This window comes from Ochotona curzoniae, unplaced genomic scaffold, assembly GCF_017591425.1.
Source record: "Ochotona curzoniae isolate NIBS_2020 unplaced genomic scaffold, NIBS_Ocur_1.0 scaffold_4506, whole genome shotgun sequence".
In the NCBI taxonomy this organism is placed as follows: Eukaryota; Metazoa; Chordata; class Mammalia; order Lagomorpha; family Ochotonidae; genus Ochotona; species Ochotona curzoniae.
In genome coordinates, this window is record NW_024467119.1 from 65,183,775 (window position 1) to 65,255,863 (window position 72,089).

At 36.7% G+C, this 72,089-nt stretch overlaps 1 long non-coding RNA gene across 1 annotated transcript; it reads right to left on the reverse strand.

Annotated features, from left to right (window-relative positions):
• Positions 1 to 11,360: 11,360 nt before the first annotated feature.
• LOC121147563 lies at positions 11,361 to 31,229 on the reverse strand. The gene is made up of 3 exons (XR_005882407.1): positions 31,137 to 31,229; positions 22,654 to 22,656; positions 11,361 to 11,371 (listed from the first exon to the last, which is right to left on the reverse strand). It is a non-coding gene; the product is annotated as an uncharacterized LOC121147563 (long non-coding RNA).
• Positions 31,230 to 72,089: the final 40,860 nt, after the last annotated feature.

The following is a 72,089-nucleotide window of genomic DNA, read 5'->3' on the forward strand; positions in this document are numbered from 1 at the left end:
AAAGCCAGTCTGTATGTTGACTACATTTTGTAAAGACAGGTATGGTCTAACGAGCTCTCACTTTATCGTGCATCCTGCCTGCATTTATCTCATGATTAGATGACACTACATCTGCTGAGGACCACAGCTCTTCCACGCAGAGTTGGATAATGATGCTGTCTGCTTGCTTTAAGCAACGGGGCCTTGACTTCAATACCAAACAGCTGCTCTGAAGTGGGCGAGTACCTAATGACGTCCTTGGAGTGCATCCTCTTGGAGTTTCTCTTAGGCACAGAATGCTGCCGTGATGACTAAAGCTGTTGCTCATGGCACTCGCATCCCATAAGCATGCCAGTTCGTGAACTGGCTGCTCTACTTCCAATTCAGCTCAATGATAACGCGCCTGAAAAAGCACCAGAAGAAGGCCCAGGTGTTTAGGTTCCTGCACCCACATGGGACAGACACGATAAGCTCCAGCATATCGATTTCAAACTGGCCCTGCACTATTTGCGATGCGAACCAGAGAGTGGAAAATTCTCTCTCTCTCTCTTCTCTCCCTCTTTCCCTCTCTCTGGCTCTTTTTGAGGAACTCTGACTTCAATTAACTAATAAACAAACCGTCATGATAAAGAGATTTTCCACCTAACTGATACACGCTTCTTGCAGAAATGCATATGTGTACATCGGCATTCCTGAACACATCATGCAAAATAATTCCTTTTCCTTGCAGTTTAATATCATTCCCTAATGCAGTTTTAATTCTCCTCTATGAAATCTACTCTGTTTTCATTTTGTTAGTCTGCTTTTTGATTTAGTTACAGATGGTTTCCATGCGGACACAGTAAAATGGATCAAATGCTGCTGTTTGCACCCCGACCCTACTGACTCCGTGGCCACTTTCTCTCATAATGCCAAGGCTCAGTTACAATGTGACAGAGCTGTTGTGAATCCAAGTAAAGATGTGGCTCTACAACTACTCAGATACCATGAGAGCTTTGACATTTCCTGTGAAATACTAACTCTACCACTTCATAATTGTGTAATATTGAAACTATCTGAGCTTCTTATTAAGAATGTTCTGAGGGGCCAGGCTCAATCCTCACCTTACGAGTGATAGTATCCCATGCGGTCACTGGTTTGTGTCTCTGACGTTTCACTTCCAACACAGCTCCCTGCATATGGCCTGGGAAAGCAGGGACTCTGAACCCACTGGCTCCTGGTTTCAGATTGGCTCAGCTCCGGTTTTGCAGCCATTTGGGGAGTGAACCAGCAGATGAAAGATCTTTCTTACTATTTCTTTTCCTCTCTGTAAATATAAATAACCTTTCCAATTAAAAAAAAAAAAAGTACTGGCAAGCACACACAAGAATCAGATCTGGAACCACCTAGGATGAAATTTCTTTGGAGATCCCTTCAACTGAACTGCTGATCTCAGAACCCCAAACGTGAATAGACTATGTCAGCCAGTGGATTCCGAATAGATTTCATCGTGCTTGCGATTGGAAAGGTTGGTAGCAATTCAGAACTGTTAAACTATCGTTAAACTATCAAAACTACTAGAACAGGACCCTCAGAGTATGCCTCACGTCGGGGACCTGGGATGCGTGGGAGGCTGGGGGGGGCTTCTCCCTTTGTTTCTCCCCTGACCCCAGATACAGGGGGGGAAATGATAATATTGGTGTGGAAAAAATATGAAGAAAAATGGTTTTGCATATTCCATTACTTATATATCAGTAAGAATATTAAAATTATTATTTTTGTTTTCAATGATATCTAAAGGACTATTAGATGCTAGTAATAAGATTCTTGTTAAAAACTACAAATCAAAATAGTGATTCTAGTTACCATGAGACTAATATATATATTAAAATAAGGAAAAAAGGTGACACTGTTAGTATATGATAACCAAATGATAAACTGCTATTTTAAATTATAGCTTTAGGTAAAATAAATTTAACCTAATATTTACCCTAGGAATGCTTTCAAGTTGACAACACATATATAATAAACATAAATTTAATTTCTTTCAAGCAAGATACAAGCACAATACTTCATTTTGCAAGTATATTATTCAAATTTATAAAATACCATGGTTTGTAACATTCATCATATTATCAGAACATAAATATTGCAAATCCCAACCCAAGCCATCTTAGAATTTAAAAGTGTAACTTTGGGTTATTAAAAAAAAAATCTGAATTTTTAAACAAATTGACTTGTAAAAGTAGGAATAAAAATAACTAAACCCTATTAATGTTCATTCCATTTACTTATTTTATAAAATGATATAATTTAGGGTCGGTATGTAGGTATATCAGAAAAAAAAAACACTTTTGATATCAGCACCCCATATGTGCCCCAGTTCATTTTCCAGTATTCCCTATTCCAATTCAGCTCGTAGTGTTGTCCTGGCTCAGCCGACGGTCATCCGAGAGGTGAGCCAGCTCACAGATGATCTTCTTACTCGCTCCCCCCCCTCTGTGTAACTGACCTACAAATAAAGCAAATCTGTTTTATGCTTTTTTTTAATTTATACTAATAAAAGTTTAGTCTTAGATTTTTCTATTTGTGGTCTGACATACTTAAAAAAATCATAGTTTCAGGAAGCTCATGGATATACAATTTCTAAATTATTGAATTCACTTGTTTCATATATTCATACATAATTCAACAATTTAGTAAATCCCCAGTGCTGTACAATCATTATCACCATGTATTTTTTAACCCTTTCAACACATATGGAGTTGATTCTTTGTGTCCAGTTTTGTTTTGTTTTTCTAGTATATGCCCCTTAAGTTTAGGAAACGAGGTTTGTATCCAGAGATTTGACTTTTCATAAAAAAGGGAAAATGCAATCTTTTTGTTTTTGTCTTAGATTTCTCTCCAGAGGTTCAATATTTTATATATTACATCTTCATTCCAGTGCCTGCTTTGTTTCTTTATATGGCTGGATAGTATTTCATTGTCCGTGTATATCTCATTTGTTTAGACATTCACCGATAAGGATTTAACTTATTTCTCGTTTTCGATCTTTCTAATCTGGGTTTTTTCTGAGTAATACTAATATGATTATCTCCAAAAAATATTTACATGGAAGCATGGTTTCCTATTTGTGGATGAATCTTTAGTATGTATTTGTTTGACTGAATGGTGGATTTATGTTTATCACTTTTTTTTAAGATTTAGTTATTTTTATTGGAAAGTCAGTATACAGAGAGGAGGAGAGACAGAGAGGAAGATTTTCAGTCCAATGATTCACTCCCCATGTGAGCGCAACGGCCAATGCTATGACGATCCGAAGCCAGGCACCTCTTCCAGGTCTCCCTTGGGTGCAGGGCTGGATGGGAAGTGGGGCGTCCGGGATTAGAACCGGTGCCCATATGGGATCCAGGGCGCGTTCAAGGTGAACACTTTAACAACTAGGCCTTGCCGTCGGGCCTAATATGTTTATTACTTTAAGAAGCAAAGCTGTGGAACCCGTTTCCAAACTGACTCTTTCATTGTGCGTGCTCATCTGCAGAACTGTTCTGGACTATCCAGGAATACGTTGTTAAAGAAATCTTCTGGGCCTGGCACGATGGTGCAGTGGTTAAGGCCCTTGCCTTGCACGCCCGGGATCCCATATGGGCGCCGGTTCTATCCCGGCAGCCCCGCTTCCCTTCCAGCTCCCTGCCTGTGGCCCGGGAAAGTAGTCGAGGACAGCCCAAAGCTTTGGGAACCTGCACCCGCGTGGGAGACCCGGAAGACGCTCCTGGCTTCAGATGGGCATAGCACCGGCCGTTGTGCTCACTTGGGGAGTGAATCATCGGACGGAAGATCTTCTTCTCTCTCTCTCCTCTCTGTATATCCGCCTTTCCAATAAAAATAAAATAAATCTTTGAAAAAAAAAAAAAGAAGGAAAAGAAATCTCCTGCAGAACAACTTGAGTGTCTTAGCTGAGTGGTTAAATCAACTGCCAGACATGTGGACGAGGCTCCTTGAACCCATAACATCCATTCAGTGTCTGAATATATTTGAAAGTTGAGCAAAGAAATCTTTCATGCTGAGCCTAATCCAAATTAAAGAACCATGTGTAACTTAACACAAATGAATTTGGTTTTAAATGTCTTTATTCCACATGGAATATTTCTAATTACTAACATAAAATGGTTATTAAGTTGCATAAAGATGTATTTCATTATGAATGGCAAATCTTATTCCTAAGTGTAATTGTTGCCTTTAAATGATTCCTATTTTCTGCTGGAGATGTTAGTTGTTACCATGGCCCACTGAAATAGCAGGGACATGGAAAAGAGCACAGTTATTTTGCCAGCAGTATCCTTGAGGGATTCGGAAAGAGCAGGCTCCTTGTTTCACTGACCACAGTACTGTTCTCTTGATGTGCCTGGCTCACATCATAGTGACAGCAAGGCCACTGCTGTGGCAGCCAATAATTCCTGAGATGGAGAATTCAAAACCTCCTGAGCAAGTCATAAGATCTTCTTTTCTTTCCTGTATTTTCTGGTCTTGTTAAAGAACATCCCTACCCCTCTTTTATACTTGTATCTTTTCTAGCAACTTTGTCTCCCAATTCATTGAAATTTCTTGCATGGAATATATTGGATCCCTTGATTTTAAACTTTGATGATAGGACTAAAACTTCTGGGCACAAGTATTAAACACTTTGTGGAAAAACCGTGCGCCTCCATACTCTCAGATATATATATATTTTCTGTTCCACAGAGATCACATCAAGCCAGAACATATTGCAAGAATCACAAGCTGAGCTATAATTCCCACCCAGCTATTCCATTTCAAGAAACAGGGATCCTTATCATTTCTAACTCAACAATGCCGGAGCTTTATGATGGGACAAAACAATTGTACATTCTTTGAATCCTCAGATTCTCCCAAGAATTGAGAACATTAAGCATAAAATGCCTTCATCACATCTCACTTGTTAGACCTCCTCCCATAAACATAGCTTCATCAGTGAAGTTTCCCACCCTTGATCTACCTGACAAGCTCTGTGTACTCTACGGAACACTGTGCAAAACCACAGGCCTTGTCCATCTATTACTGAATGGAACACTGTGCAAATCCACAGGCCTTGTCCATCTATTACTGAACAGCAATTTTGCAGTTACGTGTGTGACTATTGGAGTTACAGCTGTTATTGCAAGTCATGTGTCAGTAGCACGAACATTGGACTATTAATGGGATTTTCTTGTTAGTATTCACACCATTATATCACTTTGTCTTTACTCTTCATTTAAGATTTGAGTCTAGTATCATTTGCTTGGGAAGTTATTCAATTTCTGTACTTAAGTATTTTCATACAGTTAACAGGTTTGTTACTTTAAATAATGTATGTCATTTTGCTAAGCCTTAATTCACTCCTTTATTACCAAGTGATATTGGTCAAATTGAAAAGATTCCTATATATCATATTAATAATAAAAAGATAAAAACCTTATTTGGACGATAAATAAAATCATGCATATGTTGTGGTAAGCATTCAAGACAAGGGTTTCATTTTTATGAATAGAGACAGTATCCTAACATATTTGAAATGTTTACATTTTATGTGATAAGCTCTATGTAATTAGAATTATATATCTTGAAAGATAATTATTAAATTTACACTGGAAGGTAATGAAGCAGTCTTTACTGATTCATAGAATGTATGCATTGAAGAGGATACCAGATATAAAATCTTATTTTCTAGATTTTCTTTTAAGAATCACATAATTAGAAAACAAAATTATTTCATAGTTGCCCATTTTGTTAACATTACATTCTTGGAAAACATTTAACATGTCTGGATGACTATTAATAAATTGTGTGATAATAGTACATTTTGTTTACAGAACTCTCCGCTCTTAGTGATATTTTATTTACCATAAATACCCAATACACCTTGTTTGGTATCTGTGCTGGCTTTCTTGATATATTATTTCTGACTTCAGAATTCCTGAGATATTATTCCACTTGACATACTAAACCACAAAATTCATTCTTCTATAAAATAAACATATTTTCCAAGAAGTGTATGTTCTGTTCATTTTTTTCTTAACATGCCAAAGTCCAATTTAGGGTATGACTCCCTCTGTATTTAAATCACTATTGCCCCTCAATGTTCAGCTTAGTTTTGTTTTATTTAAATAATAGTAAAGCTATTTAAATTGTATTTCCACTTCAAAACTTACCCTTTGAAAGGAAGAGCTTGAAAAACAGAAGGGAACAGAGATAGCTGTTTTAGACCAGCTAGATCACTGGCAGACTGGCCAAAGGAGCAAAGGCGTAGCCAGGCTGGATCTTGATGCAGAAAGCCTGTCAGGTCTCTCACATGGGAAGCAGAGGGCCAAGCGCTTGCATGATCCTTCCTGCTTTCTCAGGTGCATTAGCAGAGAGTTGGAGACAAATCTAGAACCAGCACTATGTGTTGCCAATATCAAAAGCAGCGGCTTAAACGTTAAAAATAAAGACATTTGGGAGAATCAGATGGCAGATTATGGTGAGGACACGCTTAAACAAATGAAGAAACATTAGCTGGAGTGAAGCAAAGAGGGCACATTCCAGGAAATAGAAGAGAACAGACCAATGGCAGAGAGGCACCTGGGAATTTGGTAATGGGTAGGGAAATCCCAGGGCTTGTGGAACTGTATCTAACATGATAATGATAATTTAACAAAATAATGCTATGTGAAAAAAAGTTAAAAAGAAGAATAATGTCAACACAGAAAAACATAAAAAATTAAAAAAATAAAATGAATTTGCTGGCAAAAAATAAAGACTTTTGTAATAATTTAGGTATCTATTTAAATAGAATATAAAATATTTAAATTTGTGCATCTCAGTGCTCTGATTATAAGGATAAATAGGGAATGTGAGAATCAGAGGAATTTCTGAAAATGACAATATCCAGTTTAGCTCCAAAATGCCATCAAATTTGCTGTTGGACACAAATAGAACACACACAAATTTCTCCAGGCTGACTATATTTTACATAAAATTTTGAAGGCCAGGGTACCATATAACAGTGAAAACTTTATCAAATAAAGAGCAGAATAAAAAGCAAAATTATATTGCTGCATTTGAATAGAATATTATCTTGTCAAAATAGTGAGAAAATTTTGAGAGAGTATTCAGCTAAACCAGTTGCACGTTCATTTGTTTGATTTGCAAATATCTTTCTTTCTAATCACAAAGATTTGAATGAGGTGATTTTAAGCAACAAGGGTACTTTATTTTTGTCTGAATTTAAATTTGAACGAAAGCTCAGAAACCAGCCATTTTAAACCAGAATTTTTCCTTGTTAATAATTTATTTTGTCAACAATGTATTGCACAATAACTCAATCAGTCTTTAAAATATAAAAGTTAAGTGTATTTTATCTATTTTCTTTCTGGTTTCATAATGCCAGACACTTTTGAAAGCTTAACAGGAAATTACAAAAGCGTGTCTAGGCCAAAATAGGGTAAACTAATTCAATTATAAATAAAGGATTTAAGCTCAAGCTATAAAACTTCTTGCTCTTATTGATTATTTTACAAAGCTTGTGCAGATTAGAATCAAACGTCTTTTTTTATGCAGGATTACAGAAAAGGCGAATAGTCTGTTCAAGATCAGTCAACTCAATAGTGTTGCATGAATTAAAATATTCTTAGCAGTCATAACTAAAACATTAAGAGCTTAGACTCTAAAAACTTACACCTACAATATCTCATGTAAACATAAAAGGGAAATTTACAACAAGTCATAAATTTTAACTTGGTTGAACTAAAACGTAAGTCTCACACACATACCACATAAAAAAAAAATGGTAATTTCCAGAAATCAAGATGGCCAATCACAATTCTCTGTGTTGCATTTCTTTATCTTTCTAATATCTAATATTTCAATGTAGACCCAAAATGGAGATGGAGATAACAAGCTATTACTCCAATGAAAACATACTGGCCTTATTTCATTAGAAGTGGAAAAAATAAGGATGACTAACACTGCAATATTCCTTCATTTCGAAAATGTACTTACTTATAATTATTTACTCTGCTTTATATGTAGAAATAGATCATCTATGTGCTAGCTGATTCTCCAAAATGACTTCATTAGGTGTCACCGGGCGTCAGATCAAAGACAGTAACAGAGAACTCATTCGAGATTATATTCTGTGTGGCAGAGACCCAGCTACCTGAGTCAGAGCCTTCTCCTGCCAGGGAGAGCATGAATAGGAAGCTGGTTTTAGAAGAAGCCTTGGACCTTGAATCCAGTCACATCAAAGTGAGTATGTGTGTGCGTTTGCATTTGTGAATATGTATGTGTACTAAATTATTGTTCAACATATATGCATATCCATACATGTTTATAAATATTTTTATGTCTAAATAATATATATGGATATACATGTTAAGCAATAACTTTAGTTTTATATTTGATTGATTTTTATCATTCTATTACATTTATTGTGAATTCATACATTATCTATGTACACATATACATTATTTTTTCTTGAAAACAAAGACACTGTACTCACTAGATGAAGGACCCATGATTGTTGATAAGTTGAACAAAGAAAAAATATATTGTCAATCAGCTAATACAATTGTTGGAAGCAATTCATAACTATATATCATATAATAGCCACACAAATGTTATGCTCTATATTAGCACCACGAGTAAGAGAAATCATGTGATGGTAATGTTTCTGAATCTGGCTTATGTCACTTGTGTAATGCATCATTTTTCCACAAATGTCAGGATTTCCTTCTTTTTTCAAGATTTATTTAATTTCCAAAATCAGATGTAAAGAGAGGAGGAGAGCCAGAGAAGAAGATCTTCCATCCAATGATTCACTCCCCAAGTGAACGCAAGGGCTGGAGCTGAGCCAATCCGAAGCCAGGAGCAGGGAACTTCTTCCAGGTCTTCAATGCAGGTATAGGTGCCAAGGCTATGGGCCATCCTCAACTGCTTTCCCAGACCACAAGCAGTGAGCTGGATGGGAAGCGGGTTTGCTGGGATTAGAACTGGTACCCATGTGGGATCTTGGAATTTTCAACGCAAGGACTTCTGCTGGGCTACTGTGCTGGACCCAGGTTTTCATTGTTTGTAATGGCTGAGTAATACTGCAGTATCTTTTTTTTTTTTTTAAAGCATGTATTTGTTTCTATCAGAAAGAGAAATATACAGAAATACAGGGAGACAAAGAGAAAGTTCTTCTGACTGCAGGTTCATTCTCCAAGTGGCCACAGTGGACAGAGCTGAGACAATCTGAAGCCAAGAGCCATGAAATTCTTCTGGTTCTCCCAGTGCAGGGTCCCAAGCTTTGGGCCATCCTTTACAACTTTCCCAGGCCACAAATAGGAATCTGGATGAGAAGTGGTGCCCATATGGGATCCTGGTAGAAGCCAGGCAAGCCACTAAGGCTAGTTTGCAAGGCCACTAGTACAGCATCTTAACCACTGTACCGAACATTTTCTCTAATATTTTATTTTGAATCATACCTGTGATTTGTATTATATTTTGTATTCATATTTGTTATATTTTCTTTGTAACATAATAATTGTCACTAATAAGGTAATACAAGGAGGACATCTGTTTGATCATCTTTGGCTCTGAAGAAAGCATGTATTGCTTGAGAATATTTGCAGGTGGTTAAGACTGGCTTCTCAATTCCTGGTGTGTTTTAATGTGTGGAGGATTAATTTGATGGTTTAGATGCTTCCTGAGTAAAGGATCTTCCAAAGCATTGAGAGATCACTATTGCTATCTTGGAGCTTACAGGCACATAAAAGAAAAAATAGTTCAATTTTATAGTAAAAATTTCCAAGGCAATGCAATAAGCTTTTGATGCTGGAATGAGGAAGATTTCTTAGAACCCAGCTGCTTTTCAAGTGGGAGAAAGGATTGCGTGGTAGGCCAAACACGCACCAAGATTTTCTTGAAAAAAAAAAAACAAAACATAGTCATGAAGCCATGTTGAAAAATCAAACTTACCCCATTTGCATTAGGAGATGCATCCAGAATTAGCATCTAACAAGGGGAATTTAAAACAGCTAGAATGGCAGAGTTATCACTCAAATCTGATAAATACATGTAAAACGTTGACAAAATCCTTGTAGGTCACCCAAACCTGAAATAAGTAAATATACAATGAAGTAACTGGACATCTTTGGCTACAGAAGAACTACAGCCGCATTTTGTTACCTATGTACCTTCTTGGCTACATGATCCCAGAAGTGTCAAAAGGATCTTACCGAATGGGGAACAGAGAGTGAATTAAACACCAAGTTGAGCCCAAAAGCTTGGCTGCTTTTGTTTTTGTTTATTTACAATTCACAGCCAGAGTGAATCTGAGCCATGATGGGCCAGGGGCCCGACACTCAATCCTTGCCACATATAAAGGTGCAAAGCAAGACTTTTGCATTCTAAGTGGGGTACCCAGGACTCTATTGAGCACTTTAATAATCATACATGTTTTGCACTGCATCACAACACTTTCCCCACCCCTAGCTTTCACATCGCAAGCTTTTGAAAATTAGACTTTTGGGCCCTGCGCGGTGGCACAGTGGTTAAGGTCCTCGCCTTGCACACCCGGGATCCCATATGGGCGCTGGTTCTATCCAGGCAGCCCCGCTTCCCTTCCAGCTCCCTGCCTGTGGCCCGGGAAAGCAGTCGAGGACGGCCCAAAGCTTTGGGACCCTGCACCCGCGTGGGAGACCAGGAAGAGGCTCCTGGCTTCGGATCGGCATAGCATTGGCTGTTGTGCTCACTTGGGGAGTGAATCATTGGATGGAAGATCTTCCTCTCTGTCTCTCCTCTCTGTATATCCGGCTTTCCAATAAAAATAAAATAAATCTTTACAAACACAAAAAAGAAAGTATATTAGACTTTTGAAAATGACACTAAGTGATAAGGTTTGAAAGTAAGTGGGAGTGCTTAGGGATCTAATCTACGATGGCCATTTCATAAATGAAATTTGTTTCTTATTTTCTACCACACAATTTAAGTTTGTTTAAGAAGAGAGAAATTAGCATATATATCGTTTTCTGTAGTATAGTTCAGCAAATCTGACAAACCATACATGCTTCTCTGATAGTACGCCACAGTAGAGTATTTGATGTGGTATTAAACCATCTTTCACTCAATAACAACAAGTCCTTTCAACTAACCTTCTGCATTAAAACTAAAAATCACAGTAAGTGCCTATTTGTGTATACATACACACATGTATTGAATAGATGAAGAAATGAATTAGGGCCTGGTGCAGTAGCCTAGCTGCTAAAGCCCTGGCCTTGAATTTGTCTGGCCCTCATATGGGTGCCGGTTCTAATTCCACCAATCCCATGTCCCATCCAGCTCCCTGCTTGTGGCCTGGGAAAGCAGTTGAGGATGGCCCAGAGTCTTTGGGACCCTGCACCCAAGTGGAAAATCCAGAAGAATTGAAGTTAGGAAGAGAGGGAGGAAGGAATGAAGGAAGTACAGGAGGAAAGAAGGGAGGGAGAAGGAAAGAAGGGAGGAAGAAGGAAAGATAAGTAACTTTATTTCTGACAGAAGAAGATATGTAAAACTCAAAATGACAAGAAATTGCCCTGACACATACCTTTATTCTTAATGACACAACTCAAATTAAAATTATCAATGGCGCTTGGTGTTCAAAATTCTGTATCCAAAAAGAAATGCTACCTGAATTAAATTGCAATATATTAAAAGTGAATAAATGATAAGGAATTTTTTGTAAAAAGTCATAATCGCAGTCAATTTTCTTGCGTAGAAGGGTATTAAGTATGTGGAAAAAACTGAAGCATCAAAACAAGTTTTGAATTTAGTGCTTTTATTTTGCAATAAATAAGACAAGTGGATAGATACTGTCAACTGATATTTTCTTGATCATTTGATATGAGCATAAAAGTTGTGAATTTCAATTCAAAGTAGTGTGCCATCAATAATCTTTACTAAATTGATGGCCTTACTTATACTTAACCATAGCACTGTTAGTGAGCCGAAAAATCACTATTTTCCTATCAGAAGGATCGAAGTTCCTAGCTCACATGCATTGCCTGCCCTGCTTGCTTACACATGGGTTGTCCACAGTACTTATTTTAGATCATAACTTGATTGATGATGCTTGTCATCCTCCTATCCTGCATATTTATCATAATAATGGGAAATATTTGACATTTTTTAAACAAGTTTGCCTTTCATATTCAAAAGCAACAGATACAGCATGTTAATTCATTTGTGAGACTGTTTTATTTGCTGTTGCTAATTAATAACTCTCTGAAACAATAGTCTAAAATCTGAAATTTCAGCTTTAACATTATTTTCACAAGTAAACCTGTTACAAGGAAAAACACAACAAATGTGCTGTGGGAGGAGTTAGAACAAACATGCCTGTTTTACTTCCTGACCTTCATTTGCTAAATGATAGTGGGGAAAGCAAAACAAAACAAGTACAGGATAATGATTTATTTGCTGCTAATTTTCAGATGTCATATATTGTTGTAAAATCTTTCAGGAAATTATCAATATACCTAACATGTAATAAATGTAATAATCAATAATCATGAAATATTTGTTATCTATTTAAAAAAATGAAAGGATAGGGACATTTTCAATATCAAATCATACATTTGGTTTTATTAATTCATCTTCCTGCATGTTCTTTTGATAATTTATTTTCTATTTTCTTACATATTTGAGGATTTTGACAGTTTCTATTAACGATTCCATAGGAGCAGGTATTTTCCCTTCTACTTACTCTTTTTATACCCCGCGCGTTACTACAGTAATATAGTCATTTACAATAGTCACAAGTCCATCTATTTAAGTACATGTGGATATTGTAGGCTTACATAATGATAGAAAGTACATCGACCTATTGCCAAGATATATTTAACAATTTCATTATGAGTCCTCCCTTTATTCAGAAGGAGAGCTGCTTACTGCAATGAATCAGCAGTGACTCGTATACTCATCTACATTATATGGTTCCTTTAGGCAAATACACTTACACAGTTATTTTTGTATCTCTTGATCTTAGGGTCTGCATGAAAGTCGCCCTTTAACGGAAAGACCATATTTGTGTTTTGGGGGGTTGGTCTATTTCACTGACCATAAGGTTTTCAAGTTGGGACCATTTTATTGCAAATAATAGAATTACAGTTTCTTTCTTTTTTTTTTTTTATGTCTGAGTAGTGTTTCATGAAGTAGATATACCACAGTTTTTTGTCCATTCATCTTTCAATGGGCATCTGGGTTATTTCCATGTCTTTATGTGTGTGTTTTGCCACTGTGAATGTACAATTACAGGTCCCTTTTTCGTGTGCAAATTCACTTCCTTTGACTATATTCCTAGCAGTGGGATAGCTGCATCATGAGTTTGATCAATTTTTAGATGTCTTAGAACCCTCCTGACTTCCATAGTGGCTACACTAGTCAATACTCCCACCAACAATGAAGTTGGATACCTTTCAACCCACATTTATGAAAACACGTGTGATTTTTTTATTTTAGGCTAATCTCACTGCAGTTAAGTGGAACCTCAATATTCTTTTTCTTTTTGTTTTTGTAATGGCTAAGAAGACTGAGTTCTTTATTTTTTTTTCCATATGCATAGTAATTACTTGAATTTATCTTTTGAAAAGTTCTGTTCATTTCCTTTACTCATTTCTTCTCTGAATTATTTGTTTGGTGTCATTGGGTTTCCAAAGGCCTTTGTAAATCCGATGATTCCTCTGTCTGTTCTATAGTGTGAAAAGATCCTTGCCCAATTTATTGGTTGCTTTTTCACCTTGCTGGTTCTTTCTTTTACTGTACAGAAGCTTCTCAAACGACATAATCACATTTGTTTATTTTAGCTTTGACTGCCTGTGCTTTGGTGACTTTTTAATAAAATCTTACCAATGCCGGTATCTTGCAGAATGTTCTGTGTGTTTTCCTCTGATAATTGGATAATTTCTGGGTGCAAATATAAGTCCTGGATCAATTTATGATTGCTTTTTACATTAGATGTCATGTGAGGACCTTGTTTTGTTAAATCCTCAGGCTAATATCCAATTGTCCCAATAGCATTTGTTGAGGAAACCTTTGTTCCCTGAACGATTTTCATTTCTCTTGTCTGAATATTAGTGGTTACACATGTGTGAGCTCACTTCTGGGATTCTCATTCTGCACCACTGATCTTCTCTGTCTCTGCACCAGTTCCAGGTTGCTGTGGTTATCACTGCCCTGCATTGTATCTTAAGTCTTGAATTGGGATTCCTCAGCTTTATTTTTATTCGTCAGGATACTTTTGGCTATTCGTGGTCTCTTGTGTTTCCACACTGTTTTTTTGTATCCTTTTTTCTACTTCTGAGAAGGATGTTGTTGTGATTTTGATAGAGAGCATGGTTAATCTGTATATTACAAGTGGGAATGTGGACATTATGATAAAGTTGATCCTGCTGATACAGGAACATGGTGACTTTCTGCATCATTTTATGACATCTTCTATTTCCAATTTAAAATATTTTGTCACCTTCATAGAGGTCTCCCCTGTCTTTGGTTAGGTTTATTCCAAAGTATCTAAGATTCTTCTTTGCTATTTTATTTCATTTTTAAATGTTTTCTTTTTTCTTTTTCTTTATTTCCTTTGATTTCTCTTTTTCTCTTTCTCTCTCTTCCTCTCTCTCAAGTTGTAAAGGCTGATATGAAGAGAGGAGAGAGAGAAACAATAGTTATCTGCTGGTTCACTCCCCAAAAGGCCACAGTGGCCAGAGCTGAGCCTATCTGAAGCCAAGAGCCTGGAGTTTCTTCTGACACTAGCACGTAGTTGCAGGGGTCCAAGACTTTGGACCACCTCTTGCTGTATTCACAGGCCACAAACAGGGATCTGGATGGGAAATGGAACAGCCAGGTCATGAACATATGGGATCTTGGGACATGCAGCTTATTTTCCCAAGGAGAATAATAATAATACAAATCAAACTTTTTAAAAAGGTGCATAATTGCACTGAGAAATCAGCCCTCGAACTTCTTTATCTGACATACAGCAGGTTATCTTGGATTAACTACACATGTGTATTTGTATTCTTTCACATCAACTGAATTATGAAATTCAACAAAGATATTAACCTTTCAGGATATCCAAAGTTTCCAACAAACAGTAGAAATAATACTGCTAGTGACTAAGACTTTTATACATGCTATTGTTTGGGAATGAAAGAGTAAGCGCAAGAATGAGGGTATGTGTGTGAGAGTGAGAGAGAGTAAGGCAAAGAGCGAAATCTTCTATTTATATTTGACATTGAAAGTTTGACCAGGCTGATGTCAAAGTCAGGAATCCCATACAGGATTCCCATTTGGGTGTCAGGGGTCCAAGTATTAAAACCATAAACAATTCCCTGCCAGAATGTGAATTAGTCAGCTGCTGAATCAGAAGCAGGGCCAATCATAGTTCAGGCACTCCAATAAGGAATACGAACAGCTGAGTCATAGCATGAGATACTGGAACCATAAAAATGTTATTTGTTTGTGAGTCAGATGTTGTTGTTTTCAATCGTAATGAAATCTTCAAAAGAATATTTTCTTTTTCATATTTTCATTGAGGTGTCCGGAGCTTAAAGCAGTACACAATCCAAGCCCAGTATTTTTGAAAAAATGAGTCAAAAAGCCAAGGGAGAAATATCTAAAATCTACACAGCTGTATTCCAGAGCCTATTATGTTATTGGTTTCACAAAAAACATTGCTTTTCTTTCATATTTTGCTTTGTTATTCTCTAAAACACCCCAAATTTGAAATAACTAAGTGTACATAGCTAACATGGCATGTTTTATTTTTTTTTAATTTCCATATAATTCTTATATTTTATTGATTCATTGAATAAACAATCATTTAATTATAGTTTTGAAATACTTCATTGTAAGCTGAAGCTTTATAAGAAATGGAAAAAGTCCCATTATCAAGTCCAGTATAATGAAAACTGAAAAAAATTAATTACTTATAAATATGTCAATAATTACTTTTCAAAAAGATTGTACTGATCTCAAGATGTAGAAGAGAGCTTGGAAAAGATCATCAATGCTGATTATTTGTTTATTAGATTTGACTTGAGAATGATGCTGTGTTTGTGGGATAGCAATGTGAATTGAAGAGGTGAGACTGATAGCAACAAAAACTGTGATGCTGTTTTCACAAAAACAGTAAGTTTTGAAAAAACTAAAAAGGTAATTAAAATTATTAAACACTTTTCAGAATATATGATTTCAAATATTTTGTGCTACAGATTTCATAAAAAAATGTTACTGTATTTTATGTTTTGTTATCCCTTGAGGCACTACATTTTTTTGAAATCAGAATTACTGATATATTTCACAAAAATAGAAAATACTAAGGAAATTAAAGGGGTATTTGAAAAATTATAAGCAAAAAAATCAGAAAATCTTTTTAATCCTTTTAAAACCCTCTACAGTGGCAATTGAATAATATTAAAAGACAGTTGTTTATGACTGTATTATTTTAGTAAATAAATGAAAATGGCACAAAGAATTGTTTGGTAGGATCTGTAAATGATTTCGAGTGCCATCATCTTTTGAATAATATTTGGTTTGGTTTGAGAATGTTTTTCAATATTCATAATTTATTTTCTTCTGACAAATGTTAAGGCTATAACATCAATTCTCAAATGTTGTTTCTATATAGAATTCATTTTAATCCTCCAAAAATCAATGCAAAATTGAGAAATTATGAAAAAGTGATTTATAATATGTTTGTATTTCTATTTCTTTAGGAAATATAAATTAAAATACATTTAACAGTAATAAAAGTTGGAGTGGTAGAAAGAATTGCTTTCAGACATTATTTTTGTTTTAAATGTTGCTACACACACATAGGAACATCTATTTAATGAACTGTTTGAAAACTAAGCATGAGTTAAAGAGAAAGCACAATGGCAAAGCATATCTGCCTAGCAGAGAAAATGTGACTAGTCAAAGCCACAGATCAGGGATGAAAACAGACTCCAGAAGGGCAGATTGCTAGAGCTTGTGCTCTTCATTTATCTGCTGTGATTTTCATTACCAAGCCAAGATTAGTATCTGATATGCTGAATTTTTCATATGAGATAATCTACAGAAAATTACAATTAAATCAGACTGAATAATTTCAATAGTTTCACAGGGTTGGTAGGACATTGTGAACTTAATAATAGGTTATTTTTAGGTCACATTTCAAGGACACAATTTTTTCAAGGTCTAACATGCAGAACTTGTCTCTCAGAAGAACATTTATATTAAAAGAAAACTAATAAAATATATAGGACAAAATGGACAATTTATCTGTGACAGGTAGAAACTACTTCAAGAACTTAAAATTAATAGTGCCTTAAAAAGAGTCAAAGAAATGAAATAAGATTAAGGTGAAGATTTCAGTAAGAAATATTGAAATGGAAGGAGTACACTATAGTAAATTGTAAATTATATTTCATTATGCTCATCTTTATGTTTGTGCTTGATTATATTGCATTTCAGTTTCTCACAGCTAAGGAATGGAGACCCTAATCCTTGGAATTGTGACGTTTCATTATTCTTGGATAATAGACTAAGGTGTCAATAATGGTATACTAATTACAAAATTAGATTTTAAGACACACTGCAAGTTTCCCTTTATGGTTTTGTGCTGATAGCTTCAACTTAATATCTGGAGGATCTGCCTATTGAAAGATGAGCAAACTGTAGAAAATAAATTGAAGTTAGCCTAGAACATCAGTAGATCACTGATAGCAAACAACATAAGCAAACCCAGCGATATGATCATGACCAGCATAGCATCCAGTTGACATGAGACTTCCCAACTGGAATATCCATTGTGGCAAGATTGCACAAAACAGCAGTGTTAATTAGGTGGCATATTATTAAACCACCAAATTAAGATATGTTGAAGACTCTGACTTCACAATGCTCAGTGTTCCTATCATGTGCTCTGGTATATTTCACTAGCAATCTTGCCAGTGTATTTTGTTTGTTTCACTTTTTTATTGTTATTATGATTATTTTATTAGAAAGGCAGATTCACCTTTCTAATAAAAAGAGAGGAAGATACAGAGAGAAGGATCTTTGATCTGCCTGTTTAATCCCTGATTTTCTAGTCAAAGCTGAGCAGATCTGAAGCCAAGAACCAGGAGTTTCTTCTGAGCTTCCCAAGTGGGTGTGGACCCCTGTACTGTGTCCTCCTGGCCACAAACCAGGAGCTGGAAGATAAGTGGGCAGCTGGGACACCAACCTGTGCCGATATGGGATGCTGGAGCATGCAAATAATGGATTTAGCCACTAAGCCACTGTGCCTGACCCTTGACAGTGTACTTTTTTTAAGAAAAATTATTTATTTTTATTTGAGCCCAATGGCAGGTGCTGTGCCGATCCAAAGCTGGGAACCAGGAACCTCTTCTGGGTCTCCCATGTGGGTGCAGGGTCCCAAAACATTGGGCCATCCTCGACTGCTTTCCCAGGCCACAAGCAGGGAGCTGGATGGGAAGTGGAGTTACTGGGACCAGAACCGGCAACCAAATGGGATCCCAGGCATTCAAGATGAGGACTTTAGCTGCTAGGCCATGCCACCGGGCCCGACAGTGTACTTTGAATACTTGAATAAGATACCCTTCTCCAGAGCAATATAACAGAAAGTATGCCAATGACATTTGTTCCACTGACTTTCTTTCATTCATATATCTACATTTTCAGAATTAATGTTTGTATGTTATTTATGATGTCTATGTAGTTCTATAATCAAGTATAGAAAATGAATTATTTTCAAAAAGCGCACATGCATGTAAGAAAGACTCTGATGTCATCACTATTTCCTACAAATTCTACAACCTGGGAAAATACATCTTTTTCTCTCATTTTTACTCTTTATCCTATTATCTGCCGACTGAGGCTTGATTTTTTCTCTTTGGAGCCATTCTTATAACTCAACACTCAATAAATGAACTCCAATTGAAGCTAATTTAGAAAATACATATTATTTCACAATAATAGAGCGTTTTACAGTTTTGCTATTTAAAATCACTTCCAAGTCTTACCTCTTTTTTGTTGTTGTTGTTGTTAACATAAAATTCTACATCTTGTCTTTAAGTTGTACCTTTCTCATTTTTTTTCTCTCTCTTCTGTAACCTAGGAATAAGAACAAAATCATACATAAGGTAATCATAATATTTGAAGTGGTGTTTAGCCTCAGCATATAATAAGTCAGTGCAGCACAGAATTTGAGGGATTTTTGCCATGCATTTTGTTACTTTCCAACAATTTAAGCTCATTATGTCACTAGTTTCATGTTGCTTTTGGATTTAACTCTTGTCCTCATTTTCTAAATCACCACAATAATATACACTTGCTTGTCCAATATCCTTCCTTTGTCTCCTCTTTGTTTTTGTGATGGCCCAAAATTCTTGATATTTCTTGACTTTAAGCCATCTTGTTAAGTCTTTACCTAGTGTATCAAATGGAATGTCTGGATCTGACTTTGTGTCCATGTCTTAGGGAAAAAAAGAAAAATACACATTGTATTAAGTTAAATGCATAAAACTTTGTTTTAAATTGATTAAATATTCAAACACCATTCAAAGGTAATTCAAAATCTGGTCACAATCACACAGAATGGAGACTCACCACTAATTCAGCATACAATTTTGTGATCCAAAATTCAAAACAGGACAGTGCTTAACTCTCCATGGATGTCTTTACCAGAGGTAACTGCTGCCAGAATTCATATGAATGATTATTGCCCAATCAATACAATTCACTATGTGTTTTCTAAATGCCCCCAAAATTCCCTTCAGGGCAGAGTAGCATATGCCTAACAAACCAGGAATAATGTTTAAGAAGTTGAGAAATCCAGCAATCATTATACAAAAAAGAGAGGTCAGTAAGCCTGCGGGTTTGTCATTTACTGTAGAATAACCAGCATTTATCTTTTGTATAGATCATATAGCCGAGTATCAGTGGAAGCTAATTGACTTGAGTCCACAGTCCATGTGATCCTATTATTCTAACATCACATAAAGAGCCTCTCTCTGTGTTATGGATTGACTTAGGTAAGCAGTTATCGGCTAGTTTATGCCCAACTAACTAGCTCATGTGTAAATATTACCTAGTGATTTTATGAGTCATCAGGTCACAAATTAAAGGTATTATTTACATAGGATATTCAAATATCATACTACATTATGAATCCACAATTTTGAGAGTGAATTGCAAATATCATTAGTGAAATAAAACAACTCTTGGCAGTAAATCAAGTCTTGAATGGGTTACTTTATAATAACATTTGGCATTTCATATAAGATATATGATGCATTAGGTTATTTTCCATGAATGGTCACAAAAACTGAATTACACTGTGCATTAAGTGTACATGATAAAATGACAGATACTTATGCTATCATTTTCATAAAAAATAAAAGCTTAAATGGTGATATGTTATTACAATATTTATTTAATTTTCTCATTGTGTTGATAATCCGTCTCATTACGTTTTCAGTCTGAAATAATCTGTGAAAATGAAGTCTGGCTATAAAGTGACTTATTTAAAAAATAGCTGAGCTTTATCACTGTGCAATCCCAAATAAACACATCCAATCCAATCATCAAGGCAGAAAGAATGTTATCATATTGATTGACATTGCATCCTACAGGAGTCCTAAAGTATCAGTTCACTTGAGGTCAGTCATTTTCCAGAGCAGTTTTTTTTTAAGGATTTATTTTTATTATTTTTTTATTGGAAAGGCGGATATACAGAGAGGAGAGACAGAGAGGAAGATCTTCTGTCCGATGATTCAACCCCAAGTGAGCTCAACTGCAGATGCTATGCAGATCTGAAGCCAGGAGACTCTTCCGGGTCTCCCACGCAGGTGCAGGGTCCCAAAGCTTTGGGCCATCCTCTACTGCTTTTCCAGGCCACAGGCAGGGAGCTGGATGGGAAGTGGGGCTCCCGGGATTAGAACCAGCACCCATATGGGATCCTGGGCATGCAAGGCGAGGACCTTGATCACAGTGCCACGGCGCTGGGCCCTTATGTTTATATAATTATTTCAATATCTAACTTTATATTATGCATCATATATAGAGAAATATTATTATAATTACATGTACATTATAAATAAATAAAATTTTCCAAAAAATACTAAGTAAGACATTTTATGCCTTTTGAATAAAGACTTTTTTGTTAAAAGCTTTATAAATATTGTTTTCACCTCAATCTACCATTCAAAGCAAGTTGAACTGTCGTCTGTCTCTCCAATTGAGACATCTTGCTGCTTTGACAAGGCAGTCTTTTTTTTTTTCTAATTTTATTCTTTATTATATTTTTGACAATCTTTTCATAGTTAATTAGGGTAAAAAGGTTCAAGGGATATAGGAAAGGGGTAAGACTATTGTTTCCATATTTTTTCCTTCATGTTTCTGAAGAAACAGGGGATATTGAGGGAGAAGTCCCACCCAGTTTCCCACCCACCCCAAGTCCCTGATGTGGGGCATGCTCTGAGATACTGGCTCAAGTGGTTTTCATAGTTCATAAATTGTGAATTGTTGCTAATCTTGCCATTCCAAGCATAATGAGGTCATTGAAGAATCCACTGATTGATACAGTCCAGCATAGAGTCTCCATTTGCCCAGTATTTCACTGCCAACATGTAGCTAAGGTGGTTGATTCATTTGTTCTGTCTTCTGTCTTTTCTTGGTTAGGGTTCTGAGTCCAGCATTTTGATTGAGGAGATCCCCCAAAGAAACTTTGCGGTATGCCCAGACAAGATTCTTGTGTGTTCTAGCAAGTACAGGGCCCGGCACAGTCCATCGCCCTGATCAGCTGCTGGCTGCAATTGCTGGGTTGGTTCTGTTTTCAGTCCCTACTTTCATTGGAATCAATGGGTGTTGCAGTCCCGCCTGGTTCTGTCCAGCACATGCTCGGCCCTCACATAAACCAGTGGGAGCTGCAGCCTAGTCATGGTGACCCACAATAACCCCCACCAGGCCCGCCCCCTACCCTGGTTTGCCAGTATATGCAGCAGAGTAGTCAAGTATGTCCCACATCCCATTTGATTCTCATACATGTCAGTGGGCATTGAAGCTTAGCTCTATCTAACAAGCTCAACTATCCAGCCCTCACTGATATTGTTGAGTGCCTCTCTGTCTAGCCACCACAGCCCCTGTACAGGTTTCATGCCCTCCCACGGGATGGTAACCCAACATCCCGTGGGAGGAGCCCACTATTTCCTTCCCAGGTTTCTCTCACTCCTGGATTATGCACTCTTCAGGTGGTTCTGTGGTTTAACATGACAGAATTAGCCCCAGTGCCTGCTTCTGCTAGCTGACACTATGGCTAAGCCCAAACAACCCTCACCAACTTTAATTTATGCTTGCACCAGTAAGAACAATGAGCCCAGCCTGGCTTTTCCCTGATCTAGTCCACAAGAGGCACACAGGTATTTTAGCCCTGCTTAGTCTAGTCTGCCCCCATCCGAACTCATGCTCTCCAGTGGGAGTAGCTGTCCAGCATGGGGAACCACCCCCGCCCCATATTTCCCCAGTCGGCTCTGCCCCCTCCCTTCCTGGTTCTCATGTGTGCTGGTTAGGAGCTGTGGTCATATCTGGCAGAAGCCACCTCTCCTTGGCATTTCATATTGTGCACTGTTTTTTGTCACAACTGAACCTGGCCCGACACACAGTCTGTTCTGGTGCTCGGATTTGCCAGTGGATGACATGAACTGACTCAGACTGGTTTGCCCCCAACCCATGCCAAATGTGTGCCAGTGGGAAACTTTCCATGGCCTATTCTGGGCTGTTTCCTATCATGCTTCTTGTGCTTACCTGCAAGGACTTTGTCCTACCAGAGGAGTTGCCCAGGCTCCTCCATCAGAACCCTTCCCAATGGCAGATTTTGCACATACTAGCGGGTCCATGAGCCAGCACTATTCAGTTCACCTCCTGTCCTAGGAGGAACAGTGGATTTTCCTAACTGGCCTTCAACCCAATCTGGTTCTTTCTGTTAGATGTTTCAGCCCCAGGCATGGCTCATCCATACCCACATATAGCTTACATATGGCTCAGTAGGGCTTCAGACCTAGCCTAGTCCATCCCACATCTACCCTGGTCCTCCAGGACACCAGAGACAGTGTTGTGGTCTGACCCTGCCTGGTGCATCCAGTCCCAGTCCACACTTGTGCCAAGGGAGACTACAACCATTTCCTCATCAGAATGCAGCCCCCATTCCAGCCCATGTGCCCATTGGTGGGAACCTCAACCCAGTTAGGGTGTCCTCTTAGCTCCCCAATTTATCCTGTTCCCAACCATAGAACACGTGCATGCCAGTGGTTGCTATGACTCAGTTTATCTCAGCCCCTCACCTGTCCCAGCCTCAGCCTTAGATGCTGTGGCTTAGCGTCCCTTGCTCACTCAGACCAGTAGGTGCAAGAGCCTAGCTCTGCATGACCTGTGTTCCATGCTGGTTTCTAGTTTTGCTTGTAGGCTAAAGTCCTGCCAGTACACTGTTTTCCATTTCCAATGCCAGTTGTTGGAGCTACTTTGCATATAGGAGAGTCTTAAGGCAAAGGCAATCACTTTTGTCCACAAACAGCTTTAACAAATGAACAGACATACAAACAAACAAAAAACCGAAAATGGACAGACAACAAGGAAAGCTTAGAATCAGACAGGAAATGATCAGCGTGGATTCACTTATACCTCACTAAGTGGGACACAAAGATTAGTTACGCCTCACTGAGGTATTGGGTATTTCTCTGCACACCCCCACAAAAAAAAAAATGTTCTTTACCTAAACTGATGACACATGTCTTGCTAGAGTTATAAGCAAGTTCAGACTATCTGAGAAACAACTAACTTTAGCAAAATCATGCTTCAACACTATAAAGAGCTAAATACTAAAATAAAAATAGATGAGACAGTTGTATAGTAATCTATAGCCATTTTGAGGTGTATGGAACCCAGTTGAATATAAATCAAAAATCGAAATGTCTATGAAGAAGTCACAGGATGTAGTTAAGAACCCGCATTTTCCTATTAGCATATTGTTAATCAATACCATGTCAATTAATGCCATAATGTTGTAAATGGTTGCTGATGTTATATCTGGGCTTTTAATTGATTGGGATGATACTTTGCTGGCTTTACCTTCAGACCACAGATGGTCTCACCAAGAAATCGTTGAACTAACTAAGATAATATGCTGCTGGTCTTTATGCTTGGTAAATACTTCCAATGAAAGAACCTCAACTGAATTTGAACTGTGGTAATGCAACAAGGTGGAGAAATCCACCAAGGGGAAAGGGTTCGGGGAGGGGTCGGGGGAATCCCAGTGCCCATAACACTTTGTCACATGATGCAATGCAATTAATAAAAAAATAATTAAATTAAAACTATGGCACATTAAATAGGTCAAAAAATATGTTTTTAGTTACATGCTCTGATTTCAAAACTCATAGCAGTTTGAAAGGATGATTTGTTTATGTTTGAAATCCTTATGTTTAAGTATCACAAGCTTGTGATAACTTGGATATGAATCTTATTAATTCTATGAGATCATGTTCAGATATTTTCTATCTGTCTTACCATAGCTGACACTTTCTGTAATCTGTAGGCATCTATAGGTGCTGATTTTTTCATTATAAGTATACCTAATTAACCCAGCAAAAACAGTTCAACATTTCAAACCAGGTTAACATTATACCAGACAACACTGCCTCTGTTCATACTGGGGCAGATGATGACTTTGACTTGTGATATGTTGACAATAATGAATTTATTTTAAGTACAAATAAAAATAAAAACTAGAAAAAGAGAGAAATATTGAAACTTCCACTCCTTCCACAAAATTGGAAAGTACTACTTAATTAACAAATCAAAATAAAAATCCAAATACATACATTAATAGATGATTCAAATGATAAACAGAAAAAAATGTCCCACTAACCTTAATTACTCATGAAATGAAAATAGCAGGCACAAAGTAATCTAGAATTATATGCAAATCATGCTTAAATTCTAGATAAGGTTAAAACTGTCTTCATTTTCAAAAGGAACAGTTTTCAAAAGGCTGATTCAAAAGGATATGGACAAAATTTATGAAATTCTCAATTAGCTAAATACTCAATTTCTCACGTGGCTTTAACATTTACGAAGATATTAAATTAAATGTGCACTTTTTTTTTATAGATCTATTTTTGTCTTTGCTTAATGAGGACACACACTTAAGGCCAATTCTATCTGCCCAGTAATAATTAAACATTGGAAGAGTTTGAGTATATAACTCCTGTATTCACTATATATGTATATTCTGGAGAAATGTCCCACTGAGTTCCAATCTGCTGAACTCTGCTGTGATGGTTGAAAATAGAGCATGTGATTAAAACCTCCTTGCTAAACTCAACACATGGAGATATCAAGACATAGTACATTTTGTTCCCAGTGTAGAAAGATGGTAGAAATAGCAGAGATCGAACAATCCAATTGTACAAATATATTAATTTCTAATAGCTCATAAAATGTCTCAGAAAGGTGCTTACACGCCAAATAATAAGCACTGACCCAGTGCAGAGTCAGCTGGTATGTTTAGTAGCAGGAAATACTGAGAGTTTGCAACACTGATACCAGAAGGAGAAAGTAAAATAGGATACATACATCTGAGACATGAAATGCTTAAGGAGGAAAAAGGGTAACAGAGCTTTCTTGATCACTCAGTACCTACATTTATACACACATATTAACTGGTCAAGATATTCAGATGCAATTCATCTTGTATAATAATAAAAATTCATCTAAATACTTGCAGCTTTTTTTTTTTTTATGTTGTGGAAAAGTGTCTTTTCTTCTGGTGCACTGGAATGGGATAAATAAAGGTTAGAAGTAGATGATTCACAAATTAAATAAAATAACAGGAAAAAAAAAAAAACAGTAAGAGCCCTGCTGACAATAACTAGTAATGCTTTTCCTATTGCTTATTTTGTAAATGACTAAAAATCTGATATCTCTTTGTGTTATCATCCCTCTCTCATACACAAACTTCATTGTTTTTCTCTCTCTTAAGAAAACACTTAGTGTGGGCCTCTCATTCATTTCTGGCCTGGAAATTGAAAATATGTATAAGTTTCATACTTCAATTGCATAGAAAAGGAATTTAGAATGATTAAGACTTCACATCTGTCACCATACACTAAAATTCAATCTACATGGATAAAAGACCTAAACCTACATCCAGAAACCTTCAAACTCTTGGAAGAAACTGTTGGAAATACCCTGCAAGACCTAAGAGTAGGTCCTGACTTTCTAAGAAGGACGCCAAAAGCAATAGCGGTTAAGAACAGAATAAACAAGTGGGACCTCATCAAACTAAGAAGCTTCTGTACAGCAAGGGAAACAATCAGCAAAGTAAAAAAGCAACCCACAGAGTGGGAGAAGATCTTCCCGCTCTATGTAGGAGATAGTGGGCTAATCTCCAGGATATACAAACAACTCCAAAACAACCAAAAAAAACAAAACAAACAAGCCACTCAAAAAATGGGCACGGGAATTGGGCAAACAGTTCACAAAGGAACAAGCCCAAATGGCAAACAAACATATGAAAAAATGATCCAGTTCCCTGGCAATAAGGGAAATCCAAATTAAAACATCGATGAGGTACCACCTAACACCAGCAAGATTGGCCCACATAAAAAAGAACACCAATGACACTTGTTGGAGAGGATGTGGGGAAAAGGGAACCCTACTCCACTGCTGGTGGAGCTGCAAATTGGTACAGCCTTTATGGAAATCAGTCTGGAGAACACTCAAACAACTCAAAATCTGCATACCATATGACCCAGCAATAGCACTCCTAGGAATATATCCAAAACACCTGTTTCACGACAAACCAACATGCACCCCTATGTTCATAGCAGCACAATCAGTAATTGCAAAAACATGGAAGCAACCGAAATGCCCATCAGCAGAAGATTGGATAAGAAAGCTTTGGATCATCTACTCCATGGAATACTACTCAGCTATTAAAAAAAAAAAATGCAGTTCTTTGTGGCTAAATGGGCCCAACTGGAAACTATAATGCTAAGGGAAGTGAGCAAATCTCAAAAGGTTAGATACCACATGTTTGCCTTGATTTAGCCTGTAATTTTTCTTTGGTTGTTTGTTACTTTTTGAACCTGTCATTGATACTGTCTCAACCCAGATGTTTTGAAGAATTGAACTTGCATTATTTTTAACATATTGTTTACTCAATACTATGTCAATTAATTCCATAACATTGTATATTGATGCTGATGTTTTGTTGGGGATTTTAACTGACCGGAACTTTACTCTGTTAGCTCTACCTTGAGACGAGAGAAGGTCTCCCCAAGAAGCCACTGAACTTATCTGGACAATAAGATGCTGGACTTTATGCTAGGTATATGCTTGCAATGAAGGAATCTCAACTGAACTTGAACTGAGGTTATGCAGCAAGGTGGAGGAATCCACTATGGGGGGAGGGTTGTGGGAGGGGTGGGGGGAATCCCCAGTGCCTATAAAACTGTATCACATAATACAATGTTAATAGCAATAAAAAAAAAAGAAAGAAAAAAAAGACTTCAAAGAATACAGTATTGGCAGTAATAGTAATATCTTTTTAACAGATCATGCCTTTGTTTCCGCATTAGAGAAAACAGATGTAAAGTTGACAAACATTTTTATTCTCTCCTTTGATTTAAATACATACTCTTTAAAAAAAAGATTTATTAATTATTAATGGAAAGATAGATATACAGAGAGGAAGATCTTCCATCTGACGATTCACTCCCCAAGCAGCCGCCATGTGTGAAGGTGAGCCGATCCGAAGCCAGCAGCCATGAGCTTCCTCCGGGTCTCCCATATGTGTGCAGGGTCCCAAGGCTTTGGGTCATCCTTGACTGCTTTTCCAGGCCACAGACAGTGAGCTGGATGGGAAGCGGAGCTTCCAGGATTAGAACCCGAGTTTATATGGGATCCAGGGGCATTAAAGGTGAAGATTTTAACCACTATACTCTGGCGCCGATCCCTAAATACAAGACTCTTATCATGATTAAAAAACTTTCTGCGATCCTTTTAACTTAATTTTAAATCATCTGTTCAATCATTATTCTTAAACTATAGGCATGATTAAGTTAATAAATTATTTAAATTAATTATCTGGGCCTATTTGAACTGAACTGAAAATGAGTACTTTTATTATATTCTCATAAATGTTTTATGATAATGTAGTTAAACTAATAGTCTATCAGTAAAGGCTGTCAAAGCTTTGCACAAGACAAAGTAAGTAAAACTAGACTGAATGAAATAATTTGATATTGGTTGTAAGCATGAGGGCATAGAAAATTAGGTCATGAGATGCCTAACTCATACCATAATGTTTGGGATTAAGTCCTGTTTTAGCCTCCAACACAGTAGTCTGTGAATGCTTCCAGCAAGTAGCAGATTATTGCCAAAATACTTACATACCTGCTACCCATATGAAAGGTCAAGATAGAATTCCTTCTCTTGCTTTAGCCTGAATTGGTGCAACTGTTGCTGCCTTTTGGGGGCTGGATCAGCAGATGGAAGAAATCTCAAACCTTCTTATTTCCCCTCACACTCTATCTTACAAAAAAAAAAAATCAATCATTAAAAATAATTTCATCTTAATATTTACATAAATTACCCAAAAAGAACATCATTACGTAGGACCTTTTAGGCTTGCCACAAATCACACGGCAGTTTAAAGTTCAAAGTGTTTGCAAATGTAATTGTAAAACACATTTTAGTGAATGTGTTTACACTATTACTAGGTAGTGCAGTAATCGTGATTCTCTTAGTCCTGTTTTAGCCTTATAGACTAAAACTCTTGTAGAAAGTGGACATGATATTTATATAAACGCTGTTAAAATTCAGTATTGAAAGACCACTTAAATCAGGCTTTAACGAAATGTTGTTTTGATAGTCAAATGCATAATGTAAATCATAAAAAAATACACTGTTCATGCCTAGATAGTGTAGTCTTTGTCAACTCAAATCTGTAAAGGATGTATGAAGGAGCCAAAAAGTGAAGGGATGAAAGGAGATAATGCCTTGAAGAGTTTCAGTGAAAATGTGGTTGAAACAAAAAGAAAAAAAAAAAAACAATAATCTGTGTACTTTTATTTAATGAATAGCATGTCTTATCCAAATGGAACTGTTTTCCTAGTTTCTTTATTGGTAGTGCAATAACAAACAGTTTATTTCTGTTCATACATTTTGCTGCCCTGCTAATGCTAGTCTCATTACTCTATCAGGCTGTCACAGGCTAGGTCTCCCTTTAAAATTCTGGATACAAATAGTTAGGGCACATTTCATTTAATAAGAAATTATTCCTAGTGTTATTGTTAATAAAGTCACCAATGCTCCTGCTAACATTTTTTTTTATCAAATAAAGGAAATTCAAATTTTGTTTGATTTTTTTCCTAATGCATGTTAATTTTAATGTATATTGTCTTAGAATTAATGTTGTCTTTAAAAAAAAATAAAGAGGTGAACCCATACTTTTTTATTTCGACATTTTTAAACTTGTGAATTACATTGTTATATCAGATTCACATTCCTGAAAAAAAAAAAGCGATATTAGGGGTATTTATTTGTGTAATCACCACTTTGTTTTATTAGCATTTGGAATATAATATAATTTATGTCCTCTTATTCATGAGCAATTTTATCAGCTTAATTTCTTACAAAATATTAGATGTGCGTGTGTATATCTTTATGGTTATATAATTTGCACGTGTTCATATATATTAATATACTCCGTTTTCAAAAGTTTTTTTTTATTGTGAAAGCGATTGTAGATGTCGCTACTAAGTTAAGGGTTTAAAGCCAATTTTTTCATTTTATATTTTGCTAAAAACAATATTCAGAATTTTTAAGCACTATTGAACATTAACAGCATTAATTTTTAAAATAATATTCACTTGTAATATCTTTTAGAGTTTTTATGATTTTATTTATACCACTTTGAAAATACAACTTAATTTTTGCCATAGTTTCCATTGTTTTCTGCTACTATTGTTGTCAGCTTTCCTTATCATTTTTTTTTTTTTTTGCTCATTTAAAGATCTAGGGTTTTTTTTAGATTTCTTGAAAACTTTATGGTTGAATAGCATGATGTATATGGATGTGATTTATTTTTTTTTTTCTGTTTCACATTTATCAAATCTTTTCCTACAAAAGAGAATTGGCCATGTTATAGGCCACAAATCAAGCTTAAGTAAATTTATAATGTCAAAATCGGACCATGCATCTTTTCATCAAGGAGTGAAACTAGAGACTATCAAGGAGTGAAGCTAGAGACCAAGAAGTGAAAACACCAAGGAAGACTTGTAAACACATGGAGACTGAATAAGATATTACTAAATGAGCAATAGGTTAGAGAGGAAATCAAAGGGGAAATTAAAACAAAAATCCTTGAATCAAAGGAAGGCATCAACACAACATATTAAAACTTATAGGACACAAACAAGGCAGGGCTAAGAGGAAACTAAACTTCAATCAATGCTTATGTCAAGATAGTAGAAAAGCATCAAGTAACTCAGCTAACCTTACAGCTGAAGGAACTAGAGAAACAACAAAGCAATCCCAAGATTAGTAGGAAAAAAGAAATCATCAAAATAAGGGAGGATATAAATTAAACAGAGACCAAGAGAACTATACATAAGATCATTGAACCGAACAGCTGGTTCTTTGAAAAAATCAGCAAACTCCCCACTAGCCCAACTAATTAAAAAAAAAAAAAAGGAAGGAGAAAATATATATCAATAGCATCAGAGACAAGAAAGGAGATACAGCAACAGAAACCTTGAAAATACAAAGAATCATCAGAAACTATCACGAGCAAGTATAAGCAAACAAATCAGAAGACTTAAAGGAGATGGATAGATTTTTGGACACATACAGTCCAAAAAAATTGAATTAGGAAGCAATTAAGAATCTAAATAGAACAATAACATGCATTGAGATTGAATCAGTAATTAAAGCCCTCCCAAGCAAGAGAAGTTCTGGATCAGATGCCTTCGCTGCTAAATTCTACCAAACATTTTGAGTGGAACTTACCCCAATCCTATACAAGCTTTTTCAAACAACAGAAAGAGACGCAATCCTTCCAAACTGTTTTCTATGAAGCTAACATCACCTTAATATCAAAGCCAGATAGAGAAACAACAGAAAAAGAGAACTACAGACCAAAATCCTTGATGAGCATAGATGCAATGATCCTGAATAAAATATTAGCCAACAGAATCCAATAGTACATCAGGCAGATCATTCACCTGAACCAGGTGGGATTCATCCCAGGCATGCAGGGATGGTTTAACAGCCGCAAATCAAAAAGTGTGATACAGCACAGCAACAAATTGAAAAACAAAAACCACAAGATCATCCCAATAGATGCAAAGAAGGCATTTGATAAAATCCAACACCATTTAATGTTAAAAACCCTAAGCAAGATAGGCATAGAAGGAACATTCTACAACACAATCAAAGCAGTTTACCAAAAACCCAATACCAGCATCATAATAAATGAGAAAAGATTGGAAGCCTTCCAACTAAAATCTGAAACTAGACAGGGATGTCCACTGTCACTGCTACTCTTCAACATAGTATTCAAAGTCCTTGCCAGAGGTATTAGACAAGAAAAAAACATTTAAAGAAATACAAAGTGGAAATGAGGAATTGAAATTATCTCTATTTGCAGATGACATGATTCTACATAGGAGAATCAAAAGACTCAGTCAAGAGAGCTCATAAGAGACTGTGGAACTCATAAAAGACCTTGGCAGAGTAACAGGATACAAATTTATGAACACAAATCAATGAAACTATTGCACACAAATAATTCTATGGATGAGAAAAGAATTGTAAGTACAGTTCAACTTAAAATATAGGAGTGGAATTTTAAATACCTAGGAATTAAGTTAACTAAATATGTGAAACACCTCTTTGGCAAAAGCTATAAAACATTAAAAACGGAAATAGAAGAACTTGAAAAATGGAGAACCTTACCAAGTCCCTGCATTGGCAGAATCAACATAATCAAAATGACCATATTACCAAAAGCAATATACAGATTCAATGCAGTTCCAATCAAAACCCCAACAACATTCTCAAAAATAGAAAAGATATCCTGAAAAATAGAAATCAAGCTGGAGGAATCACAATTCCAGACCTCAAGACATACTACAGAGCAGTGGTTTTCAAAATAGTCTGGTATTAGTACGGAACAGAATTGAAACACCAGAAGAAATTCCACACATGTATAGTCAACTAATCCTTGACAAGAAAACTGAAAACTGAAAACAATCCAGGCAAAAATTCTGGACTATTCAACAAATGCTGTTGGGACAACTGGATATCAGGTTACAGAATTAAGAAGCAAGACTCACGCCTGTCACATTATACAAAAATCAGCTATAAATGGGCCAGGGACCTAAATCTACACCAAAAAACCATCAAATTATTGAAGGAAAACATAAGAAACACATTCCAAGTATAGGGACAGGGGAATACTTCTTAGAAAAGATGCAAAAAGCAAAGGCAGCCAAAGCTGAAATGAACAAGTGGGGCTACATCAAACTACAATAATGCTTCTGTACAGCAAAGGAAATAATTAACAAAGTGAAGAAGCAACCAACAGAATGGACAAAAATTTTGTACACTACACAAGTGATAGGGGAATAATACCCAGAATTTACAAGGAGCTTCAGAAACCCAGTCACAGGAAATCAACCAACCAATCAATCAATCAATCAGTAAAACCCTTTAACAACATGGACAAAGAAAATGAACAGACATTTTTCAAAGGAACAGATTCAAATGGATAACAGACATATAAAAAGATGCTGAGGCTCTCTATCCATCAGAAAGCTACAAATTGAAACCACATTGAGAGGTACCACCTAACTCCAATGAGACTGGCCTACATTCAGAACTCAACTAACAACACCTGCTGGTGTGGATTTGGGGAGAAAGGCACCTTTCTTCACTGCTCATGGGAGTGTAGGCTAGTACAACTACTGTGGAAATCAATATGGAGAGTGCTTAGAGAATTATAAATAAACTTTTCATATAAACTAGCTATCCTCCTGCTAGGAATATCCCCAAAGAAAGTGAAATGTGCATATGACAAGGGGTTCTGTAATCCAATATTTGCAGCAGCACAATCTACAATAACAAAGTCATGGAAACAATCCAGATGTGCATCCAAAGAAGAGTGGTTAAAGAAACGGTGGTACATCTACTCCATGGAATATTATTCAGCTATTATGAAGAATGAAATTATGCTATTTACTACCAGGTGGTCCCAACTAGAAACCATTATGCTCATTGCAATGAGTCAATCACAAAAGAATAAATACAATATGTTCTCTCTTATATAAGGAAACCAGCATGGAAAGTGTAACTTTAATAATCCGATTTATACTGTTTTTTGTTTGTTTGTTTTGGCTGTATCCCATGTGATTTGATTTTTTTTTTAATTTCAGTTTTGTTTATTCCAAATAAGTTATTTTATTTTGTCAAACTCATCACTGGCTCTTGGATTATATGGTGGCATCATATTTTCCAAGTGCTTCCTTTTTGTCACTCATGTGTTGGTTTCTCAGTGGCACATTTTTTCATGGTGCTGTAATTTCATGTTGATGTTGTTCTTCATGTTTTTGCTGTGGCTGTTCTAACTCATATCAGTTGTTGACCTTGTTTCATGGCTTCTCAATTATAGATATGTATAGTGATGGAATACTGGGGTCTATCATATACAGATGTGGGGGTGTAATGGAACATGCATCCCTGCTTCCAGACGAAAGATGGATTCCTGCATTCACAATGAAATTATTGGACATGTGTAGACAATGGGTTGCTGGACTGTCAGACATTATATCAACAATGTTGGGGTACACTTAAAAAAGGGACCAATAGAATTATGATTCCTTATGAAGGACTATACTATTGTAGTAAAATGGAAAAAATCTGTCAGGGGTTGGAGTTTGGGGGGAATCTCAGCCTATACGATATTGTACAACATAATTCAAAATAAAAGTATGTTTAAAAACAATTAATTATTTTTGTTTACTAAAAACAAGAGAGGTATTTATTTTTTGTTGGAAAGTCAGATTTACACAGACTAGGAAAGAGAGAGAAAATGATCTTCCATCCAATTATCCACTGCCCATGAGGCCACAACAGTCGGATCTGAGCTGATCTGAAGGCAGGAGCCAGGAGCCAGGAGTTTCTTCCAGGTCAGCCTGTGGGTGTATGATCCCAATGATGTTGGCTGTCCTCTGCTTCCTTCCACAAGCAGAGAGCTGGATGGAAATAGAAGCATCAAGGATAAGACCCAGAAGCCAGGATAAGATATGTGAACCTAGAGTATGCAAGGTGAGGACTTTAGCCACTAGGCTACCACACTGCGTCCTATTAAATTTCTTTAATCAGTAACTTTCATTCAATCATTTTTCAAGTTAATCCACTAAAGTATTTTCAGGTTTCGCTTCTCTATTCTTCAACAGTTCAAAAGTATAGATCTTTTACAAATCTTCAGTTGTCTTTTAATTTTTCTTGTTATACTATGCATTTTTATTTCTATCTGCTTCCCTCTGAGCATTGTTTTCTGAAAATTTTCTGTCTATAATATATTTTACTATTTCTATTTTACTCTCAAGCTATCATTTTTTTACCATTAGATTTTTTATATACAATTTTTAAACTATATACTTTCCAGATCTTTGGAAAATATTATTTTAATCCATTTCCTTTAATTGACTTTAATATTTTAAATCCTTATCTTTCCTAGGTACCATGTGAAACTACTTTTTAGTATCCTGAAATGTGGTAAGATTTTATATATCTAACATCTAATATATCTAATATCTTATATATCTAATTATTTTGGCTTAGCTTAAAAATTGTGTTTGAATAATAATAGATAAAAGTTGACTTTTAAATAATGTCAATTTACTTTTCTGCATTGTAAACTAATGATAACCAAGTTACTTAGAGCACATTCAACAACTCATTGGAGAAACTTGAGTTTGGCAACCATTTTGGTTACTTGAGTTTCATCTGACAAAATATTTAAGGTCGTGCAAATTCTCTGAATTGTAATTGGGTGTTAAGAAAATAAGTAGTAACATTATGGTATTCATTTACTGAGCATGTGAATTATAACTTGCTCAACAAGTGATGAATAACGAAATGTAATCTAGTAATGAAAATATCAAAAGTGGGGCCTAGCATGGTAACCTTGTAGCTAAAGTCCATGCTTTGCACAGCAAGGATTCTGTATAGTTGCTGGTTTGTGTCTTATCTGCTCCAGTTCCCTTCCAGCTCCCTGCTTGTGGCCTGGGAAAGCAGTCAAGGATGGCCCAAAGCCTTGGGACCCTGCACATGTTTGGGAGACACAGGAGAAGGTTTGGGCTCTTGGCTTTAATTCAACTAACTGCGGCCTTAGAGGACACTTGGGTAATCAGCTGATGGAAAATCTCTGGATCTCCTCACTGCGTATCTGCCTTTGCAATGCAACTAAATAAATCTTAAGAAGGAAAGCAGAGAAAGAGGGAGAGAGAGATAAAATTAGCAAGAGAAGTTAAAAAAAAAAATTAAGATTATTTGTTCCAGTACTTCTTAAACCTTGCTTCACTGCCTTATAATAATCCTGGATTTAGTTCTAATAAAACTGTATTGGGCCCGGCGCGGTGGCACAGTGGTTAAGGTCCTCGCCTTGCACTCCCGGGATCCCATATGGGCGCTGGTTCTATCCTGGCAGACCCGCTTCCCTTCCAGCTCCCTGCCTGTGGCCTGGGAAAGCAGTGGAGGACGGCCCAAAGCTTTGGGACCCTGCACCCGCGTGGAAGACCCGGAAGAGGCTCCTGGCTTCAGATCTGCATAGCATCGGCCGTTGTGCTCACTTGGGGAGTGACTCATCGGGTGGAAGATCTTCCTCTCTGTCTCTCCTCTCTGTATATCCGCCTTTCCAATAAAAAAAATAATAAAAATAAATATTTTTTAAAAAATCTGTCTTTATAATTGCAAAAAATAATAAACAAATATATCTTAAAACATAGCTACAAGGTTTTGAGCTCAGAACCTAAACGATACATACATCTAATCAAGGAAGGAAAATAGCTTTCAGAAGCACATTGACAACTTGAAATGGAGAGCCTACCAGCATACTGCATTAGATATTTAAATCCGAAATTGTTTGGGATTACATAAAAATATCAAATGATTACTGTTTATGTCATTCAAAGGTTTCAGTAAGATATACTAGTCACCGATATAAATGTGGAAGTTCATAACACATAGTTGTTTCCAAAACTCATCTCTGCAACAGATAAGGACATTGGAAAATTAGAAGCAGGAAGAGATAAGTACTGGATATGTGATACCAGCTAGAAACATAGACCCACCTCACTTTCAAAATGTAAGACTGTATTCCTTTATCTAATGAGTTCCCTGAAATGCACTATTCTATATAAAAATACTATTTAAGGTGGTCTCTTAAGTCACCGTTTTGAGTTGCTGTCTATCAAAATTTTACAATGTGCATTGTACATATTAATAACACTGCTCGATCTTAGTGAAAAGGCTGAGAAACGATGCTTGTTTTCCTCTTTAACAGTTTGTGACAACTGCAATTCTATTAAGATGGTGGAGAATTATATCCCCCATTCCTACAGCTCCCTAATTAAAAGGTAACATCTACCCAATCATTCAATGTAGGCTATGCTTATGACTTGTTTTGATGAATTGAGTGCAATTATAGTGTCACTTCAGGGTGTTAGGTACATTTTATGCTGTTTATTTTAGCTTTGGTAAAGTATTATTGTCATTTATAAAAGGACAGATTTACTCAACTGAATGGTGATAATCACATCATGTGACTCAGTCATGATTGCTGAGTTTAGTGAGTCAGCCTAATTTCATACAAGTAGCTGAAGCTATTTTGATCAACCATCCACCAGACAACTATACTTACTAAATGTAAATACATTCATTAAAATAAACATGTAATAACTGCAGAAACCGTCCTTGGTTCAGCACAACATACAAGAGTACTGGGAAACATTGATAAGAAAAAAATGAATATAAATTGTTTTAAGCCACTGATTTTGGTAAATCAACCACTGATTTAGTAAATTAGAATAGATTAAGGCTGCATTTGATCACTGGATTTAGTAATCCAGAGGATTATCTGGTCCCGATTTCAGAAATTATTTCCTAAATATGCTGACTGAATGTGAACAAGAAAATTTGCTGGAACACATTAATGACTACCAATAATATATTGAGTTTTCCATTGCAGAAGTTTGAAATTTTGGATGTTCTTTACTTGCTAAAAGTGTGTGCTTTAAAGTATAATAAGGTGGTACAAAGTGTTTCTAGTGTTCTGGATTTAGTCAGGCTACTGAAAAGTGCTATTGGAAAGAGTTTACAACTCAAATCAGTAGAATTAATAAAGAATTCAAAATGAATCTATATACAAAATATATGCTTTATTTGTAAATAAATAAATAACAAAACCCCACAAACATAAATTGGCAAAATCTTGTTTTATATATATATATATACATAAAAATATATGTAATTTAAGTCACACATATTATTTGTTAGGTCAAATGACAATTTCAAGCATGACTGTGCATTAACATGTTAGTAATTTTGCAAGGGAAATGTGGACGTTTACATAGTTAGAAGGAATACATACCTATGCATGTTTCTAATTAGGATGAAAAGGATTAGATATGGAGGAAGGTGAGTGGGGCTCATGTCCCAGTATTTTTGGTTTTCGGCATAAGTGAGGAGGGGAAAATGGTCACTTCTTGCTGAACAACTGTATTACAACCTGCTGGGAAGGAGGATAGTCCTTTGATGATGTGCGAGAGACATGTTGTAGGGAAGAGTGTTCCTGCATGTTGCTTGAGTGATCTCAAAGGCCCTGAAATGTTGGTTTTGTTGCTTCAGGGTTGAAAAAATCTTGTCAAGGTCAACTGGTGGACAAAGTCCACATTGGTACATACAAAGATGCAGGAAAATGCTACAAAGCCTGGCCAGGAGAACTATCCAATTTGTTCCACTTTTCATCCTCTGATGAGACCCTCTACATTCCCTGATGTCCTGGATAAGCTGTCATACCCCTTATGTGCATCTGGAAATGCTATCTACTGCACAGTAAGAAGCAACATCCCAACACATGTACTCAAAGTTCTGAGTACAAAATCTGTGATTTCCCCATTCCCAGGTTCTGAGTCCAAAAGTCCAGTCTTGGAGTCATCCAAGAAATCTTACTTAGAGTGACCTCAGATTTGACTCTTACTTGAAAATACCAGTGAAGGTCAGGTGTGGTCTGCTACCTGCACCAACTAACATGCATACTGGTGGGTGCAACTTGGTTAACGCCACCCCAGCCCCATATCTCTCATGATGCAATGGGTTGCAGCTCAGCCCTGAAGCCTGCTACAGACCCGGCCATCATGCCTACCAGTAGATGCTGCAGACTACTCAGGGTGATCCCACTGTTCCCTCGCCAGACATGTCCCTAGACCTCAATCTTGCATGTAGCAGAGGGTACTCTGGTTCAGCCTAACATGATTTGCATCCAGTCCTAGCACTTGCCAGATGATGATACAACCTAGCTTACCTGGACCCCAGCAGGAATAGTAACATAGCCAATCCTAACCCACCCCTAGAATGGCACAGTCCCATTCCCAACTCTCATGCTCATCAGTAGAAACAGCAGTCCAGCAATGGAGTTCCTGAAATTCCCCTACTACGTCTGCTTCCAGCACCAGGTCCTGCATGAGCCACAGGTGCTGCCACCCAGTTTGAGTTTGCCTGCTGCCAATCTCAGCATTCTCCAGGAGATGTGGCAGCCTGGCTCAGCCTGACCCACCCCTAGTCCCAGCTCTTGTCAGTAAGTGCAATAGCCTAGCCCAACCTGGGTCACACCAGCCCTCATGTGATTGAAGGATTTTGTGGTCCCAGGTAGACTGGCCTGCATTCTTTCCCGGCCCACACTTATGTGAATTTATGCTGTGGACTGACTATGCCCTGCCTGTCCCAAGACAAAGCTCACACCTGTGCCAATTGATGTTCAGCACAACCTAGACAAGCCAGCTCCCAGTCCTGGCTTTCATGCTTTATAGCAGGAGCTATACTTAACAGTAGATTTCCCCAAGTTCCTCTACAAGGCCACTCCCAGCCCCACATCGAATGAGGCTGATCAAGTACTGGTGCAGAGACTGACATGGTTGGCTTCTCATTCTGTCACTCACTGATGGATATTACAGCTTAACCTGACTGGCCCATAGCCATTCAGGATCTCAGCAATGAGTGCTACATCCTAGCCCAGCCAGGCCCACCCCAGATACAGCCCTTGTGTGACCCGGCAGATGCTGCAGTCTAACCTGGTTTGTCCTACACTCATTCTGATTCCTGCAAGCACCAGCAGGTACTAAAGTGCAACCCAGGTTGGCCCACCCTAAAACCCAGTCTACATGTGTAATGATGGCCATTACAGCCTGGTCTTCCCACAGCTCCTGCTCTCACACTTACCAGAGAGAGCTGCAGTCTGGCATGCAGTTCCTGGAGTTCTTCTAAGAGGCCCATTCCTAATCCTGGGTCTTGCACATGATGGCCTACATAAACTGTGAAAAGTGCCATAGACTACCTTGGTCTAACTTGCCCCCAACCCTGGCTCCTGTGCTCCCCAAAGGGAGCTATAGACTAGTTGGGGAGATCCCCAAATTCCTTTCCAGACCTATCCCCGATCCCAGGTATTACGTGCCAGTGGGGGCAGCATCCATGCATGGCATCGTGTACCAGCATTTGGTATTTGCCCTTGAAAATGTCCACAGGTGTTGCAGCCTGGCTTTCTTCCAACATCAACCCCTTTGATTATAAGGTGATTTCCCTTCAGATGAGTTTTATGGTCAAATCTGACCCAGTTCATTACTGCCACCAGTTCTCTGTCTAAACTGTCAGCTGCTACAGTGCCACATGGGTAAATGTACAACCCCCCTACAGAATCTGCCCTTAGAATGCAAAAGAACCAGATCCAGAGGTAGATTCTGTAGAGTGAGAAGGAAACGGAGAAGGAAGGAGAAGAAAAAACTACGATGCCGTAGTGGTATAGTTTGCATAAATCTGGCGTTGACTAGACAGAGTGCCTGCCAGCTAGTGGCTGCTTTTCTCCCAGCAGTGTGTACACTTGCCTAAGTACTCAGCAACCTATGAAGATTGTTAACAGTATTTTTAAAGGAAAAAAGTCTCTATCCACTTGCTGTGCTGTTGCATATGTTACATAAAAGATAGGACATCAATGGACTGAAAGAAGCCTCCCAGATATATTTCATGCTGAAACTTTAACTGAAGTAAATTCATCTGGATTAATTAGTGATAAGTTAAAACTCTTCTGACAGCAAGATTGATGGCCAATTTAGCGTGACACATTTTTAATAGTAGTTGCTAAACTCCTGGTTTAATAGTAGTTGTCTAGGAGGCTGCGTGTATCCCGTCTGCTTTCGGAGGCACCGCCTGCTTGGAGAGATGACATCATCTTTTCATCCTTTCACTTCATATTTAATACAGGCTTGATGAGAGAATATGAGGCACTCCTGGTAACCTTTGTGGATCTAGACTCAACAGTGGCCAGAGAGAAATAATTATAGCCACTTCAAAGTGATTAACAAGCAGTCCTATGCAGAGGAGAAGAATCAACCTAATTGTGCTCTAGGGAAGAACAACTTCACATGGATACTTAGGATTGCTTTGAAGCAAAAGCAACTCCTCCAGCCCTCTCAGCAGGTTTCCCTAAGTAGAAAAGTAGAAACTCCCCTGCACTCAAGGGAGAGAATGAACTGAATACCTAGTAGACACATTGATTTCTTAATCTCATGAGGTAAACCCCTGAAGAACATGATGCAAAAACAAACCATGTGATTTCAACTAAGTGACCCAGTGCATTAAAACTAAATTAGACCGATGTCGATAAGCCTCAAGAAATGAATGTCCTTCTAAACAAAGTAATAGTCTAATTTATAATTCTACCTAAATGTTTCTCTGCTAAAAATAGTCAAAAGGAATTGATCTAGGGTTCTTTGTTTAGGTTAAAGTAATCAGGTGGATGTTATAACCGGCCATTAGTGATTACTTATTTTGAAAGCTCACAGCAACATTTACTTTTTTGATACTGTAAGGAAAGGTAAAATCTGTCACTCAGTTGCAATTGATGTCAGGAAAGAGATTGTAACTCCTCTATTTTCTATTATCTTTCTTACTGAATAGTAAATTAAAACTGGGCGCAATCTTTCATATAAACATGCTTGGTCTAAATTTCTTTATTAGCAAAGTTTTCGCTTTTAAACCAGTACTTAGTTATTTTGAAAATACAAAGTACAGGAAAGGTGTTGTGTCTCAGTGAATTACGACACCCCTGGGAATATCATATCTCATATCAGAGTGCAAGATTTGGGGCCAAGCTCTTCCAATTCTTATGTGTCTTCCTACTAATGTTGGTAGCAAATGGTGACATAAATGCTTGAGTCCCTGTCACACATGTCTCCTAGTTTCCACCTTGCATGCCCTTGACTGTTGAGGATATTTGGGTAATGAATCTTGAGTCATTTGGGAATGACTATCATTCTCATTCTCTCTCTCTTCAATCTTGTTTTGCATTTTAAGAAAATGTAAGTCATAAAGATATTTATATATATATCTCCAAACTCAAAACACCATAAGAATCTCTTATACTATTAGGGTATATTCTTGCAAATTTCAACATCCCATATGAAGGCTTTGTCCCAGTTGCTTTGTTTTCAATCCAGCTCCCTGTTCATGGCCAGGGAAAGCAGAGTAGAAGGACCCAAGGTGTAGGGCTCCTGAAACACATGTGGGAGGCTCCTGAATCCTGGCTTTTGATATGCTCAGCTTTGGCCTTTGCAACCATTTAAAGAATGAATCAGCAGGGCCTTGCGCGATGGCGCAGTGGTTAAGGTCCTCACCTTGCACGCCCAGGATCACATTTGGGTGCCAGTTCTAATCCCAGCAGCCCCACTTCCCATCCAGCTCCCTGCCTGTGGCCCGGGAAAGCAGCAGAGGTCAGCCCAAAGCTTTGGGACCCTGCACCCGCGTGGGCGACTGGCATAGCATCGTCAGTTGTGCTCACCTGAGGAGTGAATCATCAGACGGAAGATCTTCCTCTCTGTCTCTCCTCTCTGTATATCCGCCTTTCCAATAAAAATAAAATAAAAATCTTAAAAAAAAAAAATGAATCAGCAGATGGAAGCCCACTCTCTGTTTTGCCTTCTGTAAATCTGATTTTCAAATAAAAATAAGTCATTCTTAAAAAAAAACTAATATTGCTCTCATTTGAAAATGGTTTTATGTATAAAGACCTACAAATTATGTCAATGTTGATTTAAAAGAGATTATTATGCATTATGTTTAAAAATAAATTTAGCTTAAGTTCTGCAAACATATTGTTTTGTGCTTTACAAAATAAGTGCATCTTAAAATAAAAATCACTACTAACTAAAAATCTGAAAAAGACCGTATTCCTAAATATATCAAATACACATTATCAGAAAGTATTTCATAGTTACAATTAGGACAATTTGTTTAAATAAGTGCTTATTGTTTAATATAAAGACAGCTGATGATAACTGAAGATGATTGAAATGAAATACGTTAGATACGTGTTTCTATATGTTTAGGGAAATTTATATGGTTGCTGCAATCTAATCACTCATGTATCACTAAGCATAGCATTTTTGTTTGTCTAATTTTATTATTTTCCGGAAGTTTAAATAACATTAAATGCATTAGTGCAATTAAATACAAAAAGTCTATATTTTGATTGAATTCTAAAGCAGAAGACCATAAAAATTATTGTGGTTTTCTTCACAATTTTGAATGACTATTCAACAGCTCCTATTTAATTTTGTTTCTCAGCAACCATTGTATTTTAATGCATGAGAAATAGAATATGTAAAATGATTTTCTTGCTCAATTTATACTAGCTGTTGCCTGCTTTGGAAGAGTCAAAGCAACATCATGACAAATAAAGATTTTAATTCTATGTACTACATAAATATTCTACTACAGGTATACTGAAATGATGAAAGTATGCTGAAAGTGTAAATGTTTAAACAAAATTTACATATAAAATTCATAAAAATTGCTACTGTCTAACTTATCTTATGAATACAGTGGTGATGATTCTAATCTATCCTTTAAATGAAGTTGATTTGAGAAGTATTTTATGTGAAAGCATAATTAACAGTTTGGCAAATTTTCAAAACAAGGCTTTAGCAACTTTAGTCCATTCACAATTAAAAGAAAAAAGAAACAAAAAAAAAAATACCTATAATATAAAAGCAATCAGGCTGAAAGAGCCCAAAAAATCAGAATCATATCTTCAAGACCTTAAGGTATATAATCAAATAACCATAAAAAAGCAATAAGTTCTATTTTTAGTAGTCATTTAAAAATGATGCTCTCTGGATCCAGACAAGAAAGCACTTAAATCTTCAAAATAATTCAAGGGAGATGCCCAAGAGGAACTATCATTTAGCTGCAAGCTTTGTTTCCATTATCCGATATTCTAAAAATGCTATATCTATGTATCGATATGTTTAATATAAAAATGGTATTTTAGCCTCTATCCATTTACTCCACAGTCTACTTATACATAGCAGCTAGAATAAGTGTTCCAAAATATCAAAACAAAGTTTTATCTTGCCTTGCAAAGTCTGTAGTCCTCGACTATTATCCATGATCCACAAGAGTAAATTTGTTCTGAATCATTTGTGTTTCTTTGTATGTGTCTCCAACCAATCTTCCCTTGACCTGTTTCTTTTCTAGACAAGTCTTTGCTGTTCTTGTTTCACATACCTGGAAGGCTTTAGCATTAAGATGTCTTATTCCCTCTATCTATGCAAGTATATAAGTGTAATCATGTGAAAATTGACTTTTCCAATCACTCCATGAAAAACCAAATCCTCTTAATTTACTGTGGTGTAATAAAAAAAAAAAATATATATATATATATATATATATATATATACCTTTAGTGCCCTAATGAGTTCCTAATGGCTTAGGAATGTCACAGGCAATTAAAGTGTTGTGCCGGTTTTTTGAAACCCCCAGATAATCATCAAGTCTGAAGTCAGTGCTGAGGCAAAAAGGTGGTTTATTCAGGTTAGCCTAGGTAACCCAGCGACCTCCCCCAGCCCAGCATGGCTGGGCGGGGGAGGGGCAGCCGCAGCCGAGGCTGCAAGGATCCACAAGGAGGACAAAAGAAGTGCGAGCCAGAAGAGCCAGGGAAGCCCCGAGAGCCCAAGCCCCCCAGTTCTTATACATTTCAGGCTATTAATTATACAGTTATGACTTAGCAGGCTTCTGTTGGTGGGTTTGAAACAAGCAACTTTTAAAAAGTACAAATTGATAAGCTATTGGGCTGTGAATCTTATCAAACACCAGGTACCTCCTTCCTGAGGAGTGGTCTGCCTACGTGACCTGCCAGGTGTCCTGCCGGGTGTCACGTAGACTATCAGGCCTAGAGTTCACACAACCCCCAGCCAAGCCATTAAGGCAGAATCACAAAAGGCAGAAAACACCTAGGTTCTTCAAAAGCACCTTTGATAAACTAATTGAAAGATTCTTGAGGAAGCCCTCATTAGGTTCCTCACTACTAAGACTAAGCCATGCTGACAGTGTTGGAAATGCCAATCAACCCGACTTCCTGCGAGGGTGGAACAACTAGAGATTCAGTTAAATCACTCATGCCCAATGGTTAATCAACCGTGCCCACATAATTCTCCAGGAAAGTTCTGAACATGATTGTTCAGAGCTTCACTGGTTGTCAAACACATGGGGGCTAATATAGTGACACATCAACTCTCTCCTACAGATTACTCTGTACCTATTTTCTAACTGTGTTGAATTATATTCTTTGTAATAAGATGATAAGTTAGCATTTAATGTGTTTTCTCGAGTTCTGTGAATCATTCTACTTTTTTTTTTTTTTTTTTTTTTAGCTTAGGAACTGGTTATCCAAATTCCCCCTGCATGGTTCATTATTCTAAAGTACTGGTGGGTAAGGGCTTATAAAAGACACCTCGTGTGAGGGTAGTCTAGTAGGACAGAGCATTGATTTTGAACAGCTAAGGTCTTATTGGAACTGCTGAACACTTACATATGTGACAGAGTAGGAGGTGCAATTACTACGTGTTACATTTACAACACAACACTCTTCTATTTAAATCATAGTAAAATAGTTACTTATCTCTTGAAGAACAATGATGACAAGTAGAACTGTTTTGCTCATCATAGAATCCCTAAAATGTAAACCATTACTTTTCCTACATTAGGCATGCAAGAACGTTTGTAAACTGATGTTTGAATGAATGTCTGACTGCTTTTTGGCATTAAATTATTATGTTTGTGTTTCTCTTTTTACTTGTTAGCCATATGTCTTGCGAAGAAATATTACTAGTTGAAGGGAAAGAGGAAATACAGTGCTAAGCAACTGGCAAAAATGAAAACTTCCACAAGAAACACACTAGGAAAATCAAATATCTTTAGATAAATTGCATTATGTGTTCTATTTGAAACTATTTTTCTTTAGTTTTTCAAAGCTCATCCCCAGTCCTGAAATAAAATTGTACGGTTTTTCTCTTGTTTCTTTTTCAACTGTAGAACTAAGTACCGCAGCAGGCTTCAGTGGAAAACAGGAAGGAGTAAATTCCTCCCATATGGTTGCTGTATTATCCGTATGAGAGTAATCAAACAAGCCAGCTAGGGATTTCAAAGCTACCAGCTGGAGATTTCCTTTTGACACAACCAAACAGACCAGTTCAAACATTTGCTTTCTGAAATGTCAGCTTGGAAAGCTGGTTCTATCTTCCTGAAAACCAGGATTTTTTCTCCTATGAAAATAGTATATATTAAAAGAATGTTAACTAAATTTGTTCTATGTATAAATGTACTTAACTATTTTAAAGGTATTTCTCTTTCATCATTTTTGTTCAGAAGTTATTTCTATTACAGCAAAGCCTAAAGAACACCAAATTAGTTTTATATTCTTTGTTACCTTGCTGATATTTTTTTCTGTTATTCTGAACATAACCAGGAATTCCAATGGAAAACGTATACAATAATAGTTAACACTGGTATTTTCAGTTGTCTAGATGGTAAATTTTTTCTATGTTCATATTTTGGCTCTTTCATGCACCAGGTGTCATGGTGGCCTAACCTAGCCTGGCCCTTCCCTAAGCCAAGTCCACATGCTGAATGATAGATGTTGTGACTTGGTCATCTCAGTCTACCCCCAATCCCAGCTCCCATATTCACCAGTGGGGACAGCAATCTAGCAAGCATTCCCAAAGCTCCAAACTCAGGTTTGCTCCCAGCTGCCACTGGATGCTCATCTTATCCTGACATAACCTAAACATGAATCTTGGCACTCATGCATGGGTACTGCAGGCTTGCCTAAGCAGCCTATTCCTAGTTCCAACTCTTGCTGTTGGGTTCCACACCTAGACTGACCCAGTCTGCCCTTATCCCTGGTTATCAAGTGAATCTGCATGCAGCAACCTAGCCAGGAACAGCCCACACCATACCCTGGTTCCTATGGATGCCAGCGGGTTCTAAGACTTGGTTCATCCCAGTGTGCCTGCTGAGACAGCCCAAACACATGCCAACCAGTAATACAGACTTGCCTACCCTGGCCTAGCCCCAGATTCAGCTTTCATGTTCACCAGTGGGATTTCCCCAAATCCCCCTACCAGGCCAGCTCCCAGGCTTTAGTCTCACTTATGGCCATTGGTGCCAGGCTCCTGCGCAGCATAGTCCACCCACAGTTCCAGCCTTTATATGTGTTTCTGGGTGTTGCTACCCAGCCCAATTGGTCCCAGAACAATTCTCTAGTTAGCCAGCAGATGCTATAGCCTGGGCCATTCAGCTTTCCTCCCAACTCCAGCTCCCATGAGTGTTGGTGATTTCCGTGTTTATGCCTGGCTCAGTCTATCATCACTTGCAGATATCATGCACATCAGTGGGTACTACAGTCACATTGTGCTGAGTACACAGATGCTCTATGGAATCTACCCTTAGACCTAGCTGTGTTGCAAGTTAGTTTCTGTCATGGCCCAGCATCAGGTGGCCTATTCCCTGCCCCAGCAGTTGTCATTAGGTTCCATGCAGGCCAGCCCTGCCAGGCAGGACCCCCAGCACTAATCTTTGTGTATCCTATCAGGCAGTGGACAATGTCACCTAGCTTAGCCCAAGTCTCCCATGTGGGCAGTTGGGCAGTTTAAACAATAAAAAAGAAAACAGTAACTTTTAGAATATTTAAGTAGTAGAATATTACGTAAATGGAAAGTGCCAATATATGTAGAATGAGAGTAACTGTTAGGTGATTCTTTTCTAAAAAGTATTTGTGCTTTCACTCTGATCATAACAAATGATCGCTAGATTTACTTTTTTACTATGATCAATTAATGAACTAGATAAAACAGATGAGATAATATTTATATACATTAGGAAATGTAAGGGCTTGGTGCAATAGCCTAATAGCTGGGGTCCTCGCCTTAGGCATGCCGGGATCCCATATGGGCACTGGTTCTGGTCCCAGTGGCTCTGCTTCCCATCTAGCTCCCTGCTTATGGCCTGGAAGGGCAGCAGAAGATGGCCCAAAGCCTCGGGATCCTACACTCATGTGGGTGACCCAGAAAAGGATTCAGTCTCGTGGTTTCAGAGTTGCTCAGCTCTGGCTGTTTCGGTCTTTTGGGGAGTAAGCCAGCACATGGAAGATCTTCCTCTCAGTCTCTCCTCCTCTTTGTATATCTGCCTTTCCAATAAAAATAAAAAAGCATTATTAAAAAATATAGAAAGTACCTGTGATTCCTAGCAGATGAAAGAATTCATTAAGGAAGCCTCATGATTTATCTAACTTCCAGTTGGAGATATTTATCCTATTGTGGCAGTGATGACAGGTGTTAGCGTTTCTGTAGATGTTGGAATTTGTTGGCATGCACACCCATATAGAATAATGAGCTGAGACAATTTATAGGAATTGAAATGATACTTGCATTATAAATGTTATAATGTATAGTGACGTCCCTGTGGACGTCATATGTATATGTGTGTACATATACACATATGTATGATTTATAAATATATATATGACTTATAAGCAATATAAAGCAATATAGCAAAAAAGCAATCAGAGAATTAAGAGTAGAAGAAAAATTTTAATTAGCTCAAACACGGCAATAAAGGAAGAAGAAAATATAATCTGTGATTCAAAGAAAATAACAAAATAAGAAGAGTGAAAGCGGAACGTATGAATAATTTTGCTAAATTCAAATGGATTAATCATTCTGATGAAAAGGCAAGTGAACGTGTAAAACAATTATATACAACTTACAACTGAAGCACTAAAAAGTAGAAGATTGGGAGTATATTAAAATAAAGTTATTGCAGCCCTATTGCAGAACAGTAATTATGAAAGTACTGTTGTTACTGAATTCACATCAGACACGGTTACCCTGAAGAAGAGAGAAAACCGGAGGGATATTTTGTAATACTAAGTTAGTCATTCTGAAAAACTTACACTCTTCTGTATTAAAACAAAATTTATTACACTGGAAGCAACATTCTCTTAAATGCTGCATACACACCCACACACACATGCGCAAAATTGATACTAACTTGTTGCAAATAATTTGTAGGAATAACTTAAAATTACTTTTATTTGGGATACAAACTATTTTTGATATTTCTGCATAGTTTTTTTTTTCTTTTTCATAATATCCAGCTTTCCATATACTTTTGTGAACCTGTCTCCATGCATGGGTTTCAAATTTTGAGTACAACAACAAAAACATCTTTTAATTCCATGTTCCACAGGGCTTTGAAATACACTCATACATAAAGCAAAACTGGCAAGAATATAAGAAATAATAAACAAATCTATCAAAGAAGTGAAAAGATGTTTTTTAATTTACTTTTACTAATCAATGTATCAGCTCAAAAAAGAACTACTGATTTAGAAGGGCCTACCTGATTGGTATTTATACAACAGTCCACTTCAAGACAGTATTTTCTTTTCAGGCTAGACCTAAAGCTCACCATCATGAACCATATTTGAAGCTTTAAATGATATCTCACACCTTTAAGAAGAATGAAAGCTGACGAAAGAGGTTCTATGACCACTGAAGAGTGCATGCGGAAAGATCCCAGCTTTTCATTGTAGCCTTTCTGATTTTTTGTAATCAAAGTAGATTTGATAAAAATAGTGTAATCACTTTGCTATTCCTTTAAAAATATTAAAGCATTACACAGTGAAATATCCTGTAGACACAGAACATGCAAGTTTTATTTGGTTGCTTGTCTCATTCCTAGAAGTGTCTGAGACAACGACATTGCACAAAGGTTGGATGTTAAATGCAGTAGCTTTATACCAAGACAGAAGTTATTCTTCAAACTAATTGCTTTGCTGTCACAGCAGACATGAAGAGGACACTCTCTCACCAATATTGCATAGATCACGTTGGCCAAATGATTCATAATTGGCCTCAATAAAAATGATATTAAGAATAAGGTGGCAGTGATAATACAAAAGAAAAAGAAATTATCTTTTCATTTTTCCCTCCTTGAAGCTTGTGCTTGAACCTTGAACAACACAACGGTCAAATCTCCATTCAATGTCTTTGACTCCTATCTGTGCAGCTGGTTGAATCATATTGAATGATGTGATCAGGAAAACTAGGAATCAGCTGCGATGCCCTCTCTATTTTGTCCACGACGTCCATTCCAAGCACCATGCCCTTTTCCTTGTACCCTCAAATGCCATGTGAATTTATTACTCTACGTGTGCCTAATGACCATTGTACTTCTCTTATGACAATGAAAACATACCCTAACTTACATATTACAAACTTCTGTGCACGGTTACTTCCTGAGATATATTGCAAGTTGCTGCAAGTTTCAGTTAGTGAAGATTTTGGCATCCTTCTTATTTACATCAGTTGTACACTCTAAAAAAAATTTCCTGGTGATGTATGACAGGTAAATAATCAATATTTTGTACCTCTATATGTTTTTGCAAATTCACTTAGTTAACTATTCTGCCTAGAACATCATGTATCTGCATAATCAGTCTCATATGAAACATCTAATTTTCAAAATATTTAAGCAAGAAAATAGTTAGAGGTTATAAAAATAACATGACTTTTAAAGGCCAAATCAATAAACAAGAAGCAATAAAGTCGCTTTATTTATTCACGTAGTATAACCAACTGGTTTTCGGAACTCTCAATTTTTCCCACGTTTGTATATGTAGCAAATGTTTTCAAATATTTTAACGTGTTTTCAGAAAAAAAAATTCTTCACAAATATTGTAGCTAATCCTAATTTTATATTAAAACATTGGTGAGTATTCAGCACAGCGGTTAAATTTCTGACTAATACGCTAATAGTCTATATGTTAATGCCTGAGATCAAGCCCTGGCACCTGCTGCCAATCACCCACGAAGCACTTGGTAAAGGGAGAGACGTAGGCTGACCTCTAGCTCTCTGATTTGAGCCTAATCCATGCCTATGTCAGATGATGCAGTCATCTGGGAAGTGAAACTGTGGGGAATATGTACCTGCTTTCCTCTCTCCTATGTCTCTTTAATATTTTTTCTATCTCTTTTAAATGAGTATTTTTTTTTATTATTGTTGCTTACATTGTATTATGTAGTACAGTTTTATAGGCGCTGGGGATTCCCCCCACCCCTCCCATACCCCTCCCCCCATGGTGGATTCCTCCACCTTGTTGCATAACCATAGTTCAAGTTCAGTTGAGATTCATTGCTTGCAAACACATGCCTAGCATAAAGTTCAGCGTCTTATTGTCCAGATAAGTTCAGTGGCCACTTGGGGAGACCTTCTATGGTCTGAAGATAGGTCTGGATGCGGGGAAAAGGGAACCCTACTCCACTGCTGGTGGAGCTGCAAATTGGTACAGCCTCTATGGAAATCAGTCTGGAGAACACTCAAACAACTCAAAATCTGCATACCATATGACCCAGCAATAGCACTCCTAGGAATATATCCAAAACACCTGTTTTACGACAAACCAACATGCATCCCTATGTTCATTGCAGCACAATCAGTAATTGCAAAAACATGGAAGCAACCGAAATGCCCATCAGCAGAAGATTGGATAAGAAAGCTTTGGTTCATCTACTCCATGGAATACTACTCAGCTATTAAAAAAAACAAAATGCAGTTCTTTGTGGCTAAATGGGCACAACTGGAAACTATAATGCTAAGGGAAATGAGTGAATCCCAAAAGGTTAGACACCACATGTTTGCCTTGATTTAACCTGTAATTTTTGTATGGTTGTTTGTTATTTTTTGAACCTGTCATTGATACTGTCTCAACCCAGATGTTTCGAAGAATGGAACTTGCATTATTTTTAACATATTGTTTACTCAATACTATGTCAATTAATTCCATAATGTTGTATATTGATACTGAGGCCTTGTTGGGGCTTTTAACTGACTGGATCTTAAATGAGTATTTTAATAAGGAAAGAGGTTTCATAGCAAAAGAGTCAATCTCTCCTTACATTAACCACGTGGAAATGTTTGAAGAACAGTAAATTCTGCTAAAATAAAGAATATCATCAATTTTTTTCTCAAATGGATTTTCTGGCTCCCTGAACAAAATTACTTCCAATTGAAAATTCAATAGCAGAGAGAAACATTTTTCATCATAATTTATAATTAAGTTATGCATGTTAATAATTATAAAATGCACATAATTTATTTTACTTATAGCTAATCTATTTTAAAAAGTAAAATACATTTCTGTTGTATTAGTCCTACTCACTACTTCTGTATCTCTGAAAGATTGGGATCACAGAACTCTGTACTGGGACTAGTTTTAAGGTTCAGTGGATTAATTTGTGATTTCAATGCTGATATCCCTTATCAGAGGGTCAGTTAGGGTACCAACTTCTCCACTTCTGATTTAACCTTTTGATAATACATACAGAAAAACAGACAGCCACTCCAAATACACGGTTCACTGGCACTCGCTTGGGACACCAGGATAGGCTACGAGGCTTCTGGTTTTGAGGATCTGTGAGTGAAGCTTTGAGGTGAAGGTTTCTCTGTGTTTGAGTTCCCTTCTCTTTTTGACAGTCTGCCTTTGCAATGAAAACATAAGTAGATCTTTGTATAAAAGAGAAATCAGTACTTATTAAGGGACAATGAAAAACTTTCTTTTAGACAAACCTCAGAAAATGCAGGGTTCCAAAAGTTTTGTGAAATTTACCTAAAGGAAGACTGTTAGATTTACCACATACATTACACATACATACATATTCATATATAAGTTAATATAATATATAAACAAAAATATATTAAATATATGCAGTATGTATTATGGTATTACATATTATATAATATGCATAATATATTTATAGTGTGATCATTTACTTATAAATCTATATAATAGAATTATATGCAAACCATGTATAAATTATATATAATCATACATATTTATATATAAATTGTATATATAGATTGCATACGCTATATGTATGTACATGTGTATATAAAATTCATATGTTCATTGTGAAAATGCATTATAGAACATTTTAATATATGGTATTATATATACAATCTTGATGTACAATGTATACATGTGTAAAAACATATATAAAATGTAGAATTGTGTCATACTGGTGATAATTATTAACAATAAATTCATAAGAAGCAGTTAATAATAAATTAGTTAATAAGTTAAGAAGTTAATAAAAATCAGTTAATAAGTTAAATTGTGAAATTTAACTTATAATAATGCTAACTATAGATTAATAAATGTGAAAAATACAGTAATGCTGAATGAGAATTATTTCAACTTAATAAACTTTATTATACTTTAATTTGGTAGTATAAAATGTGATAGAATCATGGAAATTTTAAAAAAATGGCATTTCACAATACATGACATTACATTTAAACTACTTAGTAGCTTCAAGGATGGTACTGTTGCTCAATAAGGTAATTCTCACCTCCAAGAGCCCATATGCTATGCAGGCACTGGTTCATGTCACATCTGCTCCACTTTCCATCCAGCTCCCTTTTCAATGCTTAGAAAGCAGAGGAGTATGTTATAGGTGCTTGCTACCCTCCACCTGTGTGAGAGACCCATATGGATCTTTAGGCTCCTGGCTTTAGCTTGTCCCAGCCTTGGTTATTGAGGACATTTGGATAGTGAGCCAGTGAATGGGTCTTGTTCTCTCTGTTTATTCCTCACTCTGCAGCTTGATCTTTCAAAAAAATATAAATATAAAATAAAAATATCTCTGCAAAAATTTTAAAAAATAAAGAGAAAGCAGGTGGAAAGTATTATATGTCATTTAATACCACTGACAATGTCACTGTACTTGCAGATAAATGTGGGGGCTGAGACTGAGAGGTTTGGAGGGAGGAATGAGAGGACCTTGAAAGGTCAAACTGAAACATCAGCACACATGGGAGACCTGAGCTGAGGTAGTTATCATGATTGCCACCGAACATCACTCACTGGCATATACTAAAGCTTGCACTGGGAGGGCTACCTGGCAGGGCTGGATCACAGGACCCACCAATGTGAGTCAGAACAGTAATGGGTAATGTTATCTGACACATGACACCAACCAGAGTGTGAGAGAATCAGTTTGGAGAGCAGAATCTGGGGGTTGGGGGAGTATGGGCTCATCCCTTGGAACTGCAATTTCCACTCACACCTGCAAGATCTACGGTTGAGAATAGGCCAGGGTGGGGAGCTAAGGAGATGGGCTGCCCTGACTGGATTGGGGTCCCTGTTGGTGACAGCGAGAGCCAGAATGAGGGCAGATGGCTGGATGGGCTGGACTGCAGCCTCCCTCAGCAGGATTGTGGACTGGGTCTGGGTAGCACCACCCTTGGTTAGACTACAGCATCCACTGGTACTCATGAGAGCCAGTATGGGTATAGAATGTGCTGAGGTAGATCTTAGGTCCTGCTGAACCATGTAGGAGCTGTGCTTGAGCATAGACCAGGTTGGGCCAGGCTGTAACACCCAACAGTAAGTACTGAAATGACTGTGGGCCAATTGGGCAAGGACTCTGTTTCTGCCAGGACACGAAGTAGACTAAGTCAGTTTGGGCCAAGAATCATCTAATGTGTGCAAAATCTGCCATTGAGATGGGATAGAGGAGTTTAGATAAAACTGTTTTCAGAACAAAGACCCTGCAGGTGAGAACAAAAACCATGGCAAGGAACAACCCAGACTAGAGCAGATTACAGAATCTGCAGTCACACGTGTGTGCTAGGCCGGGCCATTTCATAACATCCACTGGCAGATCTGAGAACTAGACCAGTTTGCAGGACTGGCCAGCTTTGGCTGAAATGCAAGCCGGTTCACATTAGGGCCGAGATTGGGCATGGCTTGGCTGGGCTAGGCTGCAACACCCACCAGTAAGAGTTAGAACAGGTGATTGACTGGACCAAACAAGGCTGATACAAACGCTGGTGAATGCTAAGGTAAGGTGGACCATGTCAGTCTGGGTGTGGTGGGTGCCTGGCCCATAAATCCCTGAAGTGGGAGATTATTGGTTAAGCAGTTTGGCTGTGTTGCATGGCAAACGTACTTGGTCCTGCCAGTATCATGGATGCTGGATCTGTTAAACCCAGGGCTGGAGTTCCAGCAACACCCTGGTCTTTGTCCTGGGTCCCTGGCCCCACCTGTGCAGGACTACAGAGTATGTGAACCTCAGGGATAGGGGTTCAGCGGGGCCTGGATTGGATGGCCTGGTGTACCAATTGCACCAGTGGGAAGTTCACTGGCCTCCCAGTTGCATGCTATTGTGGACTTGGATTGTGGGCTTGCAAGGGTTAGGTAATAGAACAGGTGGGGGCCTGTGGGGCCTAGGGTCTCACGTCTAGGATGGTGGTCTGACCCTGGAATTCATGTGTCAGAGATGGACTTCCATATTGGAAAAGATGGAGAAGTGGGTGACTGGCCCAGATGTATACAGAAAATATGGTAGCCCATTGAGGTCTGCCGAAGACATCTGGTATCATAGCAGAGGAAGGAGAATAGAATAAATTGGACAACTATCCCAGGCAAATGATGACAGCATATATCTGGCTGAATGGAAATTCTAAGGTTGACTATGTCGATTAATGGATATTGAAAAGGGCTCCTCACTCTTGACTTGGCAAGATTGACAACCAAAACTGGGGAAACCACTTGTGCACAACTCCCAAAATGTGTTCCATACTGTGGACATCAGGTTGTTATCAGGAGGCCATTCCCCATTCCTGGGTACTGGGGTGATAGGAGGCTGGGTATGGCTTTTCCTCTTATCTCCTCCTTTCCTCCAGATACAGGAACAAAGAATAGAAAATTTAGAAACAATTATCATATTTAGTTCTTGCTAATCTTCAATCCTTCCCACGCTGATTAATTATGTAAACATCATGAAAATTAAAACAACAAATAAGTAAGTAAAGATCTACATAGTTGCTAAAAAATGTTATCATGTGTCAATAATTTGAAGATCTGACATGTACAAACTGCAGAAACTGGATATCAAATAAGACTAGACACATTTTTTGAAAGAATGATATTTATTTAACTCTTCATATGTTATATTAAATATTTAGGATATTCTAAATATACTTAAATCCTCCTAAACATTGAATAAGAATTATTGAGTTAGATCACTCAATTTAAACTTCAATTTTAATAGTAATTGGGATAAACAACTGCTTTACTTTAAAAAAAAATCCATTTGAAAGCCATAGTTATGGAACACAGTCCTGGCCTACAATCTATTTTTCTGTCAGCTCAACTGTTTCCTTATTTCTTCATTGGGCAGTGTTACAGTCATATTTGATATATTTTAAAAAGTTAATGAATTAAAAAGGACTGGACATCATTGCTCATTATTAATTATGCTTTTTTTGTGAAATTAACAAATAGCATTACATTCTTATATGGCCATTAGAAGACTTCAGTTCAATTTTGACATAACACATGAAGAAAACCAAATATACCAAGAAATGTGCATTTCAAACACATACAAACTATTATATATATTTTATTAAGACCCTGAAACACTGTAATTTTCAAGGTCAAATGGCTAGTAGTCTCCTAAGTAACACCTAAGTGATGTTCACAATATTCTTACAAATTTGAAATCCTATTTTAAAAATAATACCAAGTTGCGCATTTTTTGTACAAGTTTATCTGAGAAAAAAAAAGAAATTGTGCTTGTGCAGTGCATCATATATTACACTTGGGATTCTGGTATATTTCAAATCAAGCAGAAATGCTAACAAATTCTATTTCAGAGATAATATATATTAGTGATTTTTTTCCTCGTATTCTCTTTCTGCTTAGTTTAATATTCTGAGTACAAATTAAGGCTGATTAATGGTCACACACTTAATAGCATATTGAAATGAAGCAACCAATTTTCCTTCTAAACTGTGATTATTTGCAAATCTTCCTAATCTCTGTTAACCCCTTTTTCATCTATGCAGTAAAAAACAAACAAAAAACAACTAAACCTATAAATATATACTAATCAACAAAATAATGAAATGTTTTCATTAAGCAAATGCCGGTAAATAATTTAGAGGCTGTAGGGCTCAGCATGATAGCATAGTGGTTAAAGACCTTGCCTTGCACACTCTGGGATCCCATGTGGGTACCAGTTCTAATCCCGGCAACCCTGCTTCCCATCCTGCTCCCTGATTGTGGCCTGGGAAAGTAGTCGGGGATGGCCCAAAGTCTTGGGACCCTGCACCTGGGTGGGAGACCCAGAAGAGCTCCTGGCTTCTGACTTCAGATTGGCTCAGCTCCAGCCATTGCGGTCACTTAGGGAGTGAACCATCAGATGGAAGATCTTCCTCTCTGTCTCTCCTCCTCTCTGTATATCTGCCTTTCCAATAAAAATACATAAATCTTTAAAAATATAATGTAGAGCCTGCATACTGGCAAAAATGTCCATTCATTCATTCAACTGATTTATTTGTTTCAGCTTGCTACATAAAAACTACATATTTTAATTTATTTTTTTAGAGAATGAAAAAAATGTAAAAATGATCTCTACTTAAAGTAGCTGATAAACAGAAGCTTATGGATGAAAAGGCAATAGACAGGATGTCTAGATCATTGTAGATCTGTGTGGTCCCCTCTGATAATATCACAGACCTTCTCTTAGAGCTCATTATTCTGCTGCCCATGCGCATATGTTAACCCCTTTGTGATGCCATAGGTACTATGACAAAATGCTTCTATTGTTACCTTAATCCAGTAGAATTATCTGGTCATGCTTATCATTGACAATGATGATATATTTTTACAAATATCTAGACTTCCGGGAAAGGGATACATGTGCAAAGTGGATTCTAAGTTCTACATCAACAAAACAAAATTGATAGAAATATTAGGAAACAAAATAAGTGAAGAAAATGACATTTTGGGACCTAAATACACTTTATATCACTTTCTGTTACATTTATTTGTGACTGTTGTTCCAATATGACATATCCTTGTTTTCCTCTTTGAAATACAAAATAGTATAAGGGCTGAACAAAAAAACTCAGTATAATATACAAAATATCTTAAATGTTGACAGATAGATAGATTACATAGATAGATAGAACAGTAATCTCCAAATTTCTTTTTGAAGCTAACACCATCTCTCTCCATCCCTAACTCTTTTGGCAATACAATCTCTTCCAATGAGTTTTCGTTGTATTTACATCTTTAAGGAAATAAACATTTTAAAAGTGCTTCCTCTCTCTTGTATGTCCTCCAATTTGCCAGTTGCAATTTCACTTTTATATTTTCTTTGCAATAACTATAATAACTGTTAACTCCTTTTTCTTTATTTTGTCACTTCACTTTGCAGAGATCAGAGAAGCACAACTTTTATTCTTAAATTCTTTAAACATGTTTTTGTTTGCTTCTTTGTATAGAGTTCCTACAGTTAAATCCTTAAATAAGTGCCCAAGGGCTAGGTGTAATATCCTAGTGGCTAAAGTCCTCACCTTGCATGAGCCAGAATCCCATATGGATGCTTGTTGAAACCCTGTCTGCTCCATTTCCCAATCAGCTCCCTGCCTGTGGCATGGGAAAGCTCAAAAGCCTTGGGAGCCTACACTCAGGTGGGAGACCTGGAAGAAGCTCCTGGCTATGGCTTCTGATTAGCTCAGCTTCAGCTGTTGTGACCCCTTGAGGAGTGAACCAGAAGATGATTTTTCTCTCTGAATCTCTGTAAATCAAACTTTCCAAAAGAAAAAAAAAAATCTTAAAGAAATTCTTATGTGGAATATTTAAAAAAAAAGTATAAAGAAATTCACAGTGTAGGTAACTGCCTAGGTTGCCTTGTACCTAGGCAAGATCGACATTGCTAGGAGAACAGAAGCTAATAATCGTGGACCTTCTGGGCCTGATTCATGTCAAGTTTGTGTTAACTATACCTTTACGCCAGTAGTTCCTTATTCATATTCTTTTATTTTCTCTTATTTATTTTCTTGAAGATAAGTTGGATAGGCAGAGAACTCTAAGTTGGAACATGTCATCCGAGCACCTGGGTGGGAGGTCTGCAGTTTGCTAGGGAAGGGTGTCTGATGGGATTAGGGAATATCCACCCATGAATGTTAGAGAGGGTTGGCCATGTCAGACTGGGCTGTAGCACCCAACAGAATGGAAAAGAACAAGATCTGTGGACAGGTTATGTAGGACAGTCTTGGGCTTGTCTTTGTTATATCTGTTGATTTATGCAGACCTGGGTGTGGTGATGGGGTAAGTTAGACTGGATCAGAGAACTCATCTGACAGGGACCCAGGCTGCAATACCTCCTAGCACGTGCAAAGTGTGGGACTGAGGGAAGACTATGTTGAGCGGAACCAGTCCCCCTACTGGCATGCATGAACTGTGGTGCTGAGAGAAGGCATGGTGGGGAGACTTGGTGAACTCTATACCAGGCAACAGCTCCCTCAGGGGAGCACAAATCTGGGACTGGTGGCACATCAGACCAGACAAGTCTGTAACATTCTTCAGTGTTCTTGTGGGTCACCCCTAGGGATAGGTTAGGCTGGGCTCACCACTTCATATGACAGAGGTCTGGGGGTGGGCCAAGCTGCACTGGGCAGTAGCACCCATCAATGAGAACTCGGGGTGAATTTGATCATTTGAGATGGCCACAATACCAGCAGATGAGAGCCCGGAATGGCAATTGGTCATATCATTCTAGGTAGTAATACCCATTGACATACAAGGTGTTGTTGAGCTCGGGCCTGCTGAGAACTTGGGGAAATTCCCTGCAGGGCACAACTTCCACAGGTGAATTTGAAAGCTGATACTGGGAGCAGGCTGGACCAAGCTGTGCTGTAGCAATCATTGGCATATATATGAACAAGGTCTGAGGACAAGTGTGGCAATATCAGTCCCCAGCAAATACTTGCCATGAGTGAGATCTTGAAAAGAGCACATTCTAGGCCAGATTGGACCACAACACCTACAATTCACATGCGGGCTAAGGGTAGGTCAGGTTATACAGGACTTCTATACTCACTGATAAGAGCTGAGACTGGGAACAGGCCAGGCTGAGCCAGGCTATGGCGCCTGCTAACAAATGACAAGATGGGGGAGGCAGGTGAGCTATCTCAGCAGCACCTCACATACTAGCATATGCAAGATTCAGGACTGGAAGTAGGTCTAGTAGAGGAAATTCAGTGACTGTTATGTTGGGCTGCTGCTTCCACTAGTGAGCATGAGAGCTGGTGCTGGGACACAGGCTGGTCTGCAGACAGACCATGCTCAGCTAGGTTGCCAAACCTGTTCGTGTGGATGAGATCCATGATATGAATGGTTTTATAAATATAAACATAACGTTATCAAAATTTTTTATTACCCAACATTGTTTCTATCCATTATACCTTTAAATTGCTGTTATTAGAATTGCTTATCTTCATTGTAACATTTAATTGAGAATTTGCGGTAATGAACATCAGAACCTTCTTAATTCTATAGAAACAGATGATGATTTTTGATAACTACCAATATGCTATATTTGGAGTAAGAAGACCTGCAATAGTCTGCACGATTTTATACTTTCTACAGTGACTACTGCCTTTTCTTGCAAATGTCCTGTTTTCTATGTCTCTTTGTTGCTTGATAAGTCAATATGTGAACAAGTGTACTTATTGGTAATATGGTGTCTACAATAAGGAAATATAATCTATTTTCCCTTAAAATTGTCTTTACAGTAAGTGATATTTTTATTTTTGATGGCTGTATTGTAGATAATGCTTGTTTCCAGTAAGTAGCCTTTGAAGATTCAAACTCTGTAAAGCAATCGCAGTATGGTATGAAGTGAAGTACAACAACTTCAAATTGTGTGAGTTTCCCCATTAATTAAAACCATTTAAAAATATATCATTAGTGGCAATTTTTAAAGTTAAATAACAAAATTTCCTTAAATCTTTTTGTCTTTCACAAATTTTCTTAGCATCAATCTCCCAATATGAACTTTGTCCTTCTTTTAATTACTTTTCAACTCTCCATAGTTGCAAAGCAATATCAATTATTAAAGTTCATTTAATTGTGTTCAATATTTCATTATAGTTATACTAAGCTCAGTTTTAAAATTCTAAAGCTATAAATGGAAGATATAATTACCACTATATTTAAAAACGGATGGACTCCTACTTCATTTCCCAACATGATTATCTTTTAGCTGATATACACACAATTTTATTTAAAAATTTAAATAATAGCGTTATACATTTCAAGTTACTGTGAAAGTATCATTAAACCTGTAAATACATTTATAAAATATATGAAAATCAATTATAAACCTGAATGCCTGGATTTTTACTTCAAAATTCCATAAATCTTCAAACATTAGTATACTTAAATACCTTTATAATATAATATTTCTGTGAATAAAATTAACCTTAATTCTCTGAAGTATATATTAATTTCAACTTGTTAGATTTAGAGTGTCAGTTTGGTCGATTTAGAATGGTTTGAATATTAGGCATCTCCACAATGGCAAAAGTAATGCAATTGTGATTAACATTTTTATAAATCTGTTTTTGTAAATTAATGAATTTTACTATGGTATTTCAAAGCAAAGTAATAGCAATCCAGAAAATGTATTTAACAAATATATTATTTCTGTATGATACCTCATGATTCTATTTTTTAGAGGCATATATAATGCTTTTGTTAGCATTTTAATTTTAATTTTAATTTTGGTTAGTATTTTATTTGATTTTTTTTTCTTTTACAAACATTATTGGTATGGCCTTGATTTCTACTTACATGTCATAGGCAATTGAGAAAAAAAAAAACACTATTTCTTTTAAGCAGAAAAAAAAAACACTATTTCTTTTAAGCAGAAAACAAGACTTATTTAAAAAATATTTTGTGGAGTATACTGATTTACTACTTGCTTTTTTTAAAAAAAAAACTCTAGCTCTTCAATACATTTTGTAGTACAGAAACATACCAAACTCAAGCATGAAAATATATTCCCAATGTTACTTTTTTGCATTACACTATCATAAAACAAAAGTAGCTGCATACTTAAGTTATACATAGTTGTTGTTTTTCTTGTTTTTTAAGGTTTATTTTGTTTTATTGGAAAGACAGATGTACAGAGAGGAGAGACAGAGAGGAAGATCTTTCGTCCAATGGTTCACTCCCTAAGTGGCTGCAAGGGCCAGTGTTGCGCCCATCTGAAGCCAGGAGCCAGGAATTTCTTTCTGGGTCTCCCATGTGGGTCCAGGGTCCCAAGGCTTCGGGCCATCTTTCACTGCTTTCCTAGGCCACAAGCAGGGAGCTGGATGGGAAGGAGGGCTGCCAGGATTAGAATTGGTGCTCATATGGGATGCTGGCAAGTTCAAGGCAAGGACTTTAGCTGCTAGGCCACCACACCAGGCCCAAACATCACAGTCTTAACAGTCTGTAAGTTAAAGACATTTACTCAAGGAAAAAAGAAAAAAAAATGTTACTCGAGAACTATACACAAAGTCTGTACCCAACAAATAATGGTTTCCAATGATAAATTATTTTATAATTATAACTAAGAATTATATTTTAAGAATAAGCAATGTCATTGCTATTTTTGCTTTAAAAAGATTTGTATAACTTTATACAGTAGAATCAGTATACATTAAGCATCAAATATGGGAAGAATATTATTTGCTAAATGATGACATACTACTACTATTACTATCAGTACCAGTCCTTATAAATGTAATCAAGACCCTTAAATGTTTATTCCTGCCTCACTGTAAACCTGCCACAATGCCATGATTGCTCTTTCCCACAGTGTCCAAAGAACTACTGAACTGCTCCTCACTCTAGATTTGCTTCCTTTTGTAGAATTTTGTATCCTTATACCAAAATAGGATACATTCTTCTGCTGGGTAATGTCTTACATTTAGCATGCTGCTCTTAGAATTCATTCACTTTTATCAACTGTTAATTTTTTGCTGTTTTGGTGTAGTGTTTTGCCTTAAAATACGCTAATTCATATACTGAGAAATTTTTTAATTATTTAAATTCAAGATTATCAGATATGAATAAAACTGCTAGGACCATTTATATGTAAGTCTGCTTGAGATATGTTCTTTAATCTATTTCTGGTCAGTACTAGGGAGATAGATTTTTGGATTATATGGGTTGATATGTGCTAGATTTTTTTTTTAATTGATGAAATGTTTCTCAGATTATTCATTTCTTTTTATCATTCTCCTAGCTGCATTTGTGGTTCACAACCTCAACTGCTATAGCCAAAAAATGCTTTTGGTTTGTCTTTTAAATTTAGCTTTTGTAACCGGTGAGTGATGGTACATCGTTGTATTTTGAGCTTTTGCTTCATTAGTGATTCATGTTGCTGAGTATTTTCATGCACTTATTTGTTGCATGCATTATCTAGGAGTAGAGGAGTCCCTGGAACTATACCCAGGGCTGAATGCTTTTTATTGTATATTTCCATTTGGACAGACAATAATTGACTTCCCCATAGTTTTTTATAGTTTTGTTTCTCTGCTTTGCTCTTTCTGCCAGAGCTTTAAATGGTTTTCATCCTGGAAGCAAAATATTTAAGAAAGGAAAACAGGTTCAGGAGTCATGGCTCAAGGACTAAACCATCACCTTGCAAGCACTGGGATCCCTTATGGTCACAGGGATAGCATATTCCCCTCTCTGCTTTTAAAGTATAACTTTAATATTTCCTTTTAACTATGTCTCAATCTTGAGAATATGAGGAGACCTTAGATCTGAACTACCATGTTGTTTATTCTTAGAAACAGTATAAAGAGAAAACTGCTAAATACTAGCTTTACAAAGCATTATCCCAAAGGCGTATTGCCTGTTATACATGAAACAGGGGTACAGCTTCAGACAGTCCAGCATCCCATTGTCTACACTTGTCCAACAGTTTCATTGGGAATCCATCTTTCATCTGGAAGCAGGGATGTGTGTTGCATTAGTCTTCCCATTGGGCTTTTCAGATACACACAGAGACACTGATATAGAAAGTGTGGAAGAGTCAAGGCAAAGGCCAGCTAGCCTACAATTGCTCAGCCTGTGCTTATTGGTCAGGTTCCCTATTTGCTTCTCCTGGACTTTACTAGGTAGGATGTAGAGTTAAATTCTTCCTCACTCACTGGGTTGTTGAAGGTTTCCCTGCTGACCTGCCTAAATTTTTCTATTCTTCAATTGTTAAAATGCAAATTTCCGTTAAACTGTGATTAATCAGTATATACTGTAAAGTTCAAATTGTGGCTTAAGATTCTCCCCCAAAAACTTTATCAATTTATGACTATTTTTTTAAAGATTTATTTTTATTATTTTTTATTGGAAAGGCAGATATGCAGAGAGGAGAGACAGAGAGGAAGATCTTCCATCCGATAATTCACTCCCCAAGTGAGCGCAAAGGCCAATGCTATGCCATCTGAAGCCAGGAGCCTCTTCCGGGTCTCCCACGCAGGTGCAGGGTCCCAAAGCTTTGGGCTGTCCTCGACTGCTTTCCCAGGGCACAAGCAGGGAGCTGGAAGGGAAGCGGGGTCTGCCGGGATAGAACTGGCACCCGTATGGGATCCCGGGCGTGCAAGGCGAGGACCTTAACCACTTGTGCCACCATGCTGGGCCCAACTTATGACTATTAATGCTAAACAATATGGAACTACCTAGAAACTTTGATGTTAAAAAAATTAAAATTAAAAAAAGAACTATTTGCATAAAATGATCAAAGACCTTGGAAATATATAATGGCTTAAATCTTAATAGTATAATTTAAATACAGGATAGAGAAATGGTAAATTTTGATATTTGTATGGTACCCTAGAATTAAGTTTCCATGAATATAAAGGGACAGCTTTATAACTACCAAATTCTGTATAAATATATTATATAATTATAGATGTTTAAGTAAAATCTCATAATTGTAGATATTAAGTTTTCACTTGGAGACAGAAATATTTAAGAGAAAATATCAATATAAAATGCATGTGTATAATTATTAGAAATATGTTTTCAAAACTGAGTAGCATTAGCTTTCAAAATAAGTTTTTTGATTACTAATGTGTTTTAGTTTGTAATCTACTGGATAATTCTTTTTCAAGAGGTACAGTATTCTCTTTTTCTATCCAAAAAACCCTCATTCTTAAATATATCTATACAGCATTCATATTATCTTTAGTCACTTATTGCAACAATTTAATTAACATGCAAAAATTGCTTCTACTAAGAGTGCTTTGACTCTAATTTGAAACCAATATGCATCCCAATATTCACCAAGAAATGGAATTCAGATACTGGATATCACAGTAGATAAATCAAACACTCTGGAACAGATCACTTAAGATACTTGCATTAATATTTTGAATAGCAATGTGATGCTTAGTTCAAATGTACATTTAATTTTACAAGTCTTTGAAGAAAAGTCTTCTCTTTAATACTATACACTTGAGTTAACAAAAGCAGTCTAATTCATATTAGACTAATGAAACAGTAGTGAATCAAATTACATTTATTTCAGTTAACTTGTTAATACACTCATTCATCTGTAAAATATAATAAATGCTGGAATGAAGAAAAAGGATAATTTGTAAAACATTTATGGGAATATCTGAACTAATTTTTGAAACAAGAAAATAATAAAATTTGAGAAGTGCATACTTTTTCTTTGAGTAGTTATACTAATTCTGAACAATTTAATGCTTATTGTTTCACAAAACTGAATTCCAACCTCCAATCAATTTTGTTTCATTTGTTAATGAAGAAGGGCTTCATAATAACTAATATTTAGAAATAGATACTTGGATCATGTTTATCCAAATCATGGAGATTATATAGATGAATATTCAGTAGTAGAAACTGAGAGCTACTCCATGCGACCACTCCATCCAAATTTCTGCACTCAAAGAGAACCAAATTCTAGCATGTCTTCTAGTAACAAAAGAATGTGTGCACAGTGACACTAGCATCAGCAACACCCTGCATTGCTGCTCCTAGCATCCAGAGAAACACACTTTAGCCAGTAATTGACATCTATTTCACATACAAGTTATCAAGAAGGGCTTATAATTGGCAATTGGAAATGACTTGTGATCAATATTGGAACATTCATTTTCCCATCATAAACAATGATGTTGTTTTAAATAACTGCCTAACACTTAATCATCTTCTCCATTTACCTTAAAGATAAAAAGTGACAACTGTGATTGTATTTATGATTTATTTCTGCCTAACATTCCATTTGTTCCATTTATACATGTGTCTTCAGCTTATTTACCTGCTTTGTTTATTCAAAAATAATGATACTTCATTTATTTACTTGACAGCGAGATTTTATTTTTAAATTTGACTTGTTTTTATTATTATCATTTTATGATAAGGTTCCATAGATCATGGGATTTCTCTTATCCCCTCCCCAATTCCTTCCCCCCTCACTGAGTTTCTCTATATCATTACTACAGTATAGTTCTTCATACACAACCATATGTCCATCATTGTGGGCATGGCAATGACAGCAAATCCAGCATTCTATTGTCAACAAATGGTAAACAGTTTCATTGGGAGTCCATCTCTGTCTCAAAGTAGAGATGCATACTGCATTGTATCCTCACATCTGGATTTGTCAGTCTCCATTACAGATTTACTATACATCCCCTTAAATGAAAAGCCACAGAACAGAATCAAAACCAGGAAGAAAAATATAAATTTACAATGACAAGAAGTCAAATAACATTCTACTAGATATAATAGCCTCCATTACACAGTTACTATGCATCCCCTCAAATGAAAAGCAACAAAACAGAATCAACAACAGGAAGAAAAAAAAATTAACAACACCATGAAGTTAAATAACTGCTACTGAATGACTAATGTGTCACTGAAGAAATGAAAAAGCAAATCAGGAGATACTTTATATGTGTTTGCATTTGTCTTGGATTGGATCAGAGAGCCATGCTGAATCCTGGAGCCTGGAAGCAGGAGTGTTTCCTTTGTCCACTATGTGGATGATAGGGGTCCATGTTCTTGAGCCATCTGCTGCTTTTTCCAGGCCTTTCACAGGAAGATGGATAAGAAGGATACGGAGTGAGGTAAGCAGGAAATGAAAAATACCTACACAGGATGTGAATATTGCAAGGAACAGTTTTTCCCACCATGACACAATTCTGTTCCCCACTTACTTTAAAAACAAAAATCCAGTCTTAATTTCCTCACTTCAGCATTATCCAAATCTTAATTTTTCTTGTTCTTTTTTAGTAATCTCATTCCCAATCATTATTCGATTGTTTTTTTACTGCATTGTGTGCACTGTCTGTATTGTTAAAAGCCAAATAATCATTCAGTATTGTGTTTTCAGAATATCATATGTGTCAAGCATTCACTCATACATCTTTTCCCCATCTTATTTTTATCATAATTTGGTTTATCAGTCCATCTAATGGTTAAAATGATTGTTTTTCTTTTTCCCTGTAAGAAATAGTGGTTTTATCCACAAACAGAAGAAACTAGGAACATTTCCTGAACTATAACAATAAGCAAAACATGCATGGAGCAAGATACTTTTGCGATAATTAGCACAATTGAAATAAATGAAAAGAGCAACTTCTACAAGGAACACAGATGTTCAAGCTTCCTCCTGCAATGCCAGCAACCGGAGGGACAATACCTGCAGGTCTAGGTTCCTCAGTCTGTATAAAATTCTTGCTGTTATCCCTGGAAACGCAGTCCATGAGTTGAATTGGACTTTGAAACTCATGTTGGAAACCTCATGAATCTCCTAGCCTACCTTTAGCTGTTGTAGCTATTGGACCAGTAATAGAGGATGAAAGATGAAAAATCTCCCTCCCTCTCTCTCTCTGAGTGTGTCCATGTGTGTAAGTACATGTTTCAAGTAATAAGTTTTTAAATAATATATAAATCAAAAGAAAATAAATTTTGGAAGTGAAGAATGCAAGACATAAAATAAAAACATAACAGAATGAATACATAACAGAATTGATCAAGTAGGAAAATGATTGGACATATTTGAAGATACATTACATAAAACATATTGTAGAGAAACTGAATCATTGGAAAGAAGTGAAAACTGCATGTGGAATGTGACTTGCAATCCAACAGTTATAAAAGACCAATTCACAATAGCAAAGATATGGAAATGACTTAGATGTGCATTGGAAGAGAAATGGATAAAAAATCGTGATGTATCTACTCATGGAATTACTTCTCAGTATAAAAAGGAAATTCCACCATTTGCAATAAAATGATCACTACTGAAGATCACTGAGCTCAGCAAAGTCTACCAATAATCCCAAAAGGACAAATGCCATACGTTTTCTGATAAGAGATGATCTTCATGCAAAGTGATATGTGCGTGCGTGTGTGCGTGCATGTGTGTACACAGGCATACATGCTATAGACTGCAATAATGAGAAATAAAGACATGATGCTGTACTAACTCTATTTCCAATTCAAAGCAGGACTCCCAGTGAAACTGTTCAATATTACTTGTCAATAAAACACTACGTTTTTTAACTTTACCTTTGTCTACAATGCCATGATGCACTTAAATGGCAGAATATTGCACTTATAACTCTTACTAGAGGCCTACACTACTGTAATATTATGGCAAAAGTGGTTGGACGGGAATATAGAGTGAGAAGAAGTGGAGGAAAACATCCCAGTACTGATAAAACTATAACATATAAAATAGTAATCATTTAAAAAGAGTGAAGAGTTTCTGATGTTTATGGATGAGCATTACAAGATAAATAATAGGTAAAGAATATGTTTCTTAGGGACCACACTTGTAGCACAGTAAATTTATCTGTCACCTATGATATTGGAATCGTGTATAGGCCCTACTCACTTTCTAGCTGCTCCAATCCTGATCCACCTCCCTGCTAATGCCTTGGTAAAATCAGTCGAACATTATTCAAGCTTGGGACCCTGCTACTCGCGTGGGTGACCCAGATAAAACTACTGATCATCTCATTCCTGGCTGTTGAGGCTACTTGGGGAGTAAGTCAACAGATAAAAGATCCTTTCTGTGCTTCTCCCTAAATAAACAAATAAATATTATATATGTTATATATGTATATATAACAAACAGCAAAAGCAAAATTAAAGGATCATATCATATGTGAAATGTAAAGAGTTTGATCTCAAATAAGAACAGAAAATGCAGGTTATCAGGGTTGGAATTGTTTGGGGAATTTGGAAGATCTTAATTAAAGGTTGCAATTAGTTTCAATTAAATAAAAACTAAAATCCCCATTGCCCAATATGATTCCTTTAGTTAATAATATAGTGTGTTCCTAAACAATTTTTTAGTAACTCAAGAAAGGCTTACATTATGCTTGGAATCCAAGATTTTAGAAATATGTTTAAAACACTTTTTAATTAAACATGATTGAAATTTGATGATAATTTAAAAACTGTTCTTGAATCAATCAATTGTTCTCTTGTGATTACTTAATTTTATCTTCCTTATTACATATTCTTGTTTTTTCCAAAATGCATATAAGTGACATAATCTATCAATGTTGAGAAAGAATTCTGTTCTGTTACCTATAATTTTTGTTTTTTGCTTTCGAGCTGCTACACTTACAAAAAGTACCACACCACTACATTTTGTAGAAAGGCATTGTTATAGTCCCAAATTGTTTAAATAGCTTCTTGAAGTTTTGTTTTAATGACCTTAACAATCACATTTATGGTCTTTGTGGATGCAGATTATCTTTTTGCTAAAGTTGCTGTAAGCCAACTCCAGTAACTTAATGTGAGAAACTTAATCCTCAGATTTCTGTTTGATACTGCTTCCTCCGGTTTATTGTGCTCTTAAATGTGTTAATAATGCCTTTTCCATGCCAGGTTAAATTCCATGACCAAATTAAATTATTGATATGGGTTAGAGAAGGGAAAGACACCAGAAAATGCAGGGATTTTTATATGTGTGACTGAGCAAAGTGTTACTCTGTCCCCGATCAGATAAAAGACCTCCTTTGCTCCCAGCAGCATCTCAATACTTCAATTTTTCAATTGCCTCTATGCACCTGAACCAGTCAGAGGGTTCATTTTGGCAGCTCCTTTCCAGGTCCAGAAAAATCATGCCGGTTTTCCCAAGAGTCTATAAAAGGCAATAAAAGGAAGGCATAGATCTTTCTCAGAATCTCAGCGAGATGCCATTGCTGGTCATTAAGGAATCCTGCTCCTTCTTCAACTTCGCATTACTGGCTTCCACACCTCAGCAGGTGCAGATGGAGTGTTCTACCGCAACTCCCTCTCCAGCTTTTGTGTTAACAATGTTATTGTCCTACTTCAGTGAAGAAACCAAATAAAAAATGGTTGGAAATAAAGTGTTCTTGCTTTATTTTGCATTGACCTCTTTCTCAGTAAAATACACTTTTCAAATACAATAATGAAAATGTGATAAATAGAATAGGCAATATTATACCTTTAAAAAAAATCTACGTGCAAACTCACCTTTAACTCAGGTTTTATTAGTAACCTATTAAGTTTTAATCCCAATGGATCAGGTAAGAAAAATACGTAAAGAAAAGAAGAAGAAATACAAGAAATGATGGGTTTTTTATTTGATAAATTGCAGTGCAATGCAGTAATCCTAAGGAGAATTTTCTTACTTGTCTAAGACAATAATTCAAGCAAAGCGGGGGAGGGGTGGTCAGAGGGTCAAGAGAAATGTGTCAATTGTTTACTGAGTGAAATGTAATTACTTCTCTCCTCGCTTTCATATTCTGCCATATGAATGATTTTTACTTATGAAACATGATTAAATCTAACATTGGTATAGAGATGATGCTGACAGTACAATGTGTCTAGAAGTTTATAGAACAAAAGCTGTTCATAGGAAACAGACTTAATTCCTTTTTTTTTTTTTTTGGTAACATACCATTATCACAAAACATACATCATTTAGAAGGTCTTCTCTAAGAATAATTATACCAGGAAATTATTACATGGAAGTCATTCTGCTATCACTATTTTGTTTATTGTTAGGCTAATTAAAAATATTCTTGTTCTTAGAAGAGTAGAATAACAGCAAAATAAGTATTTATAAGGATGCTGATTTTCCAAAATCAAGAGGAAATAGTAAATTAAATATTTGAGCTGCATGCACATTAAGACAGCAAAATCTGCATTAAATAATAAGATAGCACAATTTTAATCTAGCAAATAGACTAATCATTGCAAAATGTAACAACTTGAATAAAATATGATTAATTATATTTGATTATACAATAAATAAAATAAATGAGTCCCAACTCTTCTTCTAACACCTAGACTGAAAAATTTAGTAATTTTATTCACCATAGAGAGGAATCTACTACTGATCTTCAACCTACTTGTAATTACAAACTAAGTCAACCTCAAGTACATTTTAGAGAAAGATACTTGGAAGAACGTAGTTACATTAATCACAAAGATATGAATTTTTAAGTCTCCAGGGAAAGAAATATGTGGACCCGAAGTAGATTCAAACATAATGACTCGATGAAACGTTTGGCTCAGGCTATTTACTCACAGCAAAAGTGACTATGATCACTGTCAATGTTGTTCAAGTTTCAAACTTCTACTAGGACAAGGAATGGTCAATGGTTAAATGGCCTATACAGGTATACTTGAGTCTCCACACATCATGAAGAATCTTTTTTTTTTCTCCTGATAATAAGGATTACTATTTTTTTTTTTTTAACAAGGACATCAATGTGGCATTGTACAGATGTATCCTAAGTAGAAACCGGAAGAACAAAACAGAAAATAGTAATGCATTTAATCACCAACCTCCATATTTTAGATAGTCTGTATTTTGATTTTCAACTTTCTCTATTTTCCTAAATGGTATTTTCTATTTGATGGTAGTTTTTAGTCTTTCTGATTATTGACAGTCCCAGGTTAATATATTTTTGCTCTAACTTCATAAATAATGATTTTATTATCCTTTGATTGACTTGTTTTTGTTGTTGTTGGTTCAGACCTATTTATGCAAGAACTCTTACTGATAGAGAATCCTTGGCTTGCTCTTTAAATATCTCTCTGAAATAATTGCCAAATGAAAAAGTACTATTTACAAGTTTTATCCACCGTCAAGACTGTCTAGTATATTCATTGGAAACTACTTTTATGACATTGCACAAAAAAAGTGATACAATGGATGTAAATATAGCAGAGGAGGATCAAGAAGAACATTGTTGAAGATATTGGCCATTAAGATTGAGTGATACGTGGGCCCGGCGCGGTGGCGCAAGTGGTTAAAGGTCCTCGCCTTGCACGCCTGGGATCCCATATGGGCGCCGGTTCTAATCCCGGCAGCCCCGCTTCCCTTCCAGCTCCCTGCCTGTGGCCTGGGAAAGCAGTCGAGGACGGCCCAAGACTTTGGGAACCTGCACCCGCGTGGGAGACCCGGAAGAGGCTCCTGGCTTCAGATCGGCATAGTATCGGCCCGTTGTGCTCACTTGGGGAGTGAATCATTGGACGGAAGATCTTCCTCTCT